Raw genomic sequence first — 61288 nt, 5'->3', positions numbered from 1 at the left:
TTTTCATACATTTACTTTTTGGCCGGGTACAATAGATCATACAAAATAATGTCTTAGAACCGTTCTTCTACTAAGCGATATATAAAATTTAAAAATGGGTCAAAGCGTTTTGTAAGCAAAAGAAGGAAGTGGTTATGTGAGACCACCGTTCTTTTGTCCGTATGTAGTATTTTAGATGCATTGTAGTGTTCATGAAGCACCATGCTAATTCTATAGCTAGGGTGTATTCTATTCACCTGATTTTCACTGATCTAAATTTATCTTAATTTATTTGAACTTATCTGAATTTACCTGAACTTATCTAAACTTATTAGACCTTATTAAACCTTATTTGAGTTATAATTTGTACTTGAGTAACCCTTATCAGAACTTATCAAACTTGAACTGAACTAAACTTATCTGAACTTAACTGAACTTATTACACTTAAAATAAGTGAAAATAGGTGTACAGAATATACCCCTAATAAATTATAAGTATGTATATTAACATTCCCTATTTCTATTATTTTAAAAAATAAAATAAACAAAAAATGCCTAATAAATCTTAAGTAACTTCAACACTACCTTAAAATCTCAAACTTATCATTTTGTTACAATTTAAAGTATGCTATGATTACTTAAAGCATTGAAGTAGAATAGTGTTCAAGTGTGAAACTAAGCATGTGACATTTTTGTTTGTCTATAGTTGGGGGCCCTTGGGGACCTTAATATTTTGTGGTAGATACATACACTTGCGCAAAGACAAAAGTTGAAATGTTTTTCAGTTTCAAAGTTGGTTAGGATTAAGTTATATTAGGACAAAAAAAATTAAAAAAGTGTTATGGAATTTTTCTTAGATTCTTACTCCGTGAATTGGTTTATCATTTTTCTTCAATAAAATTTGAGATACAGATTATAATGCAGAGAAAAAGACTTTGTCACGAGCACAATAAGTCAATTACCTAATTCTAAGCCCTTCATATTTTGGCCACTTGCTTACGTCGAAGGTTGTTTTATCTACTTGGGTGCATGGTGCTTCCAAGGTATTTTTTGCTTATTTTGATGATTAAATGAGATCGATTGTTGATTTAATCATCAAATGAGCAAAAAATAACTTTGATGCATCTTGCTCCCGAGTGTGTATAAAAACTTACATGCTTATGTAGGCGAAATGTATTTGATCACAAATCTTGAATTTTACTCTCAATTCATTATTGGCTTAACTAATTAACTTATATTTACCTATCACAATTTAATCTCAAACAACCGTTTGTTGTCTAAAATTGTCACTAGTAAGGGCCTGTTCTCATTGACTGAACTCAGCTGAAGTGGACTGAACTTAGCTGAGCTGAATTGAACTGAACTGAAAAGAATATTTTACAAGAGTAGGAAATTAGGAGCTGAACTGAATTTCAACGTAAGAGAACAGGCCCTAAAAGTTATTAATTTCAAAGGCTTCTTCATGAACTAATTAGTAAAAGAAAAGGGTGAAGCAAAACGCAGAGCACTAATAAACAGGAAAATGTGGTTTGGTAAAGTTTCATCTACTTATTTAGTTCAATTGGTAAAGTGTCACTGCTGTAAAATGTAATTTTTATTTTTTTTTATTTTTTTTATTTAAGGGAAGCTGTAAAATGTAATTAGTTGAATTAGTCTTTGATTAAATAATAATGGAGCATTAGTTTGGTGACCATTTACCACCATTAGTTTATTATGGCAAGCCCATAACAACTTTTGTGCTACATTATGTCATGCCATAAATCATGATAGTTTGTCAATGAAATAGTTACTAGTTTCAACTAACTTCGTAAAATTTTTCAAAGGTTAATGGGATTGAAATGTCAACGCATTACTGAATTCAACTAAATTGTATTGCATTTCAATAATTTCATCGATTAATGAATATAATAATTAATATATACAAGCGTTGAAGCATATAACATTAGCAAAGTATTAATTGATGTAAATCTATGCTCTTTTTATCAAAATAGATACTATCTCTATTAATTATATGCAACAAAGGGATATTATTTATTTTTGAAAAAAAAAAATTAACAAAGGTAGTATGACCAAGAAAGGTAAATTTCAAAGTTTGGGCCTACAAGTGAGTATTGCAACTCAGGTTTAGATTTTGGGCTTTAAGTAATTTCTTGGGCTTAAGACAGTATTAGAGAGTTGGATTTTTGAGGCCCAGTTTAATCAACTTTTTTTTTTTTTTTTTTTTTGGAACCAATCAACTTTATTTATTTATTTATTTAATTTAAATACCATAATTTAAGGATTTGTATTTTGGTTAACCTTTTTCAGATTATATACTACATAGTATTTTTTTTGAAGGAACACTTTTAAGGATTACATAGCTGAGCTGAAATTAAATTTGTAAAGTTCAATTCTAAACATCAACTAGCTTTAAAAAAAAAAAAAAAAAAAAAAAGAGTAAAGGGCCTCTAGAACATACTACTACTCTACTAGTAATACTACTAAGTATAAAACATCATTAATGCTGAAATAACAACAAAAGGAAATGGACCTAAACATTTGGGTATCATAAATCAGCCACTTTATCCATTCATTTATTTAATTACAAGATTATGATACATCAATTTATACAGAAAAAATAAAATAATATCTAAAATATAATAGCAGAAAATACAAGAGGTTATTGCACTGCTTTAATTTTATTTTTATTATTAAAGGTAAGGAGATGTAGTTCATTCATTCTGTAGTTGCAGGTAAGGTAGCCTCACTCGATAAAATTCAAACCCTATATATCATGATTTCAGGTAAGAGTATTACCAAGTGAGTCAGTCCTTTGGTACTCGTATTAGATTGCTTCATTGGCAGGAGGTCCTTCAAGACGTAAATAATCATATAATATTCCTTGGAATGGGCTTTGGTTCCTTGGTTGAGTCAAAAACATAATATTATCGCCTTTTACAAGCTTTGAACCCTGTATGTCCACGTTATAAAGCCAATACAAGCCATGACATCCATGTCTTGCAATTGAGTTATCCCTCCCTATAAGTCCTGTTGTAAATATAGGCCGATTTGCATTTCTATCGTTCATCCGTACCTATATAATATTTCCAATCATTATTATTCGCTCAATAAACAATACAGATATCATAACACCTAAATGGCTGCATATAAATTTTGTTCCTTTTTGTTCTTCCTATTTATATTTTTGTAAGAGACAATAGTCCGAGTAGAACGAACAAAAATTGAAAACGGAACATATAGTATATGAAGTAAACATATAAAAGGAGCTTGAAAATGAGACATTACCTGAACTTCAACAAGGGTAGCAGAAGCAATTGCCAGCCTCAATTTGTAGATACCCTTCTGATCTACCTCGTCTAATTTGAATTTGACTTGCCAAGTTGTTCCTACAAACCCGTTTTCTGTTTTCCTGTGTGACAAAATAAGCTAGGCCTTCTTAGTGAATCTTACACTTTGTGACAATGTTGTTACTTGGCAGCGAAAAATGTATTACAAATTTACAACAGACAATTCTTTTCACAGGTTTACGATCATATATGTATCAAGCAAGTGAAAGTGGTACAAGTTCTGTAGGAAAACTGAGACTACGTACCTAGGAACTTGAGCAAAGAACCAATCCTTTCGGTACTGACTTGCACCAATGGTAAAAACTAGATCATCATTTGGGTACAATTCCGTGTATCTCTCCCACAATCCATATTGCCTAAACCTGCCAAAGATTTAATGCAAATAGTTGTCAAATATGAGCAACTACATCAAGTTGACTGTTTTTTCAACAGAATTTGTGTAAGAAAAATTGTTAATAAATTTACTAACCTGTCAGGATGATTAACATAGAGTTGATTGACATAGTTAGGATTAGGATCAGGAGCAAAGAATTCTGCTGCAGTACGATCAGGAAATCCGATTTCCCACAAGGTTGGTCCATCTCGAGGAGGTTCATACACCAAGTCACCCATTTGGGCATCACATCCTGATATCAATTCAATACTCACAAGTAAAAATAATAGTACTGGAAAGTGTTGTTCATAGTTGATATAGCATAAGCAACATTCCTTTCATGATACTATGTAAAGAAAGATTGTTCAAACCTGCAGTTATGGTGATGACAGCATCGCATCTATAGTCTCCAATGACACCAGGAACATAAGAGTAAAGATTATAATCTCCTTCTCTTATGCCCTCAATAGAGAAAGAACCGTTCTCATCTGCTGTTGTCCAGAACTGATAACCCTGAAATATTGAACAAATGGCGGTTTTTAGCACAAATTTGGAGCTGGATATTAAGGTACCAGTGGTAATATGGTGAGACATAAATGGTCAGATCAAAGGGTTTTCAGTTAAATGCATGTAAATGTACTAAAAATTACCTTGATTTCAGTTTGCCACGACCCAGGCGGTCCTGGTGGGGCTAGTCCCACATAAGCTCCACTTGCTGGAATATGATCATCACTAACATACCTAAACAAAATTATGTAAACCATAGAATCATTGTCAATTGAAAAGCACAAGTGTGAAAAATCATAATATAAATGAAATATCAATGTATAAAAGCTTAATGTCTTTATAAACAACCTGTCTCGGACAAATAATCTGCCACTGACTTTACCCCTTTGATTAGGTTTTGGAAAATCTTCTGAAGCCGGAAAACTGTAGGGCCAGTTCTGAGTTTCTACTACCAACTATACATGCATGAAAATGAAACATAAAAATATGGTCAGAAACTTGTTTTCAGTGCTAATCAACGAGGTGTACAAAAAATCATCTAACGAAAGTATAACAACAGTCCAGTAACCTGTTTCTTAGCATCTTCCCAAAGCGAATGAAAATCAACATCCTTTGGACAAGAATTGCAGTAGATGAAAACAGGCCCAAATACCCTTTTCCACGGCTCATTATCATCAAATTTCGGCACCAGAGCATCCCCTGCATAATGACCACTATAAAACACCTGCAATCAACATAGTTTTTCATCAGCTAAGTTCATCCAGAAACAATACCAGAAAGAAAACTCCACACTTATCTTCTAGGTTTTTAAGTCCTTGGTACAACTAGCTGAATGTTCACTTACTGATAAGGATGTAGGCCCCACGTGGGATGTCAGGTTTTGTTTGACGGGCCCACCAGACCGATACTCGTAGCTAGGTGTGATTTGCCAAAACCCTGTAGGCTGGTCAGTGCAAATCCAACCATGGACTAGGATGTCTTTGTTGTCACATGAATACTGGTATTTGTCATCAACCTATATGATATAACAATTCATTTATTCACTAAGCATAATTGAACAAATCTCAAAAAATACTTAAATTAATGCATAATCATCATTTATCTATATGAGATAAGAGGAAATGATACCTCTCCTTTAAGACTTGGTTCTACAGGGTTTGTCAGCAGAACAGCTTCAGGATAGGCAAGCTTTTGGCACCTTCCGGGCATCCTATCATCAGGCAAAGGCATGAACCTTTGCCTGTCATCTGCAATAGCCATGTAGTGAAACCTAATACATAAAATATATCGTGTTTGTTACTTATAATCTCTTCTAAATAGTTGGTTTGCAATGAAACCTGTCAAAAGAAATCAGTTTCCTCATACCACTGTTTATTGAGCTTGAATGTGATCCTAGTTTCACCCATGCTGAAGCCAGGCCAATCATTCATATGCTCATAGATTGCATAGGTATAGAACCCGGATGAGCCACGCAACATTATAAACCTAAAAGTATAATATAATCATCAGTTTTACCATATTACTGTCTCCACCTAGTATTAGTTTTTACATTATCGGTTTAAAGCACATTATTAACATGACAACTAAATCTAGACAAAGAAGTAATTTGAATACTATAGAGAAGATTAAAGCAACTACCTTTTATCGATGTTCAATGGGACTAACTTGCCCTTGAGTGAAGGATCCCACTGTCTACTAAAGGAAACTTCCACCTGATCATCATTTGACATTATCACCTGAAAATTTGTTGCTTTTATCCTGCATATAATTAACAAATAGCCTTAGTCAAATTTGTAAAACAAGCCTAAAATTGACAACAAATTTTATTAATATAATTTTGGCAAACAATGAAAGAAGAAGGCGAAAGGAACAAACGTGTCAAATGTCCCTGGAGTAGTAGCATCATTCCAAACAAGATCCCAATACCTGGATTCATAATACAGTTAAATGTATCATAAAACAAGCGAAAAATAGTGAAAATTTTCACATGCCATGATCAGCTTTTCTTTCATTATTTTGAAAATTTTCTATTTTCTATAAAGAGACTAATTGGAATATTTATTTCAATAAGCAAAATGATTGTACAAAGCTGATTATATGCAATGCTTACCCTCTATTATCCTCAGGATTTCGAGATTCAAGCAAATTGTCAATGCCATTATAAGCTATTCCAGTGACAATTCCTCCTGGTTTCGATATTGTCACTCGAGCTATTCCATTGTCTAATACTACCTGCAAGTACATACTCCAGCTTAAATCCATAGAACTTATATTATCATATTACTAGTTCAATTTATACTATTATCGTGACAAGTAAAACGGAGGGAGTACTTAGGTATGATAATTGAAAGACAATACTATTAAACAGGATATGTTACGGTTGCAATTTGAATGAGAACCATAGGTTGCAATTTGAAAGACAATCTTACTAGTCTTACTACTATCCTAAGTTAACCATCCAAAACTATCAAAAGTAACAACGATAAGGTAAATTATTAGGTGCACTTGAGAGTACGTGCTTTTAAACCCGACAATCCAATAAATGAAAGTACATCATATATATTCCCTAGACTCAAACAAATAACCAAACATAACCAACATAACAAACATTCCAAACCACTTAGTAAAAATAAAAACTTTAGAAATTAAATAAAACACCGACACTTACATAACGATCAAGAATCTGAAGTTGAACAGCTTGATCTGTTGGGGCATCTGGGCCTGGTTCCACACCTCCACCATTGCCACAACACCCACACATCCACGATTTCGCTTTCGACGACGACGACAACGACGACATTCTTCCTCCTCAGATCAACCAATAAAATTTTTATGCTTGATCAAATTTGTACTGTATGAAATATGGTAGATAATTGTAGCCTTTCTTGGTAAATATCGAATATTTTTAGACTTTAGTATAAACTGTATGTGTGTATATGTACAACTATATGTATGGTCTGTCTATAATTAGGCAGCAACTTGCATATAATAAAATTATAATTATGGATTTAAACTAGAATTAAAGCATCAATTTCCTTGAAATTAAAAGGATTAAAGCATAAATAATCTTTATCTTTGGACCTCCTTTTTTTGGGGTTTCCTTTTTCTACTCTTGACTTGGTCGTTACTCGCTTGGTAGATGGATTTTCTTATAAAAGGACGTGCAATCCAAGAATTTGGATAATTTAATTCATTTTGATTTTGATTTAATTGTTTGTAAAAATTTGTGGGTATGTTTGTGGATAATTTGATTTTGTGTTTTTGATTTGGGAGTTGGGGGTTGAGGGTGGGGATCGATTTATGGTTTATTTATGATGTTTGATGTTGATACATAATTTTGGTTTTGACGATATTAACAAAGAGCCTGTTCACATTTACTTAATTTCAGTTCAGTTCAGTTCAGCTCCAATCAGTTCAGTTCAGTTCAGTTCAGTTCAGCTCTTAATTTTCCTCTCTCATAATATATTCATTTCAGCTCAGTTCAGTTCAGTTCAGTTCCAATCAGTTCAGTTCAGCTCAGTTCAGTAAATGTGAACAGGCCCTAAGGACTTGTTCTCTCCACCTGAAATAAGTAAATCTGGTCTGATTTTACTAAGATCTGATTTGAATTTTTCTGATTTGGTTTGATTTAATCTGATTCAATAATTTGACTAAACTTTGCCCGCATCTTAATACTAATCTATAAAGAAAAACATTATCGAAATGAATTTTGTTAGATTCATGAAATCATCTCATTATGAACTTTTTAAATATATAATTTCCATATTTTTTTTAATACGCAATTAACTATATTTAACAATAAGTAAATGTTAATTATAAGTTCTGATCTGATTTGATTGTTTCCTGCCTTATCCGAATTTACTAAGAAATACTACGTAATAAGTATATGAAACATGTTGAAACTAGACCTATTTTTGGAGGTGGTTTGAGGTTTATGGAGAGGAAAATGATTATTTGTTTTAACTATTAGGTATTGTGTAAAGCATGAAATGAACTATTGATTTACTCTTCCTTGTAGTTTGTTATCCGTTGGGTCATTATATTCGTGTATCGAATATGAATACAGTATATAATGATTACATAAAACATGTACTTCGCTTACGTGAAGGGGCATGTAATGTTATGTGAGAATGTGACACATTGTGATTATGTATTAACATTGCAACGACTCGTTAGAGAGCATGAAATAAACTTAACTCACATGGCCTTAATTGAATTGGGAAGTTCTCTTTTTTACTTTCTTACCTTGGCAATGACTTCTTCTTATTCCAAAGAAATTTCTTATAATACAAGAGCCAAGTTTCTATTGTACTTAGTATTAGTCAATTGTTGAGGAGCTTAGTGTCTTTCTAAAATATTGCTTACTTCTCATATGTACTTTTTAAATATAATTGTCGTGATGTTTTGGAGAATTCGGCAATGAGGGGAAAAGATAAGGGAATCCTCAGTCTAAAGAGTACGTCCCTAGAGGGTTAAATCCAATTACCTTTTAAGTCATGATACCAAACTTTTCCGGATTTATCCCCATGCAAGTACCTACTTTATCAAACCACTTGTATTTGGTGTCATTATAAAATTCTGGCTCCAAAATGCTTTGTATGAACTCTAGGTAACATTTAATTAAGAATGCTTCAAAAGAATCAATACACTGAGGAGCTTCCAGCTTCCTTATCATTTTGTCAAACTTTCTACTTATTAAAACAGGATCCTTAAAAATTTTTCAAACATATATTTAAGAATGCTTAAATAAAAAGCATTTTTTTACAGATTTTCCTTGTATTGTTTGAAATTGTTTTATACTTCAGAAAAACTCATACTACATAAGCAATAATTTGCTTCTTATGTATACATCTGACAATCACAACATAATTACATTTCACAATGAAGATTGCTGTGCATTAGCAGCATATACATAATCATCTTCTTTATATACATGGCAATACATCAGAAGGCGGCCCTTCAAGCCGAATGTAGTCATACATGATTCCTACAAAAGGGCTACCACCATTTGCTTGAGTCAAATAGATTATATTGTCACCTTGTACAAGCTTAATTCCTTGTATATCTGCAGTGTAAAGCCTGTAAAGCCCATGAATCCCATGTCTTGCAATCGCGTTTTCTTTCCCTATTAGTCCTGTTGTAAAAACAGGAGGATCTGCTTTTGGATCGTTTACTCGTACCTAAACATGGTTTTCCACATACATATGTACAAAATAAATGTTCTCCAGTTGACAATCATAGTATGTGGTAGATAGAAAAATTAACTTGATACATGTTTCGTGAATAAATTACCTGTAATTCTGCCAAGTTTGCAGTTGCAAGTGCTAATCTTAGTTTATAGACTCCATGTTGATCAACTTCTTCAAGGTTGAACTTGATTTTCCATGTGGTGCCTTGGTATGTATTCCCATTCTTCCTGCAAGATTTTGAAAAACATTTTTTTGCTAGTGATAGGATTATTCATTTGTTGTAAAGCTTTACACGAGCACATATGTTTGGCATATGGCTCAAAAATGATGTAACCTATTGTTTTTCCATTTGACTTGTTGAAATATGAATACTTACATGTTCCATTCACTGATTTTAACTGAACTAAACTAACTATAATTGCCTAAAACTGATCATTTTTGCTGATTGACAGTAGACTAATTTTAATTGATGATTTTCATTTATCAAAGCTAATTTTTTGCTGCTTCTCTAGTGCTTCTGTTTGAGCTGATTTTACTACAGAGTAATTAAGAACAGATTGTGACTGATCGAACGTGTCTACTAATAGAAACTGATTAAAGCTGATTGTTACTGATAGTTATTTCCATTTCAGGCTTTCAGCCATTGTCAAAAATGACAACTGATAAAAGACATTACTCCAGGAAGATGCAAACATACAACATTTTGATCAATGTCTTGATGACTTTCAACCAAAGTATGATGCCTTAGTTACCTGGTAACTTGAGCAAAGAACCAATCCTTTTCGTAATCACTTTCACCAATTGTATAGACTAGATCTTCATTAGGATATAATTCGGTATATCTTTCCCATAAACCATATTGTCTAAATCTGTTTCAAAAGTTGACACCTAAAAAAGTTACTAATTGATGATTAGCCTAGAAAACACTGCTAAACAATATGTAAAAACACGACAGCTCAGAAACTCTGAAAATGAGAGCTAACCTGTCAGGGTGATTGAGAAAGAGCTTGTTGACATACTTAGGGTTGGGGTCAGGTATGTAAAACCCTCTAGCTGTTCGATCAGGAACACCGATTTCCCACAATGTAGGTCCATCGCTTGGAGGTTCATACACAATTTCACCCATATCAATAACACAGCCTGTATAATTTTGCATACTGTAACTTATGAACTTATCCTTTACAGTTTTATTAGTAATGTAAGATGCTTAAGCACCGGAAATTTGGTAAAAAATTTCGTGTAAATAGGAGTAAGTTTGAAGACCTGGAGTAATAGAAACACCATTGTCGCATGCATAGTCTCCTATGAAGCCAGGGACCGAGGCATACAGATTGTAGTCACCAGCTCTTATATTATCTATGAAGAAATAGCCATCCTCATCTGTTTTTGTCCAAAACTGGTAACCCTGTTAATATGCAATTTAATTCATTAAAACCGTATACAAAAAATACTCATTTTGAGCTAATTTTCACTTAGTTATATAGTAGTAAATCAATTACACCTTGCTTTCCAGTTGCCAAGATTTGGTTTCATTAGGAGAAGCTAAACCTATATATGCTCCATTTGCTGGGATATGATCATCATCAAAATACCTAAAGATCCATGTAAATTTGTAAACTATGGTTAGTTAAGTGATACTAATTCATCAGTAGACTGATGGTATAGACAAAAATAGTTGAGTATATCCTAGACTACTTTGAGGACAGAGGTTTTGAGTTCAAATGTCAACATTCTCTATTTTTAGATAGAAGATGAGGTATCTTAATAAAATTTATGACACGACACAAAGTCACATACATATATTATGTAACACCAAATCATTAGCCAAATAGACTAAAATATACAGAGTAAATAAAATAACTAACCTGTCATGGACTAATAATCTACCAGAGAGGCAACCTCTTTGTTCAGATGTTGGATAGTCTTCAGAAGCAGGAAATGTGTACGGCCAACTATCTGCTTCAATCGTCGCCTACGTATTTTTATGTATCAGTACTTTAGGATTGAGATAAATTCATTTTAAAATATACATACACCAAAATTTCATAGGTAAAATGTTAGTTATTAACCTGTTCTTTAGCATCATCCCATAACCAATGCCAATCATCTTCTTTAGGCACACAGTTAACATACGTAAAAACCGGACCAAACACCCTTTTCCATGCCTCACCTTGTGCAAATTTTGCTACCATGTCCTCCCCAGCATAATGTGCACTTATGAACATCTGAATTTCAAAAATTTGTATTCATTACTTCAATGTAGTAACCATATTGGACTAATCGGCGTACCTTCAAATTTTCACATCAATTGCCTAGTTCCGTACAAAAAGTTTATACTTTCACGTGCACCTAATAATTTACTTACTGCAAGGTTGTAAGGGCCAACATGAGAGGCTAGATTTATCTTGAAGGGCCCACCGGTTCTGAACTCGTCACTTGGCGTTATTTGCCAAACTCCGGTAGGGGGATCGGTGCATATCCATCCATGGACTTGGAGATTTCTGTCTTCACATGAATACTGGTATTTGTCATCCACCTAGTACAATATATATGTATATATAGGTAAACATTTTATCATACAATAAAATATTTTGTAAACCTGTATAATAGTGAGTTGGATCAATATATACCTCTCCTTTAAATTCTTCTTCAATTGGGTTTGTAAGAAGCACTGCTTCAGGAGGTTCAAGGATTTGGCACCTTCCTGGTGACCTGTCATCTGGAAGTGGCATTTTTCTTTGTCTGTTGTCTGCTACTGCCATATACTGAAACCTGTTCATCAATTTAACTGTCAAAAACTGCTTGTTTAACTCAGCCTTATAACTTACTCTATCCATCTAGAATTATTTGTCACATTGTACATACCCTATAGGGGGTGTAAGTTCACTGTTCACATAGTGGTATAGATTTGGAATCACGAATAAAAACAAGGTGGCATGGGATGATTAGAACTCGATTCTTAATAATTTATGTTGGTTGTTGTTAAGGAATATATATTTTCTTTTTATTTGATACTTGAGAGGTATGATATGAGTTATACAGACCTCCCCTTTGAGTTTCGAAACCCAATAAGCCAATACTATACGTTATAGGGTTGAGATATGGGTTTGAAATTGAAATTTTATTAATCACGCCATTCTAAACCCATATTGGCCTCATACCTAAAATCTACGAGTCCCCTAAAGGTTAATGATTAAATGTTCATGGTGATTTTACTAAAAAACTTTGTAAGTCTTATAATAGTTGGCTCATTCCTATCAACATGCTATTACAACAACAAGGCCATAGACCCAAAATGATTTGGGGTCGGTTATCAACTCTAGCTCTATGGTTGCAACACTAATTATTATGACTTTATGAGGTATATGTACTACCATCCCCTTCTTTTTGCTATAAATCAATTGACGATTTTTTATGCACATGTCTAGTTAATATACGTGACTATTATTTTTGAATAGAGAGAGTACAAGCTAATTTAAGACATTGCCAATAAGAAAGTAGAAGTAGAAGTCAGGTTTTTACCACTTTTTATTAACCTTGAAAACAATCCTTGTTTGAGGAAGATTGAATCCAGGCCATTCCTTTAATTTCTCATAAATACCATAACAGTAGAACCCTGATGAACCTTGAAGCATTATGACCCTAATAAAAGTTCATAACAATTTTAGCCATAAAATAGAACTCCCTCCGAACCTTAATTAGATGTCTACTTCTCTTTATTATGTGAGTAATAAATACTATAAATAGACATCTAATAAAAAGACGGAGGGAGTAATTAACCTAGTGTAACTACAAAAATCATGTTTTATATTATGAGGAGGAAGCAGTACCTTCTATCAATGTTCAATGGCACAAATTTGGCTTTAGATGAAGGATTCCATGTTCTTGTGAAAGACACTTCCACCATTTCATCCTTCTCTACTACAACTTGAAAATCGGTTCCTTTGATTCTGCACAATTTTACAACAACAACAAAACATTAGTCCCGAAATAATTTGGGGTTAACATGAATATCGTCAATCTACAAAAAGTAATTTACGATTAAATTAAAGAAATTAAACAAAAATATTGAGAAAGTGAAAGTTCAAGAACTTGGCATATACACAGTCTTCAATGTGCAATTGATAATACAGTGGGAAAATCATAAGTAAAAAAATTAAAAAAAAAAAAAACACACACACACAATATTATACATTTATACTACCTCCGTTAAATATTATTTGCAACGATTTGACATGAAGTAAAGAGGGAAAATATCTTATCGTTACAAATAATATGTAATGGAGGTAGTACATACCTTTCCCCGTAGCCTGTTGTGCCTGGAGTTCCAGGATCACTCCAATTAAGGTCCCAATACCTGCGTATAGTATATCCATCATGAATCACGATAATATTTTCTTTCAAAGATCAACTTTGAGCATCAATAATGGGGTTTATTAAGAAGAGAGAAATTCTAAGAACTAGCTCTATGTAAGATTTGGGAATGTCTAATTTAAAGTTTGCAACTGGGGCCAAGTTTAATTGAGTCTGAGGGATGAAGAGATAAATATGATCGAGTCTTAAAGCGTCTTAATATAATATATATCTATACCTATCTATATTTATACTTAGTATTTAAAAAGGCAAAACCAAAAAAAACATGTGTCATCATTCTATTACACTTTCCTATCTTCTCCAACTCAACGTGCCACATGTCGTTTTACATTTTTAACTTTTGATTATACAATTTTTCTTAACTCTTTCATTAAACACTTCATCTTCATCTCCCCTCTTTAATTCAACCTTTTTAATTTCTCTCTTTAATTTTAGTCCCTCCATCTTCTTTCTATTAAGTCTCATTTCAATTAAAGTCCCAAAATTTTTATTTCTTTAATTATGTTTTCATTTACATATTACACTCATAATTATTTATTGGTATTTTCTCACTCATCTTTCAATGCAATTTTCTATGAACAAGTCGTGCATTACACGGGTCTAGAGACTAGTTATAAATTAAAAAAGTAACCTAATAACGGATGTGGCAATGGATTAAAGTCTTAAGACAAGATTGCGCTAATCTTAGCTTGCTCATAAGCTCTAATTCTTAAGACTTGTTATGATATCATCATAAAGGTGTTCCCGCTTGTTTTAAAAAAATCTAACAAATTTTTGTAAAGATGTTGACATGTTGTTTTGTTTGATAAAAGTTTGAATTGGAGTTTTGATTTCTTAAGATCCTCGTTAAGACTTGAATGGGTGAATAGTTGGCTTTGAATTGTTGTATTCTAGTATAGATTTTGAGAGGTCTAATTAAATTAGTTTAGTAAAGTCTTAAAATAAGACAACGCTAAGCTACTCCTGCTCTTACAATATAATTTCTGCGTAGCTAGCATACCCTCTATGTTCTTCTACAACCGTGTCTTCAAGCAAATTCTCTATACCATTGTACTTTATCTTCGTGATGATCCCGTCTGGTTTCGATATTGTGATTTCGAGTATTCCATTATCGATAACAATCTGCAAGTTAAGATCACAATGTAGAATAATTATTTACATTATATCATATAAAATTGCATACAAAATAATACTTCATGGTTAATAAACTTAATATGTTCATTAGTGTTTGTAATGCACACTTACATAATGATCTTGGACAGTAAGTTGGACTGCCTTGAATGACATAGCTGAAATAAATTTTGTACCTTAAAAAAAAAAAGCACAGAATATAGCAATTAAAAGTAAATTAATTACAATATTCAATTTTATTAATCATATATATATATATATATATATATATATATATATATATATATATATATATATATATATATATATATATTGATTGTTGAATATATATAGAATAATGAAGCTCTTTTGTTCACTGTTTACCTTACTTTAGAATCAGTTTTTTTTTTTTTTTTTTTTTTTTTTGATACTTTAGAATTAGTTAGCATAACATAAAAGTAGAGCAAATATTGTCTCAATATATAGTAGTATACTAGTATAACACATGAAATTTTCTTGGAATCAAATAAAAGCAAAAGGGTTTGGAGTTTTAACCTTTTTTGGTTTATCTCTTTACTTAGGTGCAACCATTTCTTTTGGTGATAATGGATAAAATGGAGAGAAGATTGCTATGCTTTGAAGGTAGAGCAACAGTAGGTAGTGATTTATTTACGTATAATTTGCATGTGTGACCACTTTAGGTACTACTTGTATGATAGAAATATATATAATGGAAGTTTAACTATATAATGCTAAGAATATGAATTAAGGTATGAGAAATTTGAGTAATTTATGATCATCTACACAAAAATTTAAGGTGATTGTGTAAATTCACATAAGAAATAACCAAAATCGTGCACCGTTACCATATTGTGTTGAGTATCCCAGCGCCTCATGTATATACCTTTATTCGTCTGTCTACAAAATGGCTGTATATTATCACATAGTCTCATTTCTCATAGTGTCTCATTTTTCTCATAATTAAGAGTATAATTCCTTGAGTAATGAAATTTGTCTAAAATTATGACTAATTAGTGGAAATGATTATAATCTTTCTGAAGTTCTGATCCATCTAGAACAAATTGCTCAACTTAGACGGGCCACTTTACATATTTCTCTAGCATTAGACCAAACTTGGAATTTTAGGGTATATATGACGCCAATGATGGTATCTTAAAATGAAAGAAGGGAGTTTGTACCACTTACAAATTTAAAAGTTTATTTAACTTTAAAATCAAATGGAAACAATAGTACGTATCTATTCAATTAAGCTTATAATAAGATCTTAACAAGCTCAACCTTGATGGTCACTTGGCTTGTACAAGTAACTTCAATTCTTTAAACATGCTCGTAAGTCATAACCAACATCAACTAATTGTTGGCAAAAGAAGAGACGAATTATATATCACTCGACATATCCTAGTTTCTCTACATTTTCATCGCTAATCAAATTTTCAAAATAGTTTGATTCATCTTTATGTTTAATTTGTTAAAAGCTTTAAAAAAATCTCAAATGTTAATAGGTGTGTACAAAATGATTTTCTCCAAACCTGAAAAAACATGCATCATCAAGATTTTGTTAAACCTATATACGAGTAATAGTGAACAAAAGTTATATAAGCTGAACAAAAGATTGAGGGTTTATAGAATTATACCAGTATATAAGTTGAATAAAAGGTACGTATATAAAATTTTATTAAACCTTCATGACTCGGGTTCATGTTTTAATTGGGTCGGGTACTAGTTCAGGTTCGGATTGTTTTCGGGTCGGATTAAATCGATTGACGGTTACTATCAGGTCGGGGCAGGTTCGAGTTCAGGTCATAAAGTATTGGATCAAATGGGTTTTCGGTTAAGTTCAGGTCAGGTGAGGTTCAGGTAGTTTCACCCCATTGTTTGAGTGCAAGTTGGATTCAAATCTTTGTCCGTTAAGGTCAGGTTTTCGGGTCGGGTCAGTTTTTGACAGCTCTAGCTATAATCCACACTTTTTGAGGAAATTTTGAGGTTTCGGGGCCCGTTGGCAAAAAGTGTCGAGACCCTAAAGGATATCTCTCGGGGTCATATAATGCCGTTTGAAACCATACATGATCATTATATGTTGTCATAAACGTATGTGGTAGGCTTGAGTTTACGAAATCAATGCAAGTTGTGAACGGGTAAAATGACCGTTTAAGGGCATATTGGATGGTTCCACCGACCCAATTGGACACCCGGAGGGTATTAGAGACCATGGTAAACATCTCGGCAATTTTTATTTCCGGGCTAAAAAAGGTCAAAAAATTACAAAATTGAAGGCTATAATCCAAGCTTTTTGAAGAAATTTAGAGGTTTTGAGGCCCCGGTAGTGAAAAGCATTGAAACCATAAGAGATACATCTCGGCGTCATATAATGCGTTTGAAACAATATATGTTTATTATATGTTGTCATAAACGTCCGTGGTAGGCTTGAGTTTACAAAATTGGTGCAAGTTGCGAACGGGTAAAATGATCGTTTCAGGACATATTGGATGGTTCCACCGACCCAATTGGAGTCCCGGAGGCTATTAGGGACCATGGTAAACATCTCGGCAATTTTTATTTTCGAGCGAAAAAAGGTCAAAAAATTACAAAATCAAAGGATATAATCCACGCTTTTTGAGGAAATTTTGAGATTTCAGGGCCCGGTGGCGAAAAGTGTTGAGACCCTAGGGGACATATCTCGGTGTCATATAATTAATGCCGTTAGAACCATATATCTGATCATTATATGTTGTCATAAACGTAAGTGGTAGGCTTTAGTTTACGAAATCACTGCAAGTTGCGAACGGGTATAATGACCGTTTAAGGGCATATTGGATGGTTCCACCGACCAAATTTGACTCCCTGAAGATATAAGGGACCATGGTAATTATCTCGGCAATTTTTATTTTCGGGCTAAAAAGGGCCAAAAAATTACAAAATTGAAGGCTATAATTAACTTTTTTTTATGAAATTTCGAGGTCTCGGGGACCAATGGCGAAAAGCCTTGAGACCCTAAGGGATACATCTCGGGGACATGTAATGCCGTTTGAAACCATATATGATCATTATATGTTGTCTTAAACGTACGTGATAGGCTTGAGTTCACAAAATCACTTCAAGTTGTGAACGGGTAAAATGACCGTTTAAGGGCATATTGGACGGTTACACCGACCCAATTTGACTCCCGGAGGATATTAGGGGACATGGTAAACATCTCGGCAATTTTTATTTGCGGGCGAAAAAATTTCAAAAAATTACAAAATTGAAGGCTATCCACGCTTTATTTGGAAATTTTGAGGTTTTGGGGCCCGGTAGCGAAAAGCCTTTAGACCCTAAGGGATACATCTCGGTGTCATATAATGTCGTTTGAAACCATATATGATCTTTATATGTTGTCATAAACGTACGTGATAGGCTTGAGTTTACGAAATCATTGCAAGTTGTGAACGAGTAAATTGAGCGTTTAAGGGCATATTGGACAGTTCCACTGATCCAATTTGACTCCCGGAGGATATTAGGTACCATGGTAAACATCTCGGCAATTTTTATTTTCAGGCGAAAAAAGGTCAAAAAAATTACAAATTGAAGGCTCGGTGCAGTAGCGAGATCGAAGCCTTGAAACCCAAAGGGACACATCTCTGGGTCATATAACTCCGTTTGAAACCACATATTATCATTATATGTTGTCATAAACGTCCGTGGTAGGCTTGAGTTTACGAAATCACTTTAAGTTGTGAACACGTAAAATGACCGTTTAAGGGCATATTGGATGGTTCCACCGACCCAATTGGACTCTTGGGGGGTACTAGGGACCATGGTAAACATTTTGGCAATTTTTATTCCAGGCAAAAAAAGGTCAAAAAATTACAAAACTGAATGCCATAATCCATGCTTTTGAAGGAAATTTTGAGGCTCAGGCGAAAAAAGGTCAAAAAATTACAAAATTAAATGCCATAATCCATGCTTTTGAAGGAAATTTTGAGGTTTTACAAATTTCCTAAAATAATGACTAATTTGTGCAAGATAGTCACAAGTAGTTCCTTCAATTCTAATCCATGTAGAACCAATCTCTTAGCTCATATGGATGACATTTAACTCTAATTATACCAAACTTTTATATTATAGAATATATGTGACGCCGTGACAGTACCTTAGAATGAGGAAGAGAGTTTGGACCACTCACAAAGTCACAAGTTCAAAAGTTTTTAAACTTTAAAATCAAACAAAAAATATTAACAAACTCGACCTTGATCTTATGTAGTTATGTTTATTTCCGATCCTTGATCAAATCACTTAGCTTGTACAAGTAACTTGCATTGTTTAAACATCCTCATAACCAACATCAATAATTATCACTCCACATATCCCAGCTTAGCTTCTTTACATTTTCACCGGTAATCAATTTTCAAAATAGTTTAATTTATCTCTCATGTTTTTTAAAAGCTTTATATAAATCTCAAATATAAATAGGTGTGTAATACAAATTAAGTTTCTCCAAACATGAAAAAACATGCAATTTTCCATGATGTGACCCTATAAATCACATAATTTGTTTGAATAGTTTTATCAAAAAATTCAGCAAGGTATCTTTTATTGGTCCTAAATGATATAATGAATTTAACAAATAAGTGGTGTCTTACTTTCTTGTAGTCCCCTATTGGCCCTATATCATGATTCATGAAGTTACTTCAACGTAAGATTTTCATAGTACCTTCTCATGACCTAACCTAATGGTCATTTGTTCTAATAAGTCATACTACCAATAATCACAAGTCACCTATGCTCTAATCAAATTCATAACCCAAATTTGTTGGGTTTGTTTAAAGAAATATAGTAGGGAGATTAGTTAGGGAGTGAATGTGTGACTAATTCTTTTGCATCCAAATTTGTAAAAGTAACATTTAATCAAGCGTATTCCTAAAATATGGGTACTGACAGTGATGCACGGGTACGGCACTTTTCCACCGTCTCCCGAACCGGGGACGTTTCCGGGACGGGTACGCGACGGGTACGGCCCAAAAACGTCCCCGAGCCGTACCATCAGAAAGTGGTACGCCAGTCGAATTTGGGGACGGCTGAGAGGTGGTGAGGAAACGTTTCGGGGACGGCTCGACCCATCTTCTACCGTCCCCATACAAACCCAACCCATTTTTTTTTTACAATAAACCCCAAATTACATTACCTGAGTTCGATTAGGGATGAACCCTAGAAATTGAAAAGGCTAGATTCTTTGTGGAGGAGGAGGCGACCTAGGCTGCAACCCTAAAATCGAAGGCGGCAACCACCTACGATCCATCTGTCACCGGCGACCGGTGAACACGCGTCACTAACAAGTGTTCTACTTGTACCTTATTTTCTCTTTCTTCGACATAGCTGGGTTGTTGAATACTTCAATTAAATCAGTTTTTTTATTTCCCCTTTTGATGGATGTGAATCTTGTGCTTATTATTTTACTTATTTATTTACTTTCTTTTTTGAGAAAATTATTTGTTTAAGATGATAGGGTGATGCGAGTTCGTGATGTGATTATCTTTTTTTTCCCCTGTTTTCATTCCACTAACTGACTATGTAGCAGCAGTAGTGGTTTGGCGTGAACTTTGTGATTTTTTTTTCTCTCTTCATTTCTCATTTTAAATGATTTGATAATCCATTTCTTTTATTTGTGTTGTTTAAGACAATATTAATTTTAAACAAGTTTTTCACTTTTTCTTTTAATTTGCGTTATATATATTTATATTTTGCCGTACCCATGCCGTACCCGTTTTTTGAAATTTTGATTTTGCCGTTTCCTGTCCCCGTACCCGTACCCGTTTTTGTCCCCGTATCCGTTTCCGTGCAACCTAGGGTACTGATGATCATAAAATCTTAGGGGTACCTAGTGAAAAATCCGTTATATATTGCTCTGCAATAGTTTGTCATCAGGAGCAATTACTATCCAAACCGATTGTTTTTAATGATCAAATCTGATTTATACAAAAATGTTGACTATTTCATTATCACACCTTTTTTTTTTTTGGAACTTTATCAAAATTGAGTTATACTCCCTGCGTCTCATAATACATGAGACGTTGGACTTTTTTCACTATTCATGCATTAAATTTGACCATAATTTTTTGCTAACGTAATAAAAATATATTTTATCATAAAATATGTTGTTAGATAATTTATAAAGTTTAAATATTCGTTATAATTTAATAATATTATTAAAATAACTAGTGCATAAGCATGTGTGCAATATTTGACTGTGTCATGTGTTATGTGACAGATGAAATATTAGTTGAAGTGCATAAAAAAAGACCCTAATCCTCTTTTAGAAAATTGTTTGTTATAGATTTTCCTTGTATTATTGTTTGAAATTGTTAACAAAATATACATATTCATCTTGTTTATGTAATCAAAGAAAGTAACCCTTGGAGCTTTAACTTTGATCAGAATCAGGAGGCCCTTCGAGGCGAATATAGTCATACATGATTCCTACAAAAGGGCTACCACCCTTTGCCTGAGTCAAATAGATTGTATTATCACCTTGTACAAGCTTAATTCCTTGTATATCTGCAGTGTAAAGCCTGTATAGCCCATGAATCCCATGTCTTGCAATCGCGTTATCTTTCCCTATTAGTCCTGTTGTAAATATCGGAGGATCTGCTTTTGGATCATTTACTCGAACCTAAACATTGTTTTCCAAATACATGTTGAGAATTGTTGTATGTGGTAGATAGAACAACAAAATTGTATCGATTTCTGTGACTAAAATTACCTGTAATTCTGCCATGTTCGCAGTAGCAAGTGCCAATCTTAGTTTATAGACTCCATGTTGATCAACTTCTTCAAGGCTGAACTTGATTTTCCATGTAGTTCCTTGGTATGTATTCCCATTCTTCCTGCAAGATTATGTTTAACAGTTAGTCATTTATTGTACTTCATTACTGCTTTAAACGAGTACATACGTTTTGCATCACAGCTTAATTTGATGTAACCTATCATCTTTTCATTTGGCTTGTTGAATTGTGAAACTTAGCTTACATGTTCTGTTCAGCTGATTTTCACTAACCCGAACTGATTATTATTGATTTAAAATGATTTTTTGCTGACAGTAGTAGTATTTTATCTGTCAAACTGATTTTTTGCTAACTATCTAGTGCTTATTTGAATGGTATCTACTACAGAGTAATTAAGAACAGATCGCGACTGATCATATTAAAAGTGTCTACTGATAGAAACTGCTTAAGTTGATTGTTACTGATTGAAATTGTCCACTGACAGAAACTAATTTCTATTAATCAAAGTTTTATTATTTATTTGACTTGTATCGCTTTCAGCCATTGTCAAAAATGACCACTGACAAAAGACATTACTTAAGGAAGATATAAACAATCAACACTTTGATCAATATTTAAGGAATGACTTTAAACCAAAGTCTGATGCCTTAGTTACTTTACCTGGTAACTTGAGCAAAGAACCAATCCTTTTCATAATCACTTTCACCAATTGTGTAGACCAGATCTTCATTAGGATATAATTCAGCATATCTTTCCCATAAACCATACTGCCTAAATCTGTTTCAGAAAATGACCCGAAAAATTAAAATAATGTTACTAAACATACTATACTGCTATACATTATGCTAAAACTTGACAGTTCAGAAACTCTGATAGTGAGAGCTAACCTGTCAGGGTGATTGACAAAGAGTTTGTTTACATACTTAGGGTTGGGATCAGGTATGTAAAACTCTCTAGCTGTTCGATCAGGAACACCGATTTCCCACAATGTAGGTCCATCGCTTGGAGGTTCATACACAAGCTCCCCCATATCAATAACACAACCTGTATAATTTTGCCTTATGTTAATTATCCTTTCATGTTTTATGTACTAAGGTAAGATGCTTAAGCACCTTTTGTATTTAATTATTGTAAACGGAAGTAAGTTTGAATACCTGGAGCTACGGAAACATTGTTGTCACATACATAGTCTCCTATGAAACCAGGGACCGAAGCATACAGATTATAGTCACCAGCTCTTATATCATCTATGTAGAAATAACCATCCTCATCTGTTGTTGTCCAAAATTGGTAACCCTGTTAACATGCAATTTACTTCATTAAAGCATTAAGCAAACTATTAGAAGCCTCTTTACTAAGGATACTCAAATATGTTCAGCTAATTTTCGCTAAGTTTTAAGTAGTTGTAAATCAATCACCTTGCCTTCCAGCTGCCAAGATTTTGATTCATTAGGAGATGCTAGACCTATATATGCTCCATTGGCTGGGATATAATCATCATCAAAGTACCTGCAAGTTCATGTAATATTTGGTTAGTTAAAGACACATTAATTAATCTTAGGATTGATGGTATCGATAACAGCAATCTGTATCCTAGAGGACAGAGGTAACGAGTTGATCTGAAATCTTGACATGCTCAAAGACGAGGTATCATAAATTATGTACATGCTCAAAGACGAGGACACAAAGTCGTGTACATAAATTATGTGGCGCCAAATCATTAGCAAAGTAGACTAAATTATACAGAGTAAATAAAAAATAACTAACCTGTCATGGACTAATAATCTACCAGAGAGATTACCCCTTTGGTCAGATGTTGGATAGTCTTCAGAAGCTGGAAATAAGTACGGCCAACTATCTGTTTCGATTGTCGCCTGCATATATACATGTAGCAGTACTATATGATTTAGATACATCTTATATGGAAAATTCATATACCATAAATCAACAGGTATAATGTTAGTTATTAACCTGTTCTTTAGCATCATCCCACAACCAATGCCAGTCATCTTCTTTAGGCACACAGTTAACATACGTAAAAACTGGACCAAACACTCTTTTCCATGCCTCACCTTGTGCAAATTTTGCTACCATGTCCTCCCCAGCATAATGTGCACTCATGAACATCTGAATTTCAAAATTTCATATTTACTGTCTATATTCAAGATGAATTGCAACAAACTTATGTATAGAATGTGAATGCTTTCACGTGCACCTAATAATTTTGTTGGTTCGTAGTTTACTTACAGCAAGGTTTAAAGGGGCAACATGAGAGGTAAGATTTTGCTTGAAAGGCCCACCAGTTCTGAACTCGTCGCTAGGTGTTATTTGCCAGACTCCGGTAGGGGGATCTGTGCATATCCATCCATGAACTTGGAGATCCTTGTCCTCACACGAGTACTGGTATTTATCATCCACCTAGTCCAATATATAGGTAAACATTTGATCATATATCCCCTTCAAAAAATTCTGTAATTATTACAATTATTCCTAACTAGCTAAGATTTAGTCCAAAAATTAGGGGGTTGAAAGATATATACCTCTCCTTTAAATTCTTCTTCGAAAGGATTTGTAAGAAGCACTGCTTCAGGAGGTTCCAGGACTTGGCACCTTCCTGGTAACCTGTCATCTGGAAGTGGCATTTTTCTCTGTCTGTTATCTGCTACAGCCATATACTGAAACCTGTTTACCAACTTAACTGTCAAAAACGTCTCGTTTAATTCAGCATTACAACTTTTACTCTATCCATCCAAAATTATTTGTCACATTGTATACGTGACTATTATTTTGTAACGAAGAGAGTACAAGCTAAGTCATTGCTGAGAAAGAAGTAGAAAACATTATTCATACCACTTTTTGTTAAGCTTGAAAACAATCCTTGTTTGAGGAAGATTGAATCCAGGCCATTCCTTTAATTTCTCATAAATACCATAACAGTAGAACCCTGATGAACCCTGAAGCATTATGACCCTAAAAGTTTACAAAAACATTAGACATAATATTATGAACTACTTAATGTAGTACAATAAAATAACATGTCTTGTATATATTACGAGGAGGAAGGAGTACCTTCTATCAATGTTCAATGGCACGAGTTTGCCTTTAGATGAGGAGTTCCATGTTCTTGTGAAAGATACTTCCACCATTTCCTCGTCCTCTACTACAACTTGAAAATCGGTTCCCTTGATTCTGCACAATCATATTGCAACAACAACGAAGCCTAGCTTAGTCTGACATGAATCATCATACGGAACCGTCTGTGAAAAGTGAAACACAAAGAGTAAAAAGTGTAATACAAGTATCACCTATCATAGTAGCCTGTTGTGCCTGAAGTTCCAGTCTCACTCCAATTAAGGTCCCAATATCTGCATACAGTATTTCCGTCTCAACAATTACAATTTCTTTTCAAGATCAAATTTAATCTGAGTTTGACCATAATTTACAAGGAAAAAAAAAAAAAAAAAAAAAAAAAAAAAAAAAAAAAAAAAAAAAAAACATTGTCATGTGAGATCTTTTTGAGTATAAACTTTTGATAACGTTAATTAATTTGATAATAAAAAGATTTTAGTGTCACTGTGTCAATGTTATGTTTTAGAGACTAAATTTTTTTAAAAAAAATGTTAAAACATTATTATTTCTATGGCATACCCTCTATTATCTTCTTCATTTGTTTCTTCAAGCAAATTCTCTATACCATTGTACTTTATCTTTGTGATGATCCCATCTGGTTTCGATATCGTGATTTCAAGTATCCCATTACCAATAATAACCTGCAAGTTAAGATCACAATGTAGGATTATTATGTTACAGAACATTTCTGTAATATAATATCAATGCGAGTAAGAAAAAAAAAAAAAAAAAATACTCCGTAGTTAATAAACTAAATATGCTCATAATTTGTAAAGCATACTTACATAATGATCTTGGACAGTAAGTTGGACTGCCTGGAATGACATAGCTGATTAAATTTTGTATCTATAGCAAAAATTAAATTATCACAAAAGAAACCAAAATAAATGAAATTAGTTACTTAAAACTAATCACATTGATTGATGATAATATGAAGCTTTTTTGTTCACTGTTTACCTTACTTTAAATTAGTTAACATGGCATAAAAAGTAGAGCAAATATTCTCTATATATACTATATAAGACATGAAATTTTCTTGGAATCAAATTAAAGCAAAAGGGTTTGGATTTTTAACCTTTTTTTGGTTTATCTCTTGACTTAGGCGCAACCATATATTTTGGTGTTAATGGATAATACGAAGAGAGAGAAGATTGCCATGTTTTAAAGGTAGAGCAACAGTGGTTAGTGAATAGTGATGCATTTACGTATAATTTGTGTGACCTCTTTATATACTATATATGATACTAATGTATATAATGAAAGTTTAATGTTTATGTATATAAATTAAGGTATTTGAAATTTGTGTGATTTTAGATCATCTAAACAAAAATTTTAGTGTGTGATTGTGTATTTGACAAACTAAATGTATACTGTATAGCTCTCTAGCATTAGACGAACTATTAGATTAATTAGAAATTACGTAAATGGTACCCTAGAATGAGAAAGAGAGTTTATTTGGATCACTTAAAAGTTCAAAAGTGTTTTAATTTCAGGATCAAATGAAAACAATAGTGTCTCCTCAGGCTTATAAGGTGTTAATTTAACAGGTCCGAACTCGATTTCGGTGTAGTCTTTATTTGTCACAACACAACATGTTATCGGATATGGTGTAGCCTTTGCTGGAAGGCTAAGTTTATTTCCCATTCTCGATCACATGTACATAGCTTGTTTAAACATGCTCATAACTAACATCAACTAATTGTTGGCAAAAGAAGAGATGAATTGTCACTCCATTCGAAGTTAGTGTTCTGGACTCATTTCTTTCTCTATATTTTCATCAAAAATCATTTTTTTAAAATAATTTGATTTACTACTTATTAAGCAATAGGTTCGTATTTACGTATTATAAATAAAAAGAACTCTCATATACAAATAAGCAATAGGTACATTTTACGTAATATAAATTTAAGTTTCTCGTTTTCCACATTTACCCTTTTTTTTTTTTTAAGGAAGCTCCAAAGAGCAAATTCCTACATTTTACCTCTTAATAAACAGGACATGAAAAAAACATGCAACTTGCAACTTTTCCATAATGTGACCCTTATAAATCATTTTATTAGTTAGAATAGCATTATCAAAAATAAATCAGCAAGGCATCTTTTATTGGTCGTAAATGATATAATGAAAACAACAAATAAGTGATGTCTTGTAGTCCCTAGATCATGAACTTAGTTCATTATATAAGGCCGCTATGAGTAATTGAGTATACGCAACGTAAGATTTTCACAAGTCATACTGCCATTAAATTGTTACCTCAATGGTCCTTTGTTCTTTTTTATTTTTATTTTTTATTTATTTATTCATTTTTTTATTTATTTTTTTTTTTTTTTTGAAGAAGAAATAAGGTCCTTTGTTCTAATAAGTCATACTACCTATAATTACAAGTCACCTTTGATTCAAATGTGTGATGAATCTCTATCTTTAAAGTAATACTATTAGTTGTCATTATAAATTGTTAAGGACTACGGAATACTAGAGCATCCTTATTGGTTAGGTAGCTCACAATTACTATCCCAATAACGCTTCTTAAATTTTATGTATCCCTCGTCCTCAAGAAAGTTTCATTATCCTTGTACTGTGTGACTGTGTGTTCTACTAGGATTCGAAATCTGAATCGAATATTTTTCGAGTCAATTTCAGATTGGATCGGGTGTGATTTTAACATCTCTTGACTTTTAACAAAACACTTTAAAGATGATAGTCCTAAAAGTAAACAAGTATGAAGACTATAACAAGGAGCATCAGCAATTGACTGAGAGCATCAAAATCACATTTCACATGAGATAAGGTTATTCAAAAGGAATTATATATAACTTCACCAATCACAGCCATGACCTAACTACTTGACCTACTAAAATAGCCTAGGTTGAGTGCAGTGACTAAGAAGAAAACAAGGTGCTCTTTTTTCACATGATAACAAGAACTTCTTTAAAGAAAATAAATAATACGATACTTTTTCGTCCAAATTTAAAATTAGCTATTACTCCCTCAATCTCCTTTTGATTGCGCCATAGGCTCACTTTTTTGTGAGAGCTTTTTGGATCAAATGGTGCAAACAATAAGGGACAAAGAGAGCGTTAATTAGCTATTAGTTGTTAGTGAACTGCCTTGTTTTTAAATAGTTTTGGTAAAATCAAATGTTAGCATATCATTATAATAATATATCAAAGCACACAATTAGCTTTTGTGAGAACGGAAACTTAAGAAGAATCGTGATTTTAATTAACAAAGGATAACCTCAGCATGCATTACATATTATGCACCAAGAATGCATGTGACATAGATGACAAACAATGTAGACGAGATTTTGTCTCTTAAAAAAGTGAAGTTTATCATGTGAACCCGTCCCATATATTTACTGCTACCAACCAATTAAACCTCATTGCTCAACTAGACTCAACGCCTCGAATTTTCAGTAAAAGCTGATCTCAGTTGTTACTTTGGGTTATACACAATACAGAGCCTCAAAATACAGAAAGAGCTACTTGTGTGTGTGTGACCGCCTCTAGTGCCCAGTAGAGCTTTCTGATTTCTTCTGGTAAAAAAAGGATCCTAGAATAAATGCAATTCCTGTGATTGCGATTGTGATTAGGAGATGTCTTTTTGGGAATGCTGGAGCAGGTGTGTCTCTTCTGCGAGGGCGTGGTTCTCTCTCAGCAGCAGGCCTGGAATCCCTGGCAGGTTACAAGATAAAAGACATCAGTAAGACACTAAGAATACGGGTCAAATTTGTACTTCTGAAAAGCGGAAACCTCCAGATGGCTGCTTATAAGAGCTGCACGGTACGAAACATAAAAAGTAGAATGGAATCCTGAAGGAAATTCTATAGTTCTAGGTTTGAATATTCTAAAAGGTAAGAGACACACAGACAAATTCAATTTGGTGGCTCTACTTGGACCCCAAGACTGTAGAAAGAAAAAACTTCTGACTGCAAGCAACTTCCAAGAAATGTCCATCACATCGTTGGGTTTGGAAACATGTTAATAAATTTTAAGCATGGCAATATCAGAAGGTTGGTTATGTTGGGAAATCTCAGAACTACTTCCTTTCTATTCCCTTGTGAAGTTAGCTTGGAATCTAGGATCCTCTGTGTCAAATATGTGGAAGTAAACCTGGCCTGAAACTCTTCCTCAGCTTTCCAATCATTGTGAGTTAGGAGGTAAGCTTGTTTCTGACGAGAGTTTGTAGTTAGAAATTACTTGCAGAAGCACTAGCTAATTTGCAGGTAATTTGGAAATGGATTTCGAGGGGGGAAAAAAACACTACTTTTCAAAAGCAAGTTTGTGTTGAAGGGCTCTCAGCTTGTCTATATGAAGTGTAAAGGTGTTGCAATGAAGCCTACTGAGATCATGCAATTTCCTCACCCCAAGTGATGGTGTGAAGGATGCAAAGAACTCTGAAGACTAGTATCTATGCTATTTTCCTGAGGAAATTTTCTGATGCTAATAAACAATGGCTTGACCCTTTAACCCTATGTTTATGTTGGATTGTTTCTTTGAGTTATAATGCATTTTGTGTATCCAGATCTCTCCTTGTTTGAAGTTATGACTGTTAAGGATATATTTGTTGGGCCGTTTGGAAGGTTTACTTCAAATGTGACAATATTGGGGCCTTTTTGGGATCCCAAATCAAGTGCCTCCTTTGAAAAATAAAGGGGAGTGAGCTCATAGCACACAACCCCCAAATATGGAGATGCAAATCTCATGTATCAAGTACTGTGAATGCATGTTAAAATGGAAGAATGAACCAAACCAGACCAGAACCTAAAAAAAAAAGGTCATTATCCTCAACACACAATGGAGGCACAGACTTCAAAGCCGCTCCATCGAAGGCATAATCAGCATGACAGTATATGTGAGAATTACTGAAAAAGTTTAATTAATGCTCCAAACAGCCTTCAAATTCCTAAAGCTACAATCAAATCCAATATGTACTCCCTTCTTTTCACTCAAAACTTGCATCTATTCACCCGCATATGTTAAAATTAAATTCCAAAACTTACTTCCTCCTTCCTAATTGCTCAACCTCCATCCATTTGAAGTTAGACTATTCAGCTAAAGGCAACAATTACCACAGTGAGAACATGACTCCATATAGATGAGGTATACTTAGGATGTCAAGTATACACAAACTTGTCTCTTTTCTGTATTTATAACATTTTGACATAGTCTGCCACATCCTAACCTATTCAGCACCTACACAACTATGTATGCACTTATACATGTGGACATGCCATACGCAGCAAGTTTAATTATGTCAGTGTAGCCCAAAACCAAATAAACAAACAGAATTTTCCAGATATAATTCTAGCTAAAATTTTATGGGCCTGAGGGTGTGGAATGAAGAGCTGAAATGTACAACTCATAAACAAATTGGTCACATAGTGGGTCCACATAAGATGCTTGCTAAGTGCTGATAAGAAAAGTTAGCTCTTTACCTAGAAGTACCCACAGGAGCTTCAGCAACACCATTGCAAGTTGTTTCATGAACATCTCGATCACGTAATCTGATATACCTGGCACAGCGATAGCAATGTTCTGTCCGATTGCCACATACATCCTGAAAATTGAAAAGCTAACACATAATGTTGTTGCACCAAATGAATTATTTTAATCATAATATTGATTCTAAAAATTAGCATGCCTGATGTTCAGATAGATCAATGGCAGGCAAAGGAAATTCGCAGTATTCACATGTTACTATCCTTTGTGGACAATCTTCACCCTTATGCACATCCAAAATTTCTCGGTCCATTGTTATACTGCATAGTGAACAAGCTACCTGTTCCATGGAAAGTAGTCCACTATAAATGAAAAGTAGACATAATAGATCACACAATGTAAATACCAAAAAAAAAAAATGTAGATAGACAGATAAAACCAACAGAATTCTTAATTCACAAACTCTGTCAGACCTAAAGTCCTAAACACAACATCTTTAAAGTAGGTGGCATTCACAGTCAAAAGAGCAACACCTAGGAAAGAGGGAGGGAATGAAACAGCTATGTACCTGTGTCAGTAAATATTAATAAAAAAAAAAAATAAAAAAAAAAAAAAAAAAAAAAAAAAAATCTGATTCAGAGGTGAGCAAGTTTGAGTTATAAAAATGTTATTTTCTGGGGGGAATTTTCTGGGGGGAAAAAAAAAAAAAAAAAAAAAGGGATCTCTTAACACCCAGATTTCCACATGCTACTGATCACTAGCTTTCACTTATCAACAATAAAATCTAGCCAACTTCCTACAAGCAATCATCATATCTTATACAGTACTTAGTAATAGAATATTGACAAACAGAACAAATCTGATACAAAGGTGAGCAAGAAAAGCCAAAGAAAAGTTTCTGTGAAAAAAAGGGGGCCAATTAACACTCTGATTTCCAAACGTTTCAGATCACTAGCTTTCACTTATTACAAACACAAGTCAAGCCAACCTCCTACAAGCAAACATCATTTCTTATGATAGACTACCAACAAACAACTTCCTGGATGACAGACCAGTACCCGAGAAGAAACAACATTCTCAAATTTTTTACTACTACTCTTAGCTTTTGGGTCTACAATATGCTGAATCATGTTCCCTTCAATGATTTTCAGACTCCACAGCAAGTGTTTCTGGACATTTTCGATCCTACTTGGTTAAATTTCCAAATGCCTACTTCAAGAGAAAGATTAATCATTTCACTTCACCAACCAACCTCTCAACGCCAAAATTTCACTTTGATTATATTCTTTTACGTAATAATGTTTTCATCAAAGAGCCTCAAAAACAATTTATGTTAATCACTTTAGGGCTGAATATTGCGACTGCCCTCTGATTTTAGGTAACATAATTCTTTCTACTTACCAATAGAAAGAACCAATCAATTAATAAAATCTTATTCAATTTCACTACAATAGCAAAGATAATATTGATAAAAATCATAGGGATGATATAAAAGACATGTTGGACTCAACTCCCAATCTGATTACTCTTTTAGAACCTCTTATTAATCAAACACCAGATCTGCACAATAGAGGGCCAAGAAGAAGGGCGAAATAGGTGCCTGAAGAATATACAGCACAAAAGCATAGTAATCAGTTAAAAGATGCACATTCAGAAGCTTGTTGTCAGGTAATTTACACTCTTACTGGTATCACCAAGGTCCATGGGCAAAATAAGGGCAACTTCATCCATAAAAATTGCAATAAGGAATCAAAGATAGAATAGAACACACTAGAAAAGGATAACAACTCTTCAAGGGTAATCTAATAAAAATTTTGTCATGAGATCCTACTTACAGATCACTGCTTACCACTCTACCTGTAAGAGCAGCTGTAAGCAATTAAACCATAAGCTGACAGGGAAAAAGAAAAAGAAAAAGAAAAAAAAAAAAAAAAAAAACCTATCAAGCTGACCAAGGTTAGAGAAGGCATGAGTTAAGTAATACTAATATATTATATACTTCCTCCGTTCTTTCAAAATTGCGAAGTTTTGATTTTATGGAAGTTTATATTTATTGCAAAGTTGACTTATTTACACATGATTCATTTCTCTCTCTCATCATCATCAAAGTTTCCTTAGTTCTCTCCACATGTCCTATTATCACATGGTCTCCTAAAATACTATGCATCCCTTACATGTTGCAATAATAGAAGAACGGAGGAAGTATACTTTCAAGGGTGGGACTTATGAAAATTTGATGGCAGAACGCAGAACCCAACTTTAAACAAATCAAATAATGCTTTATGAGCAAACATTTCAAGGTGGGCCATGAACATGAATGCTTCCAGTCAATAACTTATCACAGCTCTCACTGAATTTCTTATCACCACAATTGATACAACTATACAAGAAAAAGGAAATGTTTTTTACACAGTAATTGGACCTTAAGGCATCAATAGATGGCTAATATTTCGAAATGAGAATGTAAGATGCAAGGATGCACGGGTACGGCAGTCTTTGGCCGTTTCCCGTACCGGGGACGTATCGTGGACGGGTACGGCTCAGATACGTCCCCAAGGTGTCCCCTTAGTTTTGGGAACGGCGTGGCTTTTTGGATAAGGCTGATGGTAGTTTTGGGGACGTTTGGTCAAGATTTTGACGTCCCCAACCCAAATCAAGCCCAGCCCATTAGAAAAAAAAAAAAAAAAAAAAAAAAAAAAACCCTTTAAACTTACCTGATTCACGATTAAACTGTACCCTAAAATTGGAGGAGGGTAGAAGGAAGCAGATTCAGCTGACACCGGTGACTGGAGACCACACTCCGACACCGGAGACCGGCGAAGCTTCCCATTTAGCTGAAAGTTCTACCTACTACTTGTACTTCTACTGTTCATGCACCCAAATTAATTCAACCAAGACATGGAACTCCTCAAGCACCCAAATTAATCCTCCTCTTTATGGCCTCAATTATGATTGACGTGTATATAAGGTTCATAATTAAACCAAGACATGGAACTCCTCAAGCACCCAAAAAGACCCTCCATTGCAGCATAGTAGCGCTCCTACAGCCCCATAATGCAGAATTGACCAGATACAACAAAGAAGATACCAAAAACTGCATATCCACCTTCAAAGACCTAATAGCTTTCACGTTTAATACCTCATCTATGAAAGACCAATAAATTTGTCTATTAGCCATGGTGTAACAGCTTCAATCCACCTATTATTCGGAATCTTGTGACTATTATATAGGCAAAAAAAAATCAAGCTATAATGCTTCACCTTTGAGAGTTACCCATGGACATGAATAGCAAAAAAAAGAAAAAGAAAAAAAAAAAACAAAATGCATTTTTAAAGATAATCACCCTCAAATTTTTCCTTAATTCCCGTAAGAAGTGCTCCATAAACAATTGTTATTAACTCCTAGAGATTACTATAGAAAAATCATAAACCTCCTTCGATCTCAAACAGCATGTATTTGTCTAGAATCCTCTGCTTAAGCCTTACAAGTATACGCACTATAACTCCGATTAGCTAGTAGTTCTATTTGCTAGCATTGTGCTGTCCTAAGACAGATTTGGATATACTCCTCAATCCACACTCAAAGTCTCACACCAAGCAGATTAAAATCACACTACAGACAGAAGCGCTTCCTTCAATTTGATATACTCCAATCTGTAAACATATCAATAAGAGCTATTCCTTTGACTTTTCCATCAGATAGGGTTAAGTAGATAGGGCTACTCAATTTCATGACCTCGAGTGCATAAAATTTTAAACCTAAATGTCTTAAGCAAGTTTCCTATCATTTCAGAAGAGGGACAGTCATGAAAATGATTAACAGGCCCCCTACTGGCACCTTAAAAATTTGAAATGAAACATCACTGAACTGGTTCATCAGGGAGTTCAAATAAGCATCTTATAATGCGGAACACTTATGCATGATTAAGGAAAAGCCAGCGCCCTTGAATAAAGAAGCTTTTCATCCAGCAAAGACGCAAACAACTCAAAACTATGGAACTTATGATGTCCATAGCCATAACCAATACTAAAGTAGAGCATTCAGTAAGTAGACGATCACAACAGAATTAGAAATTTCTAAAAATCACAACTCTTCAACACAAAAACTTTGACAATAAGCCACTTACAGGAGCGTGGGTATTAAAATAATGTTCCTCAGCATGCTTCTTTGGGACCATATCACCACAAACTTTACATTTCTCAAGATTCCGAGCGCAATGAACCGTATGCAAATCGATATTTCCGGAAGGAATAGGTCTATCACTGAAAAAAAGCATAACATCTAATCTCAGACTCAACACCCATCTCCGCATTACAAAGCATAATTCAAAAATCAATCCATACATACAAGAAAATTTTCTTCGACAACATGCTTTAACTCAAAAACAACTAACATATTACATATCATCAATTTAACACAAGATCATACCTTTCCCACTAGAAATCATGCATCACAACAAAATTTAAAAATTTCCCAACTTTCAAAACGCAATTATCTAATAATCCAGCTAACATGAAACAATATAACACCCAAAAAAATTAAAAAAAAAAGTTTAAAAGTTCCAAAAATAACAAGTAATTTTTTTCCCAAGTGATCAAATTCACTCAAGATTACCCTAAAACCATCTAATAGAAAAAAGAAATAGAAAATTACCAGTGGGTACAAATGGTAGTAATTTCTTCAGAAACCGCAGCCATAATTTCTCAATCAAAGATAAAAAAAAAGTGAAATCAAAATCCCTTGATCAATGCAATTGTATACCTGCCGACAGAAAAAATCAAAGGGAATGAAGAAAGATGAAAATCAAGAACATATAATCAAAACCCAGAAATAAAATTGATCGAATGTTAATATTTAGGCATGATAATGGACAATCTAATTAGGTTTGTTGATCAAACATACCTGCGAATGAAGTGAAAAGTTAAGGAGAGAGAGAGATGTATTGAGTTGTTGTAAAGGGCGAGTCCACCTTAAATTTCCGCCTAACCTTGGTTGTTGTTGCAAATATTTCCTACTTCTTTCCTTCGTTTTGTTACTATTAGTTCACGCGCCTAGTGCAATTGTGAGATTCTCACTCTCTCTTGTTATAGTTTTGGGCTAAGTTAAGCCATTAGTCCATTACCATAAGGATGTAAGTAGAGGTATCAAAAGTACACCCGACCCGATCCGAAAATATCCGATTTAGATTTGGACTCGCGTGGACATAACAATTTAGTATGACTCAACTTTAAAATTTTACCCGACCCGACCAAATCAGACCCGATCCGATCGTCCGAATTGACACCCCTAGATGTAAGCTCATATCTTAAAGTTAGGGTCATAGGCAGATAGGCTCATATCCTATCTAGAAAGGGTCATAATATATCTAGAGGTGCTAATTCGGATGTGCAGATCAGGTTTGGTGAGGTTGAATCAGTTCTGACATTAAGTTTGAGTCATGTTAAACTATTATGTCAAAATCTGAATCGGATATTTTTCAAGTCGAGTCAGATTTTGACAGAATCACACCTCTAGCCTATCTTGATAAATCATGCTATTGCAAATCTTTAAGTGTCTTATATCAAAGACTACTTTATTTAAATAATTCAATTAGACAATTATATATTGTGGAAATATCGTGTACCTTATATGTTTGGATGTAAAATGAACGACGTACGAGCATGGCCAAGTTGCCTTAAATCTTCCTTGATGTTATTCCTCTTGGCTTGAAATATTAATCATTTGCCTCTACGGATATTTTTACATGTCAACCTTTAGGTTAATTTACGTCAAGGTTTTTTTTTTTTTTTTTTTCTATTGGTGTATGTACATTCAATTCATTCACCCCTACATAACTCAACATTATGTTAAATTCAATTGTTATACTTTCATTAATGAGGAAATGAGGATTACAACCCTCGACATTATTAAATTACACTACAAAAATGAAAAGGGTGTAGTGAGAGTTAACTATAAACTAATTGATCTAATTACAATTTTTGCATCTCCTCTTATATGATTTATCATTCTTGGGTTACAATTATTGCATAGGTTCAAATCACACGTATTAAACTAACGTTCGTACTCGAACCTCTCTACTACTTAGCTATCTCATCGTTGCTTCTTTAGTCATCAACATAACAAGTGGATTCCAAAGTTTGGTTTGAGGTGGAAATCAAGCTCTTTTGTGATAAGAGTTGGAGACTTTTTGTAAATGTTAAGATTCAATAATATTATAAAGGGAAGTGTGAACTTAATTACAAGCTATGTCATAACAAATGTAAGAAAAATTATAGAAACTAACAAACAAAAATGAAGGAATTGTGTCTTCGATAAGTGCAACTACTAGATATATCAAGGATCACTATTATGGAGATAATAAGTTCATTCTATTGGGGCGTCATCCTCTGTTGCTAGACTATGAGAGATGATCTTTGGGCTAGTTAAATGGTCCAAAGCCCTTTAGAATGGATCCTATATTGGTCACACACAAGGGTATTGGGTTAAGCAAGTAAGAGGCCCATTAATGGGCCTCATGAGCAATTAACTAATCATGAATTGGATTGGGCTAGCATAGTTAGATTGGAATTAGGTTTTGGGCTTTTGACATGGGCTCTTATTTAGAGATGAGATCTATAAATAAGAACCATGCCTAGGGTTTGCTGCAAGTAGTCATAATTCACACACTGTGAATTTTGACATCAAGGCAACCAATCCCAAAACCCTAATCCTCTCTCTAACTCACGGCTATCTCTCTCCCCCCCTCACGTTTGTACGGCCGCCCCTTAGGTGGTGGTTCGTGGTGGTTATCGTGGTGGTTCTTGGTTAGCATGTCGCTCTTCTCCATAGAAGGTCAATTGAAGGTTTCAATTGCGACTAACTAGCATTAGTGGAGGTCTTAATCTGTGCCCGTGGACCAAGTAGAGGAATCGCATTTGAGGTTCTTTATCTCCCTTTGTTCTTGCTCGATCGCACGTGGAATCACGCTTCAAAGGTACGATTATTTGTGCTTTATGTGTTATGCATTAGATCCTTGGATTAGGTACTGTATGAATATGATTCATGTTTATTTCCGCTGCGTAGTACCTATAAAACCCTACAGTGGTATCAGTTAGCCTATTGCATTTACGCATATTGCCAATAATTCTTTGATAATCCACAATTTTAATTCAATTAGGAGGGAGAATAATTAATTATGGGTCAATTATTATATTAAATGTGATTTAACTCTTGGAATTGATTAAATGTGATTTAATAATGCTCAAAATAGCCATGAAGAGATCCGATTTTTGCCCTAGTTTATTCGAATTTATTCGAAAACCCTAACCCTAGATTCAAAAATTTCGAAACCCTAAACCCTAAAATTTTGATTTTGTGTTTTGGTTTTGAATAATTTTGATAGTCTCATGCTTCATGATTTTAATCTATTTGATTTCATGATAAATTATGAATTTTTCATGATCAAATTATTTAATTTAAGAGTTAAATTGAATTGGGGATTAAAATTCATGAAGAACCCTAGTTTTAAAATTAGATTGTGAATTTAATTTTAATTGGATGAATTATCATAAAAGTTATGTTTTAATTTATCATGGACCACATGAATTTTATTTAACAAAAGTTGTTGATTAAAATTGAAATCAATAAAAAAATAAAAAAAATAAAAGGGTTTTAGCAGCGGCAACCGCGGCTGGGTGGCGCAGCCACGGCGGCTGCCGCTGCAGGTGGTCCGGAGGGAGGGGTGGGATGGGGCAGCAGGTCGGGTCAGCGAAGTGCAGCAACAACAGCACCGTGCAGCAGTTGCGCGGCGCTGCTGCTACTGCTGTGTGCCGCTGGCAGCAGCGTACACCTTGCGGTGTACGGCCACCGTGGCTGGCTTCGGCTGGCCACACCACGGTGGCTGGCGCACGTTTTTCAAAAAAAAAAAAAAAAAAAAAACAGTTTTTTTGAAAATTTATTTCAAGATAATTATGAATTATTTTGGGATAAAATCAGTTTTATTTTGGATAAGTTAAAATATTTTGAAAATATGATCTTTTATTTTAAAAGATAAAATTGGTTTTATTTGGATAAAATCTTTTATTTTAGGATAAAATCAAATATTCAAAAGTTGTTATATTTGATATTATCCATATTTAAGTTGTTAAATTAGTAATTATCCATAATTAAAGTGGTTAATTTTGGATAAGATTTGTTAGGATATTCTGAGCATATTCCAAAAGGATAATAATTGATTTAAATAATGTGATTATCCCATAATTATTTTGGATATAATTGATTTAAAATATTGTGATTGGCTAGTAATTAGGATAGAATTTCCTAACTTTGTTAGGATAATCTTTGAGGATAAATATGATTTATCTTTTAAGATTAAAATAAGATTTGATTCTATCTCATGACTAATTTAGAATATATGATATTTTATTGATGATCATGAATAATATATGATATTATCTAATTACATTAATTAAAATATGAGATATTTAGATGTCATGTTTCCTTAATTGTGAACATTCGATGTTGTAGTTTAGGAAAGCATGATGAGTGATTTATTATGTGGCAATTTTATAATATATGATGTTGTTTTATTGCTATATAATGACTAGTATGGCCCAGTAGATTGCTAAATACGATCTGCGCATCGTGATGTATTTTTGTAATCTTAGTACGGTCTACGTACCGATAAAGTATTTTGTAATTTTATTTCATTTTATTTAAGTAGTAGATAGAATAGAGTAGAATTACAGGTTGCAGTTAATCCAAGAAGCTCATGAAGTGAAGGCCCAAAGGAGCAAGGTGGATGCGATCCATGATGATTCAAGTGGGAGCATTTACTTTATTAGTTTTCTTAGGATTAGGGGTCATGCTATGTCTTATTTATGCATTCAGTATTTTATGCATGTTAGGTTTATTTATGTTGCTTGATGATGCGCTAGAGCTCACTATACAATCACAACATAATAAATCTAGATCCCAGAAATATTGATGCAGATTTTCCAATTAGAAACCCGATGAAAACCTTGATCGTTTGTGATGGGTCAGCACTCAGCAGAGCATCATAATATATCTTGGGGAAGTGGGGGTAGAACCGCATATCTACACTTTTAATTGGTTATATTCAACAAGGTTACCTAAATCGTTTAGAACCTTGAAGCTAAGAGTAATAATTAAACATGCGATGGTTAATTATTCAACCAAGAATTACAAGAGTTGTAATCAGTAAAGAGTTTACTCACCTTGAAAATGTAATGGTTGATGCGGAGCTTCACTTTGGTTAATTATTGCACAAATAAAGGATCTTGGAATCATTTTATTCAATAGGGGTCAATTTAAAATTGAATAAAATGCTTTAAAGTCACCAATAAATTCTAAAATTACTTATGGTACTTTAAATTTAATAAACATAATTGAATTTTGCGTTTACTTATTAGTAACATGTCGTTCTAATTTTATTATTATATATAATCTCCTCGATTGAAAATAAAGTTGAGAATCGTTCTCAAAAGTTTAAAAGATAATCCATAAACCTATATTCCAATTTTGCTAAGATTGTTCTAAAAGGCAAGTTTTAGAAATTCGTATCACATGTCTAAGGATGGTTTTATTCAAAATGTTTGATTAAAATACCAACACATCTTCATTTTGAAAAATGTTTCAAGGGATATAATGAGATGGGAGGTACAAATCCTCCAAAAGACAAGTATAGAAATCCAATAAAATCTCTTATCTTCAATATGATTGAATATGAGAAAATGATTGGAAATCTCTATGATCAAAAGTTGATCAAATGACAGTATTCTTCATCTACTTTATATAGAGTTTAATACTTGATTAAACTCAAATATAAATAATGATAGAATAGACTTAGCAAAATCATGAAAAATGCTTAAAGTAGTTGAGCAAGGTATCATTTTGAACCTAAGAAAAATGTTCTAAGTGGCTCAAACGGGAAAGGTTTAGGAATATATGAGGATTGCATTAAGAAGTTATAGGCCAAGAAATGCAAACAAGTTGCTACTTCTCAAACCTAGAACTACTTACATGCTAAAAGTTGTCATGAACAACAAATGTTTCAAATTAAATGGACCAATTCCAATTGATTAGAAACTACCTCATATAATTGGAAGGTAAAAGAATGGAAATGTTCCAATTTAAGAATTATATTATAGAAATTGATTTGGCATATTGCTACTTCTTGGACATATGATGTCTTGTTTAGATCATTCATTGCACAATGTGATTGAACTAAAGGAAGAAGTTATTGCTAAAGGAGGAATAAATCTACAAGTTTAGAAGCAAATTTTGCTACTTCACAAGTAGAATTTACAAGTTTGGAAGCAAAAGTTGCAACTTTACAAGTAGAACCTATATTTCACCTTGCCTTGGTATTGACTAGAATTAAATAAATGTTATTCATTCTTGCCATTATCAAAACACCATTCAATGTTAGTAATGACTAAGCATCGAAGATTCAAAACGTGGAATAAATGTTATTCTATGCTTCTTTGAGTCATAATGTGTTTTGAATTGCTAAATAGGTTTAAAGTTCTATATGATAGAAATATTTAAACCATTTCTATGTAAGTTGTCTCTAAAAATGTCAATTAATTCGAATGAAAATGAAAATTGCATGCGAAAGATCCAAAGGGATGGACTTTCAATATCATTAGATTATGAATCTATTGATATATGTAATTATCATTCTAATTTGAAATTATGACTAAGTCACTATTTAGAGAAATGATGATGTGAACTCGAGGTCGAATACATATCGATGTAAGAAAACCAAAGGTTCAAAGGTTAGAGACGACAATGAAACTTCATTTGTGATATGATCACTACTTGTGCTTAGTTGAAACATAAGGGTGAAAATTTTGAAATGTTCAAAATGTTCAGTATGAAGTTCAGTATCAACTTGACAAGATAATGATTACACTACAATATGATTGTAATTGTGGAAATTTTAAGTCGAGACATGATTGGCAACACATTCAAAGTATTGCGATATGATCGTAATAATGAGAATTTAAGCCAACACATTGATAAACATCCAAGAGTTGTGAAATCGTTTTACAACAAAATCTGAAAGAAAACCTTGTGAAGTGTTTATGAAGGGAGCTATAAACCTATATGAGATATATTTTGATAATGGATGTAAATTACCTATCTTCCAACCATTGTTCAAGGGATATACTTTTAAGATAAGCTCAAAACTAAACAAAAAAAAAAAAAAAACTACATACGTCAAATCAAAAGTAGCAAAGACTTCATATGTGATATGGATGAGAAAAGTTCTTATAAAGTCTTTCTACAAAATAAGGAATAAAAGTTGTATTAAAACGTTTAATGCACGTTCTATTCCTATATAGAGCATGGGGTACTACTACACAACCATACTTAGCACAAAATGTTTGTTGCTCAAGTAGGTGCCCTTATGGAAATTGTTCCAAAAGGTCAAGTGGGAGTAGTGTAAATCTCAAAAGAGTTCGAGAAAAGCAACAAACAAACATGGTTCAAAACCTTGGTTGGTTCACCCTATGCTAAATATGCCTCCTCAAAAGGCAAGTGGGAGTATAAGAATCTCGAAAAGTTCGAGAGCCTTGAAAGAGTTCAAGAAAAGTGATTTCGAAATTCTTAAAGAAATTCGAGAAGCAATCGAATAACAGCAACAATATGAGCATGATTCACCTCATGATACAAATGACAACGCGTGGTCTCATTAAGTATAATGGGATTAATAACCATGTGTCGAAGGTAGTACATTCCAAGTGCACATCCTCTATTGTCGTTTCTCATTGAAAACTAAACAAAGTTGTTGTATGAGTTTCAATTGTTGCATAAAAACCCACAATGATGACTAGCATATGTAAAACTTAGCCAAAGAAATATGATTTCATATTGACTAAGAGTTCTAAAATATTTATTTTGGAACATTATGATTATGCAAGTAATAAAGATGATTTGACAAGTTATAACTCCAAGTGTTTTAAAACCATGAAATCTGAAATAGATTCTAAGTCTGTAAGCAAGCGTATGACACTTGAATAATTTGCCTAAGTTGGGTGAAACCCATATAAGCAGAGCAGACAAGAAAGAAAAACGTTTTCTAACTAAAGCAAAGACTTGTTATAGGATTCAACTAAATCATAGTATGACTATGATTACGATGAAACCTTTACATGTTGCAAAGATCTATTAAAGATACTTTAGTGATTTCTACCTTATGAGATTTGGTAGATGGATTTCAAAACACTTTCTTGAAATTGTTCATGAAATAAGATTTGTATATGATACAATCAAATGTTTGGAGATCCAATAATCCTAGGGATGCATATAATATCAATAATGGATTGAAGTTAGCATCAGGGAGTTAATGTTCTTAATTTTGTGAGTTAATCAAATCGTTTGATGTTCTCGTAAAATGAAGGAAAAGGTCTTGAGTGTACAAGACGTTTAGTGGGAGCTATGAAGTCTTCTTGGTCTAGTACAAAGAGCGATTATTTGTTGCTTGAATAGTCAAGTAATGGTTAATGCATTTTGTATGAAAACCTTGGAGAAGAAGATGAGTACATTTGGGATTCAAGATCTATATAGATAGGTCTCGAAGGATGTTTGAATTTTGATTAAGAAACTTATATTGATAAGATTCTTATAAAGTTCAACATTATATTGAAAGGAGTTTCAATCCCATATGACATGGCACGTTGCTTAATGATTCAATACCTTGAGAAAGGATTGATGAAATTAAGACTTTGAGTGATGATGCTTATGCAATTCGCAAAGGATGCATCATGCATGCCATGGACCATACTCGTCTATTTGATTCACGTGTTTTTAACAAGTGATGATAGATTTCAATCGAAATCCAATGTAACGTTGGAATACAAATTAGAAATTCCTAAGTTCATTCCTTGCAAAAGGGCGAAGGAAAATTATTAGTGTATGGAGATGAAAATGATTATAAGATTTAGAAATTGCAAAATTCATATTTATGAGAATGTCTCATGAACTCTACCTACTAAACCCCTTCCATGACCAAGGTATGAGAGTCATACTAAGGTTTTTGGATTGAAGCAAGTTATGTAATTTTAGTTGTGTATGTTTTGAGAAAGCATATTACAAAAGTAAATACATTAGCTTGCAGAATTATGTTTATCAATTGAAACAAAGTTTCAATCTTATTTAATCGTGGTTTCAATATTAAATAAAATGTTCAAAAATAATTATGGATTGATGGGCTCATCAGGTTATCTATCAGATAGAGACCTGGTGTATGAAACCCCACAGGTGAACAAAATCCACATATTATTTAAGTTCCTAGTTCGAAATCATTAAAGTGGACATAAATGATTTCAATGAATGGACTAGCATGTAAGATTGATTGGATGGCTCGGTTTCATGGGCTATGGGAGCATAGTGATAAGGCTCGGTCAATCACATGGATATGCATGAATGATGCAGGATCGAACTATAAACCTACTTTGAAGTTCAAATATAGAACTTCCGGATATATTAGTGGATTCCTTTGACATGAGTGGAACATTGGTTTCATTCAATGGATGAAATAACCGTGGTACATTCAAACGTCTTCCCGTAACTGGAGATTATAAAGGGTGTTTCCTGGTTGTTTCAGAAGTTGAGTGGGAGCTTTGGTTGCCACAAGATTGGATAGAGTCTTCCTATTAAATTAGGAATGTGTCATGTTTTGGCCTCTTGAAGAGGGAGAATTCAGAAAATGCATGGCCGTGCTCAAATGAGTTACATAGTAACCATTTGTTTTGTAATTCTAACTCAGATTTCAAGAAACGATTTGTAGATTAATATAGATCGCATAAGATGCAATCATATTATCAAATCGACACAAAATGACTTAAGGAATTTGAATATTGCGCACTTGTCTCAGACAAGTGGGAGATTGAAGGAATTGTGTCTTCGATAAGTGCAACTACTAGATATATCAAGGATCACTATTATGGAGATAATAAGTTCATTCTATTGGGGCGTCATCCTCTGTTGCTAGACTATGAGAGATGATCTTTGGGCTAGTTAAATGGTCCAAAGCCCTTTAGAATGGATCCTATATTGGTCACACACAAGGGTATTGGGTTAAGCAAGTAAGAGGCCCATTAATGGGCCTCATGAGCAATTAACTAATCATGAATTGGATTGGGCTAGCATAGTTAGATTGGAATTAGGTTTTGGGCTTTTGACATGGGCTCTTATTTAGAGATGAGATCTATAAATAAGAACCATGCCTAGGGTTTGCTGCAAGTAGTCATAATTCACACACTGTGAATTTTGACATCAAGGCAACCAATCCCAAAACCCTAATCCTCTCTCTAACTCACGGCTATCTCTCTCCCCCCCTCACGTTTGTACGGCCGCCCCTTAGGTGGTGGTTCGTGGTGGTTATCGTGGTGGTTCTTGGTTAGCATGTCGCTCTTCTCCATAGAAGGTCAATTGAAGGTTTCAATTGCGACTAACTAGCATTAGTGGAGGTCTTAATCTGTGCCCGTGGACCAAGTAGAGGAATCGCATTTGAGGTTCTTTATCTCCCTTTGTTCTTGCTCGATCGCACGTGGAATCACGCTTCAAAGGTACGATTATTTGTGCTTTATGTGTTATGCATTAGATCCTTGGATTAGGTACTGTATGAATATGATTCATGTTTATTTCCGCTGCGTAGTACCTATAAAACCCTACAAAAAATACATACAATAAGTGATTCACTAACGATTAATTAGTAATTTTCATGGAATGGCAAAAGGGACTATTTTATTGATCTTGATGAAAGTACAAATTACATAATATCGGCTAGGTTGTACATATTATAGGATAGCAGTTAGATTAAACCCTAAAGGAGTTTATATATTACTTCAAAACATAAAACAATATAGACACAAAAATAAAAAGTTGTAGTCCACATAACATATACAATCTATAATAGATGTTCAAAGGGGATAACTGATTCAAGACATATCCTAACAAGTTACTTCAAATGTGTTAAAGGAAGGCAAATGATGGATAATTTGGGTTATTAAGGGAGACAATGGGAAAGGACAAAGGAAGGAGATAGAGGAAGAGAGGAAGAGAGGTAAATTCTGTACTCAAATTGACAAAATGTTATCTTTAAGTGCACCAAAACTAAATTGAACATGTATATTCAAGGATATTTTAAATGCTTTTATGGATAAAGAGCGCCACATAAATCTGCTATATTTTGAACATATAATTTTAAATTAAATATGCATAGACTTTAGATAAATTAGGAATTAGGATAGATATTTATCAATTAGGATAAAAAAACATAGCTTTTGATACACAAAGTGAAATTCATTAAATCCTTATACATATTATGAATACAAGATAAATATGAGTTACATAACAAATACGATTTACCACAAAATTACAATTTACAAGATTTCCCCTACTATATCAACTACCATATACGAAGTCTAAAACACATCTTCGTATTACTCATTCAATATCTATATTTTTTCCCCTAAACTCACACCTGAAAGTTGGAGAACTAGCTAACCGCTCTAGCCTCATTGCGAACTACAAATTCCCACTCTGTTTTCCTGAACTCACATTTAGAAGTTGGAGAATAAGCTAACTGGTCTAACCTTATTGCGAACTACAAATTCCCACTCTATTTCCCCGAACTCACGCCTGAAAGTTGAAGAAATAGCTAACTGCTCTAGCCTCATTACGAACTACAAATTCCCACTTTGTTTAAACATTATTCTATCCGACGCACGAGCTTAACAACCGGTAACCAAAAGAAAGTGACACTTTCACCCCCCATGTCCTCCCTCAGCCTCACCCCCAAACCCCTCAAAAAAAACCTAAGCCTCTAAACTCTCCCTTCTCACGCAAACACATCAACATTGGCTCCTCAATTTTTCCAGCCTTCTTCAACCTTTACACTTCGATCTTTCACCTCTTTCTCTCACTCTCTCTCCTCCCCACTTTCTCTCTCCTACCTCCGCCGCCGCAGTCGAACTGTGGCTGAGCCGTCGCAAATACTGGAACTTTGGTAAGCTTTACCCTCCTTCACTAAACAATACCCTTGAATTTGTGTTCTAAAGTTTGCATTTTTTTTCTGGGTTTTGTTCGAAATTTCTGATTTATTGATTTTACCCATTAAAATTTATTTGCAGTCGATGATCAACGTATACTTTTTGGAAGATCAGTTGAATCAGAGTTGCCAATTTCTGCCATTAAAAGCCCTTTTCTTTTCTCTCTCTTAAATTCCCTGCTTTTTTTCATGTCTTCTTTTATAACCCTTTATTATAGTATTCTAATTACCCATTCTCATACTCATAGTACATTCAGTCCAGTTTTCTCTGTGCATCATGAACAATTCTGAGGTACTTCTATTTTTATGCCTTTTTTTATTGTCTCTTTTGATTATAATTTTATTGTTTGTTCAATTGTTGCATATTTGATTTAGTATTGGTGGAGTTCATCCCTCATTATTTAATTAACTCAATTGAAGTTGGCGGGTATTTATTTTTTTGACTTGTGAATCGAAATCGGGTGAAAATTGTGATATTCTAGTGGGATTGTAAATGAATATGCTAGGGTTTTGTTGGTGTAGTATTGTATATGACTTAAAATGGTGGTCGAGCGCGTGTGATCAATAGTTTTGAGTCTTAATCCTTTTTCTGTTGGGGGTTCTCTTTGCCTCTTTGGCACTTATGGTTAGGTGTGTTTAGGATGAGGTGAGTTTAGCATTGAATAGTGGAAGTGTAAAAGGTGTTCTTCAAGCTTTGAAAAGAATAATGTAGAAAGGTTGGGTTGCTAAAGTGTGGAATATGGTTTTGTAGGTGAATGTGGTGGTGACTTTTCATGTTAAACTTTAAAAACTAAAATTCTCATTAATATACACTACGTATAAAAGATTAAAAAAAAAAACTCATGTGAGATATTGTTAGATTCGACTGAATGTGTAGTTTTATGATACCAAGCTTAAATGATTTTTTTTTTTTTTTAACACAATTAAAGATATCAATGTCAAAGGCACATCTTGAAATCGTACTAAATAAAAAATGAGAACATCATATTGGGATGGAAGGAGTATTCCTTTATTACTTTCTCTCTTAAATTGTGGGGGCAATGGTGTATAGTTTTTCGGTATCTTAAGTAAAACTAATTTATGCATATTTGAATACAAATGTTGCCTTGCTGTCTTGTTGTGTTAATAATTTTATAAGAATAGTGGTGTTCCCTTTTGAGTACAAATTTAGCACCGGCCGAGCAGAGTTTGGTTATATTTTTAATCAATTTGCTTATATGGTTATTGCTTGCTCTGCAGATGATATTGTTTGGATCTTTTACTGAAGAAGAGTTAAGGTCGATAAGCAATAAACCATCTGAGAATTCTAAAATACCTCAGCGCAAAGAAGAACTCCAGTTTGGTTCATTGTCTTTGGTGTCAGGAGCATTCTTGAGCAGTGAAAATGGAGAAACTGGAACTAAGCTACCTTCTTCTGTGAAATCATCTGATTCTGTCAAGAAAGTTGATGGTCCCGTGCATTTAAATGACGTTGTTCCAGTATCTAGAGCTGTCTTAAAAGAAAATGGAAGCATCCATTGTTCTGAACATTCTCACCCACTAGCTAATGGCATAAAACAAATCAAAGGTGGAAGTCATGATCTAGCTGCTGCATGCCTCACAAAGAATGATGCAACTGTTTCTTCACAACAATTCCTAAGTTCATCTCAAGGTTGTCAGGATACTAGGTTGAAGGAGAGATATTCTAATGGTGTTCATGATGCATCACAAAAGTATGTCCCTTTGAAAGATGATCTGAAAAAAGCTGCTAATGGTAGCACTGCTACCACTTGTGACTTGCTTCCCAGAGGCTTGATCAATGCTGGAAATTTATGTTTCCTTAATGCGACTTTGCAAGCACTTTTGTCCTGCTCCCCTTTTCTGAAGCTCTTGCAGGAACTTCGAACTCGTGATATCCCAAAGGTATTATTTTAACTGCTTGTATGTAAAGTTAGATATTATGGCTTGAAAATTTTACATTTTTTGTGTTATATTAGGTTGATTATCCAACATTGATTGCATTCGTGGATTTTGTATCGGAGTTTGACATACCTCATGGCTCAAGTTCAAAAACAAGAGATCCAAATATTGTTGATACTGGCAGGCCATTTAGCCCTGCGATGTTTGAAGGTGTGGTAAAAAATTTTACTCCAGACGTGCCAAGTGGTTTCTCTGGCAGGACAAGGTGTGTTTTCTTCTTTTTCAACCTCTCTTGAATACTTTATGTCTTGCTTCAAATTTGATGACTCACAGTTATGGCTGTCCAGATTATGATATGGATGTAGTATACTTTCCCGTTTCTCCTGTGTTACTTTGCAATCAATCAATCAATCAAAAGCCTTAATCCCATAAGTGGGGTCGGCTACATGAACCAAAAGTGATTATTTTGCAATATTGTTAATTTATCTTTTATATAGCTATGATATGATTAGTAAACATGGCCGCAACCCTTGCATCTGAAGTGTATCTAACTTTCTGTCACTACCTTTTTTCAATCCATCTCATTAATCGTTTTTGTCTCAAAATTCCCAAACTGAATATAATTACCCTTTCTCTCTTTGCTTTCAATTTGTTTACTCATATTTAACCACCTTTTGGCCCACCCTCTACTAGCTTTCTTTATATGCATGAGTGTGGCTCAAAACTAGTTCTTCTCTTGCTTATTCCTCTAGAAAGTTTAAATTCGTTCTTTCCTTAATTTTTTTATTGCTAATTGCCATAGTTGCATGTTGCTTTCCTTGAGCCTAGAAGGCAACTTCTGTGTTGGATAAAGAGATACAACAGAATGAAGTTTTATCTCTTTGGTTTTCCTGTTATCTTGTTGATTAGATTCAAGGATTGTAGGCTCTGATAGTGAAGCTATCAGAGATCATTTTTCCTCTTTTTGGGCTTGGCAATGAGTCTTTGTTTACCTTTTGTTTCCTGTTGAGAATAGTTTGTAGTCATGATTGCGATTTCAATTAGTTGGAAGCACCGTATTTATGACCTCTTTTCATACAGGCAAGAAGATGCTCAAGAGTTTTTGAGCTTTGTCATGGACCAAATGCATGATGAACTACTTAAGCTAGGTGGGCAAAATTCTGGCATGGCTGCACGGAAGTCTTCGCTGGTATCATCATCAGAAGATGATGAATGGGAAACTGTTGGTCCTAAAAATAAGTCTGCAGTAACAAGAACTCAAAGCTTTGTTCCGTCAGAACTAAGTGCAATTTTTGGTGGACAATTGAAGAGTGTTGTGAAGGCAAAGGGTATGATATGACTTGGGTCACATTAATGCATTAAATTCTTAGCTTTTGTACTTTAGTGTTTTGTACGGGCGTTGGCGTATATATTTAGTTATCTTTTGTTGCTCCCCCCTATTTATTTAATTTGTTTTCCTTTTTATTTATTTTTTATACATGAATTGATTTCCTCCCTGCAAAGAGCATGGATAGACATAGATGTCTTTACTTATAAATCATTCAAGGAGAGGGTAGCTGCCAATATAGGCTCCTATTTATATGTTCAATTGAGAGCAAGTTTAAGAATAAGATGTTGGAGTGTAAAAGAAGGTAATGCCAATGTTTTCATTGTAGTAGCATATTAGGTTTCAGCCTTTCAGGATAGTCAATTGGGAAACCGCTAGCAGAATGAGGATCTAATTTTAGTAATTAAGAAGAATTTGAAATCCTATATGGTGTTAGGATATTGTAGAAATGATGAGAACCTTGTCAAATATAAAGAAACTAATGTTAAGGCAAAGTAAGTTTGAGAGACAAAGACAAGGGTCTATATCTAGAGGTTTATAATTAAATGGGCTAAAGGGAAGGAGAAGGCATACCTATATCTTTGAACTGACAAATGTTTAATGAAGGATCTTCATATGGTGAAGCTTATGATGGATATAAATCTTAGGATTCTAATCCAAAGGAGATTAATTATAAATGACATTTTGTTTAAAGGAAGTGAAGTAGGTGTTAAACATCTTTGTTGTGGATCACAAAGTTAGTTGATTGGGTTGATGTGCGGAGAATTCAGAATTTGAGGTAGAAAAGGCTTTGAATAGAATGAATTTACAGAAAGCATGTGGCCAAATGTTCAGAAAGACTGAAAGAGCACTTTGATCCCAATTTACTAGAAGAACAAAGATGTGTTTCTCAGTTAATGATGGAATATTATAGGTCAGGGAGTCAAAGATAAAAGATTTGAACACGATTTTCATTGATCTAGAGAACACTTATGACTAGGTGGATGAGGTGCTGTGCATGATTTTATATCTTGCTTGTGATCACATTGTGGCATCACTTTTGTGGGAAATACGGATTGTTTTTATGTTATTCTTAAAATAACAGTTGTGATATTACAATGCGATCGCGATGCGTAGTTGAGATTTCATACCATTGTGACAAGAGATGTGCTTTGATGGCAATGACAAAAATAAGATCTATGTAATATTGGCTTAGTTGAGTATATTTATGAAGATATGGGGACAAATGTGAGTACTTGTGGAAGAGTAACAAATGATTTTCCTATCATGATTGGACTACATCACTTTGACCTTTTATGTTCACAATCAGTGTATAAAAAGGTTTGCCTAGGCGCTAGCAATTAGGTTCTTGTTCTGTATAGACTATGATAATTCATCGAGCATTCAAAGAGGTGACCCTAAGGTACTTGAGGCACACCCAAGGCGCATTTGAGATGCATGTAAGCAAATTTCTCCAGCTGTCTTATACTGTGTGTCTTACTGTCTTATGTGTGTGCCTGCTCCTTGAGCTTTTTTTTATACATTGTTCACATTAATGTTAGATGAATTAACATAGGCTATAAAGGACAAGACACCATGCTGTATGTTTATTTGCAATGATATTGGAGTGGTGTACAGGACTTGAGTTGAGGTTATGCTAGATTAGTGAGATGGAGATAGAAGCTAATATCTCGAGGGTTTAGACTAGGTAGGAGCCAAAGCTATTACCTGAAGTGTTGATTGTAGTACTGAAAGGGAGTCCAATGAGGATGTAATAACATTAGATGGCAATGATTTGCCAAGAGTAAAAGTATCTTGGGTCAATCAATCTTTAAAAGGAGTGGAGATATTGAAGATGTGGGTAATGAAATTAAGTCCAAGTGGCTTAATTGGAGAGCTTGTGTACTGTGTAAAGTTAAAAGGGCGAATTCCACAAGACAAATTTAGCACTGATTTATAGGTCAAATTGCTGGGCATTTAGGAAGAATTATGTTTTGAAGAAGTGTGTACAGAGATGTGTTTGTTGGGACACCTTAAAGAATAGAAAATTAGTGATGAATATATATGAATAAATTTGGATTTGCAGATATTAGTTGGAACTTGGAAATAAAAAGAAAAAAGGAAGTCACTCAGACATGCGAACAATGTGAAAGTCAATATGGAACGTTAGAAAAACACAGCAAGTATTTTTTAATTAGAACTTACGGATTGGAAATTTGGAATTTAATGTCTGATACCTAATTCTTGGAAAGTCAAAGTGGTCTTCTACTTGAAGAATTTATTTTTCATGATGCTGGGGTTGGACAATTGTGGAGTTTTTTCCTCTGTGCTGATTGCTTAAATGAGTAAAAGGTTGAGTTTTAATGGAAGGGCTATTTTGGTTAAGTAGTTACTTCAAAGATTGTTTAAGATGAATTTTAGTAGCCGTCTTTTTTTTTTACTCCGTAATTTTTTTAATACTTTTGGTCCTTCAGTAGTTCCTTGTGTTTGGGATCTGCTGTATTCATCTGAAATTAGGTCATTGGAGAAGTAAAATGAACAAAGACTAGATTACCATTGATCATCATTCTGTAGTTGCTGGATCCCTTTGCAATTTTTTAGTGCGTGGGAATTTCCTCACTTTGACACTGATTTGATTTTACCTTGTCCATACAAATTTGGCCACCAGTGACTTTTGATGGAATAGTATTCTTTTAATTTTTATTATTTTTAACAGTTTTTGTATAGCTGTAGCCAATTGATTCTGAGTGTGCTGCAATTGCTGCTGTAGCTGTAGCTGTATAATATCTGTAGACTCTACATCTGCTAAAAGGTTTCATTTGCAATGTTTATCTTAAGGTTCTGAACATTGTATCTTGTCTTTGGATTGATGGATCAACTCTGAGATGCACGGAAGCGTTTAGCAGCTTCAGTCGTGGGCCCTTTTATTTATTTATTTATTTATTTTTCTATAATTGATTATGTATTTCTATGTTTCTGCTAAGCAGGAAACAAAGCCTCTGCTACAGTTCAGCCATATCTCTTGCTTCATCTTGATATTTTTCCTGATGCTGTCCACACGATTGAGGATGCACTTCGCCAGTTTTGTGCACAAGAAGCACTCGAAGGTTACCGAGCTTCAAACACTGGGAAGGTACATAAACTGTCTTCTTATACCAAGTTAATGATCTTAATTCCTTACCTCAAAAAAAAAAAAAAAATTAATGGTCTTAATTTAGGTTGTCCAGATGATGTTTTCGATGCTCATTCTGTTCCGTTAATTTTTGTATGGATCTTCATCCCTGGTGTTTCCGTTTCACTGAAATGTGGTATTCTGTTTCTCTCTTATATCCTAACATATACGAAGGCCATTGATGCAATACCACTCTAATCAAACATCTTGACAATTTGTGCGATTCACAAGCTATAGCCTATAAGCCACCCTCCAGTTTATTTATTAATGATGTCTGATTGTCTGTATCTTTAGCAAGTCTCGCATAAAGAAGTATAAAGTGCGATCGACTATATTGTAGGAACTTTTTTACTTAGCTCCCTTTTATTATAATTATGGATTATAGTTCATACTATATGCCAAATCCAATTTCATGTCTGCAGAAAATTGTTATTATTGCTAGTCAATGGGAGATTTGGGCAAATTTTGCAATTTAATATTGGAGTTCTTATGCCCTCGAATTGTTTGTAGATGTATGATTACCATCGTAATTCTGTAGGGACCTATGAGACTCTTGGAGATCAAAGATTTTGTTTTGTTGTAAAATTGGAAATGATCATATCTTTTCCCTTACGGCCTTACATCTTCACCTTGCCTTTCCAATCAACTTTTTGCTCTGTTATTCCTCTATAATATATTGAGCCCTCTCTGATAAATTTTCCTGTGCCATCAAATGTGTCTGGATGAGGTTTGAGTAACAATAGTGTATGGGCGTGATAGTTATATCCTTCTGATGCTCTGTATTGACACAACCTATTGGACCTGGCAATATGACATGAGAGTTTCTGGCAAGTGTAGCATGAACCTTAGATCTAAGGTTCATGGCATACACCTTAGATTTGAAATTCGAACCGAATTTAGATCTAAATTTTTGGGGCTTTCATTATTCATGCCAGGATGAAGCAGCAGGTGCTTTATTTTGAGCATTAGTAGCTCCAGTGAACTTTTCTACTGATTGCTCTGGATGTTTTTGGCTGGCTGCCCCATTTCTTTTCTCTCGTACATTTTTATGGGCTCAGGAATCCCCCCCCCCCCCCCTCCCCCCCTTTTTTTTTCCCTCCTTTCGTTCTGATTGTCTCTCGCCACCAAATGAACTTTGAGTACTTGTGACTTTTGTAAGATTATATGGCTCCTTTTTGGATTTCTCTGTGCAGCCATTTTATTTTATTTATGATGAGTTACTGATTCTAAATCCCTGATTATACTGAGCTTGAGCATGCTGTTTTCAAAGATTTGGCTTGTTGAGGAACTTGACTTGGTAAAAATATGATTGCATGTTTAAGATTGTTTTTGTAATTTCATCTATATTGCAAAATACTGGTTAAATGCTTACTTGTACAATGTATTGTTTAGGCTGGATTGGTGACAGCTAGCAAATCTGTCAAAATACAAACCCTGTCTAAGATTATGATATTGCACCTGATGCGCTTCAGCTATGGGAGTCAAGGGAGTACAAAATTGCACAAGCCCGTTCATTTCCCCCTAGAGTTGGTGTTAAGCTCACAACTCCTTGTGTCACCTACAACTGAGGTAAGCTCAATTTATCCTTCAATTTGAATTCCCTAATCACTCACCTATTTAGCCTATGTGATCCCCTCCCCTATTTACTCTCCTAAAGTGGCTGCCTTTGGTGAGATCTACCATTGTGAACACTAAATACACTTAATTTTAGAATTTTCAATGGTTAACCGTTAACAGTCTAAACATTTAATTAAGTGTAACAATGTTATCAGTACTCAGACTTAATTACCACTTTATTGTTGCCAGTATTTCTTAATGAAGGTCTGTAGCTCCCTTGACTAAACTGACATTAGACGGATTCATAAATGTTGACTCTATATACAAGGGTTGCCGCCACAGCTGTGTGAGAAACTCTTTGCTTTAGGATTCATATTTAACCTACAATTTAAGTTCTAATAACTAGATTTACTGAGAGATTTTCATTGTTAAACATCAATTTTTAATAATAAGTACTGGATGAAAGCATACATATATTGTTAAATGACTACAACTACAAGTATATCTACATCATATACTTTTAGATATCCAACAATATATGTATCCCTATAAGTCGATAGAATTATAGAAATGCTAAGATTTCCTATTGTAATCTTGTCTTAAATTAATGCTATTCGTGGAAATCAAATTCTTCTTGTGTATCTTTTCCCTCAAGATTCTAGCACATGCAGAAAAATAATCCGCGTTCTTTCTTTTTTTATTACACTTTTAAATTTCATCTCTTCAATGGAGTTTGTGAATAGTTATGGTGATTATGAATTATCATTATTGGAGTAAGCCAGCTTGAATCTGAACTTATTTTTGTGGCATTTTATTGTACAGGGTAGGAAATATAAACTTGTGGCTACAATTACTCACCATGGGAGAGACCCTTCGAAAGGGCATTATACAGCTGATGCTTGTTACCCTGATGGGCAATGGATACGGTTTGACGATGCATCTGTGACTCCAGTACCAACTAGCAAGGTTTTACATGACCAGGCCTATGTGCTTTTCTACAAGCAAGTATAGATCACAAGTTCATAGAAATTCACCCTTGGTGAGGTCTGAGATTACTTGATCTCGACTTGGACCATCTGGTGTGAATTGTGAAGCTGTTTTGCCTACGCTGTTGAGGTTAGATTAGTAACTTTCTTCCATGCATCTGTTTTGTCCTCACCTCCATGCAACACAGAGGGGGTACTAATTTACATGAAATAATTTTTTTATCTCAATATCGATAGTGATGACTTTGTCGGAAAAGTGGGTTATGATGATATTAAGAGAGAGAGAGAGAGCGAGAGAGTGAAAAGGGAGGGGAGCGGGGAAGGGGAAGGGGATGGTTGGTTTGCAACAATTGATCTAGCATGCTAATAGAGTAATAGGGTTTCGTATTCTTGTATCTTGTGAAGAATGTTACTTGTAATTCTCTGGCAATTTATGATGAGAAGTTCTGAAAGGCTAAAATATTGTTTATACAGTACATGTCTCTTTATGCAGTCCATGAAAGTTCTGGAAAGAAAAGCTTAAAATAGGTTTGCTTCTTTTTTTAATTTTTATTTTTTTTTTATTTTTTTATTTAGAGTGTTTATTTTTAGCAAGGATAAGTCAGCTTTAGGCCTAAATACTGTTCAATAAAAATAGTTTTTGTTAGCCAAAAATCTAGTAGTCTGTGAAAATCGGTAATTTGCCTGTGAGAATAGCAGTATAACACTAGTATTAACAAAATTCAATTTCAATTAGTAAAAAAATTAAGTACTTAGTATAAATCGGGTGAAGAAAACATGGTTGTATGTATGTGATACGCCGAGTTAGTAAAATACATACGCCGAGTTAGTATAATACGAGTACATACTGGACAAATTACTGTTGGCCGATTACTTTGAGCTATTATTTTTTTGGTTCGAATAAGCCACAAGAGCATCTCTCTATAATGGCCAGGGGACGTACGTAGTCACTCGGTGATGGCAATTAGGCTAATACCTCATCGTTACAATATTATTTTGAACTGTTATTGCTGTAATCCCTAACAACAGTAAAATCTCGTATGAGAAATTTGTTTTCTTATTTCATTGCTACTTGATACCTACTACTGTTTACACATAAGCGAGTACAAATAACAGAGAAAGCATTGAACATCAGTGCAAACCTCCATCTTATCCGTATTAGTATCTCAATCCACAAACATGATCTGTTACTAGAAAAAAAAACCCCCTTTGCCGAAAGCTCGCTTAGCCAATTTTCACGTGTCATCTCTTACACCAACCATGGGCGTTGGGTCACTAGACAGCAAGGCATACTCGTGGCTACAAGGTTTGTCCTTGGTGCCCAGCAACTCACTTTTTCCTATAGAGCTTTATTTTGTATATGTCTTAAAATACTAATGAACACCCACTTGATAGTAACACAATTATGGGCCATTTGGGACTTAAATAAAGTCTAAATGGGCCTAAATTTGGGGTTACACCGTATTTTGGGCTAAGGAAGACTATGGTGGTGTTAATTTTCCAATTTGAGGTCCCAAAGTACAAGTTTTGGAACAGGTAGTTCGAAAAATGCAGAAAACTTATAAAAGGTTCTGGCTATTATAAGAGGTTCTTTTGAAGACTATTCTAGAGGGGGTGTATCTAGAATATTCAAGGATGATCTTGTACATAGTAGAAGTCTTTTAGGTTCTACTATGTATGTACATAAGTATGTAATGTTCTAGAATGTTTTAGGGTTCTCATTTGCATTTTCGGCAATGTATGTAAAAACCTCCATGTATCTAGGTTTCTTTGGAGGTGAGTACTATCTAGAACTCTAGAAGGATATAGTCTAGAACCCTAAATCTATTTGACATGAGGTTATAAAGTTTCTATAAAAGATTTTGTAATAAGTAGGATGGAGCATTATAAATAGGCTTCAATGCTTATTTGTACAAACTTAGTTGAGATTTTAATTCAAGAAGCTGGCATTCTTAAGCACTTGTGTTATGTTACAAGTCAATATCTTTCTTTAAACACTTAAGTGTGTGAGGAAAACTAAGACACGAGGGTGTTAAGTGAGTGTTGGGCATACTAGCAAGGGGTGATAGCTTATGTGCTCGGGAGTGTTTAGTTCAACCTAGAGGCTTTGCTTAGCACTTAGGGCACGTGCTACTTGTGCAACACAAAGGGTTATGCTACGTTGGGCAAAAGGAGTAGTGTCAACTAGAGAAAGTCTGACTTGTCTTATGAGGTATTATAAGCGGATGACACGATGTTGTCAAAGAAGTGAACAAGAAGGAATGAGCAATACCATCATTTGTAACATTAAATTCTCACAATCACGACTATAATTTGGCAACATTAACTTGACTTAAACTATATCATGCTTCTTGTTGTACGAACTTTGTCTATCCCTATCTTATTGGGCTATGCTATACTAACGTTTCTTAGAGATTATAGTGTATTCATTGGTTATCTCTTAATAAGATTGTACAAAGACTTTGTGGGGGACAGGTCAAAATTTCATTGAATATTTCATATTATATACTTATATATGTATAACTTTCAAGTGTCATGCCACCTTGAACGTATTTTTTTTTTTTTTTTGATCATGTAACTTAGGTTGGAGGATAGAAAAATCTTTTGGAGTATTACATTTTTGTGATATCACGCTTAAATATTTATGAAGGTCTAATTTCATGTATACCAATTAAGAGATTTTGAGTTAAATTTTTAATATCAATGGCTTACGGAAAAAAAATTGTCTCAACATTAGTTACACATTAGGTTGGATAAACATAAGCAAGAGACATGTTATAAAATCTAAAACAATAAAAATAGATTTTCAATCCTCAATTTACATTTTTATTTTACATATTTATGTAATTGTGTATATAAAATCATAAATCGTAGTGGTGTAGACGAAATTTGACTCTATTTTTCATCTATAATTATATTAATTGTCTCCTACCTAACAAAAGTTCAATTTAAAAAAATTGTTTCCTATATGCTCCATATTCCCAAAAAGGATAAAGTTGATTTGCTAATCCTCATCCAAACATTATAATGTCATATACCACAAAACCAAATACCTCCAAACAAGAAACCTTTTTCAAAAAGATTATATAGTACTAGTAACCTAGTAAACAAAATACTATCCCATCAGAAAATAATTAAAGAATTGCTAATTCCATATTGTTAAGATAATTAAATAGTGCAATTTTTCTTGGGAAACGACTCTTTATATCATTAGCTTGATCATTGACACTTGTCCTTGCTTTTTCATACAAAGTACATATTTTACCCAAATTATTAGGACTAATCTGACCTTAATTAATTAATTAATTTATTCCCCTTAAGCTACGGTCATGTTTGTCTAACAAGTAAACCTACCAAAAATAATACTTTAAAATAAACATTATTCGTACAATTTTAAATGGAATCTATTGGTTAATGAAAAAAGCTCACATGGCCTTAACCAATAGGGAACTTCCTTGCCAAACAGCTCCTAAACACTAAAAATTGTGTTAATATTTTAATTTTAGATTAGTAAGTGCTTTTTTGGGTTTTGTGCTTTGATCCATCTTTTATGTATGAACTAAACTTTGGAATTAGGAATCTCGGACTATTTGATAGGAGTATATTTGCAAATGGAGTACTAAAGTTAGTTTATTGTAGATGATTAATAAACTAATAGATTCATTCATTGTATAGAAGGTTCTTAGATACATTCTAAGTTATCAAGAGTTCTTGGAAGTCATATTGTTAACAAAGAAGCATGGTATGTTCATGGTATGATATTGACATATTGTTATGCATATACCTATTAATTAATTCATGATCAAATTATCAATAGTGAGCTCGATCGATAGAGAAGTAGTGAAGCACATGTGTTAGGGGTGAATGGATTTGGATGCAAAACTTTCGAACTATTTTTTTTTTAAATTAATTAAGATAGAGCGTCCAGCTACTCTGTACCTCAAATTTAGGTGAAAATCATCATGTATATAATTATTGATATGATGACCAAATTAGCGGCTAATATTATCTAGTATTATAATATTTGTTGATTGGGAATTACATGATAGTTAATTGATTGGGAACAACATTTTAGTGATTTGTTTACTTTTGTATATAGGTAAGATCACAACTAAATTATATATGTATATAGGCATCTGAGTCTTCGATGAGTTTTAAGATTTCAAATGTGTATTCAGATTCAGACACTTGTAATGTATTTAAAAGTATTCGCCTGTCAATATGATTGGTTACACATTATAATAGTCAGAATGCCATCTGTCGGTAACTTAAAAAGATTTAAAAGTTGTTTAATTATCCTTCAGTTGTTGTATATTCCTTATTAAATATGCCAATAATCGTGCACAATATTTTCTAGGAAAATCAAGCAAGAACCTAGTCAAATAGGATTGAAAGAGAAAGCATCTTGTCTCCATTTATTTGATACCAAAGCAACTTGCTTACATAAAACAATTAATTAACCTTATCATGGAGTATTATAATAGATTTACTTACTTTATCAATGATCTTGCTTTAGCATTCGCAATTATCGTAAATGTTATCACAATAAGCAAATATATAATTCATTATTTGTTCCTAACAATGCATTAACCTCGCACGAATTAGTATTAAGTAATATGGAGTAGGGTACTAATATTATTGGACATTGAAAGATTTACTAAAATTTGGAAGGTAATACAAGTAAATTTATGTAATAAAAATGGAACAATGGAAGTTAGGCCGCAATTAGAACAAATGAGCCAATCAGCCAAATCGAAAGATATTAAGGGATGGGTTGGCAATTGTACTGACTGCTGAACACATATTTGCATTGTCTCCCGCACGTGAATGACCATCTATAAGATGAAGAGTCGTTTTTTTCCCTTATAGGTACAAAGAAAATGTCACATTGTTTATCGGCTTGAAAATACACATTTTAAATTCAAAGAGGTCTCGTGTGATGGGGCGTGATAGAATATAAAATATATTCATGGACCAATTTAACCAAATTAACCATCAGCCTAGGGTTTTGATTGAAAGAATCCTTTAATCATGATATCAGAGCCCAAGTTGGGTTTAGTTGTGATTTGGAAAATTTTATGGGCAATTCACATATGAGGAGAGTGATGATTCTATATATGAAAAACTCACATATTAGTAAAAGTGCTATCCCACATTAAAAGAGTATACAAATGTTGAGAAGTGTATCCCATATTGAAGAAACAAGAAGGTTTGTCGACTTTATAAGGCTAAGGGGCATTCCTCACATTGTCATATGGTTTTGAGATGGAATTGAACATCCTTGGTCGTATAAATTGGACACTCGTGGTGGGTGTGACTCATTCTTGTTTGTCAAAACCATTAGGCAAATTGCTATTTGGTGATCATTAGATAAAAAAGGATTGCCATTTTTACAATCCTCATATGTAATTGCGTCTAAGTTATGAGAGTTCGTTCTCAACCACATGAATATCTCAATGTGCCCTCTAAAGATAACCTTGAGATCGTGGTTCATCCAAGTCGGCATGACATACTCCTAATGGTATACAACATTACATCAGATTCTTGGAATTTTAATTTGAACTTGAAGGCAAATCACTTTGAGTCATATATAGTATTCTAGTCATAACTTCTTTCAAATCATTGTGGATAAAGATAACACTAACTTTTCACTAGCTTAGTTTAGTTGTTGTAACAACTTGTATGTAATCATACCATCTTTTTGCTTATTAGACTGTTCTATTATTATATGTAGTAACAATCAATTGAGACATAGAAAGTAATTAGTATCAAATCTATTTCAAAATTTACTTGTAGCAATTGCTAGTTCAGCACAAAAATGTGTTGATAACCCTAATTAGTGATGGGAGACAAACTAAGTGAAGCATACATAGAATTTTATCTATGATTGTAGACTAAACTTAAGAACAATACATAATATTGGTGTCCCAAAGATAGTAAACAAAATTATTAAGAGCAAATTAAATGTAGGACCTTGATTAGCTGATACAAAATGCATAACTGTTAGCCTAAACGACCCAAGTAAACTGGCCTGATAGAAGAGAGAAAGGTGATTTATACTTTTAAGAATTCGAGTAGC

General features: G+C 33.8%; 5 protein-coding genes across 6 annotated transcripts; 1 reads left to right on the top strand and 4 right to left on the bottom strand.

The window, feature by feature from the left end:
- Nucleotides 1-2510: 2510 nt before the first annotated feature.
- Nucleotides 2511-7500, bottom strand: LOC145615482 (uncharacterized). The gene is made up of 15 exons (XM_081670557.1): nucleotides 6875-7500; nucleotides 6317-6438; nucleotides 6082-6132; nucleotides 5845-5964; nucleotides 5572-5691; nucleotides 5335-5476; nucleotides 5051-5221; nucleotides 4775-4930; nucleotides 4555-4661; nucleotides 4350-4440; nucleotides 4071-4212; nucleotides 3796-3952; nucleotides 3572-3688; nucleotides 3265-3388; nucleotides 2511-3052 (listed from the first exon to the last, which is right to left on the bottom strand). The coding sequence occupies exons 1-15, from the start codon at nucleotides 7004-7006 to the stop codon at nucleotides 2804-2806; spliced, it is 2001 nt and encodes a 666-aa protein (XP_081526683.1). The 5' UTR covers nucleotides 7007-7500; the 3' UTR covers nucleotides 2511-2803.
- Nucleotides 7501-8893: 1393 nt separating this feature from the next.
- LOC145615411 (uncharacterized) lies at nucleotides 8894-15074 on the bottom strand. Its single transcript, XM_081670485.1, has 15 exons — nucleotides 15015-15074; nucleotides 14770-14891; nucleotides 13693-13752; nucleotides 13226-13345; nucleotides 12918-13037; nucleotides 12026-12167; nucleotides 11761-11931; nucleotides 11465-11620; nucleotides 11261-11367; nucleotides 10897-10987; nucleotides 10659-10800; nucleotides 10379-10535; nucleotides 10148-10264; nucleotides 9499-9622; nucleotides 8894-9386 (listed from the first exon to the last, which is right to left on the bottom strand). Exons 1-15 carry the CDS (start codon nucleotides 15054-15056, stop codon nucleotides 9132-9134), a joined length of 1926 nt encoding a protein of 641 aa, XP_081526611.1. The 5' UTR covers nucleotides 15057-15074; the 3' UTR covers nucleotides 8894-9131.
- A 6148-nt stretch (nucleotides 15075-21222) lies between these two features.
- Nucleotides 21223-25749, bottom strand: LOC145615457 (uncharacterized). The gene is made up of 15 exons (XM_081670528.1): nucleotides 25573-25749; nucleotides 25307-25428; nucleotides 24964-25023; nucleotides 24728-24847; nucleotides 24509-24628; nucleotides 24199-24340; nucleotides 23906-24076; nucleotides 23630-23785; nucleotides 23426-23532; nucleotides 23077-23167; nucleotides 22813-22954; nucleotides 22546-22702; nucleotides 22319-22435; nucleotides 21637-21760; nucleotides 21223-21546 (listed from the first exon to the last, which is right to left on the bottom strand). The coding sequence occupies exons 1-15, from the start codon at nucleotides 25612-25614 to the stop codon at nucleotides 21298-21300; spliced, it is 1920 nt and encodes a 639-aa protein (XP_081526654.1). The 5' UTR covers nucleotides 25615-25749; the 3' UTR covers nucleotides 21223-21297.
- Nucleotides 25750-27987: 2238 nt separating this feature from the next.
- On the bottom strand, nucleotides 27988-35235 carry LOC145615282 (uncharacterized). Of its 2 annotated transcripts, none has more exons than XM_081670345.1 (6): nucleotides 35132-35235; nucleotides 34883-34990; nucleotides 34356-34491; nucleotides 30431-30568; nucleotides 30225-30346; nucleotides 27988-28461 (listed from the first exon to the last, which is right to left on the bottom strand). In XM_081670345.1, exons 2-6 carry the CDS (start codon nucleotides 34924-34926, stop codon nucleotides 28293-28295), a joined length of 609 nt encoding a protein of 202 aa, XP_081526471.1. In that variant the 5' UTR covers nucleotides 34927-34990; nucleotides 35132-35235; the 3' UTR covers nucleotides 27988-28292. The 2 variants fall into 2 exon arrangements, with proteins under 2 accessions (XP_081526471.1, XP_081526472.1); XM_081670346.1 differs by having other exon boundaries at nucleotides 27988-28452.
- A 10801-nt stretch (nucleotides 35236-46036) lies between these two features.
- LOC145614311 (ubiquitin carboxyl-terminal hydrolase 24-like) lies at nucleotides 46037-55437 on the top strand. The gene is made up of 8 exons (XM_081669350.1): nucleotides 46037-46247; nucleotides 46372-46581; nucleotides 47529-48191; nucleotides 48266-48453; nucleotides 49269-49516; nucleotides 52482-52627; nucleotides 54059-54235; nucleotides 55046-55437. Exons 2-8 carry the CDS (start codon nucleotides 46567-46569, stop codon nucleotides 55232-55234), a joined length of 1626 nt encoding a protein of 541 aa, XP_081525476.1. The 5' UTR covers nucleotides 46037-46247; nucleotides 46372-46566; the 3' UTR covers nucleotides 55235-55437.
- Nucleotides 55438-61288: the final 5851 nt, after the last annotated feature.

This window comes from Chenopodium album, chromosome 25 (assembly GCF_948465745.1).
Source record: "Chenopodium album chromosome 25, dcCheAlbu1.1, whole genome shotgun sequence".
Taxonomy (NCBI): Eukaryota; Viridiplantae; Streptophyta; class Magnoliopsida; order Caryophyllales; family Amaranthaceae; genus Chenopodium; species Chenopodium album.
The sequence above is the reverse complement of the archived record's forward strand: the minus strand, read 5'-3'. Positions and strand labels throughout refer to the sequence as shown.

Coding starts and splice junctions, on each gene's coding strand:
- LOC145615482 (XM_081670557.1), bottom strand. CDS start 7,006: ATGTCGTCGTTGTCGTCGTCGTCGAAAGCGAAATCGTGGATGTGTGGG. Junction 4,441..4,554: donor AGATTATTTGTCCGAGACAG/GTTGTTTATAAA, acceptor AATTTTGTTTAG/GTATGTTAGTGATGATCATA. Junction 4,213..4,349: donor CGTGGCAAACTGAAATCAAG/GTAATTTTTAGT, acceptor TCAATATTTCAG/GGTTATCAGTTCTGGACAAC.
- LOC145615411 (XM_081670485.1), bottom strand. CDS start 15,056: ATGTCATTCAAGGCAGTCCAACTTACTGTCCAAGATCATTAT. Junction 14,892..15,014: donor TTACTGTCCAAGATCATTAT/GTAAGTGTGCAT, acceptor CTTAACTTGCAG/ATTGTTATCGATAATGGAAT. Junction 13,346..13,692: donor ACAACAGGCTACGGGGAAAG/GTATGTACTACC, acceptor AAAATTGTGCAG/AATCAAAGGAACCGATTTTC.
- LOC145615457 (XM_081670528.1), bottom strand. CDS start 25,614: ATGTCATTCCAGGCAGTCCAACTTACTGTCCAAGATCATTAT. Junction 25,429..25,572: donor TTACTGTCCAAGATCATTAT/GTAAGTATGCTT, acceptor CTTAACTTGCAG/GTTATTATTGGTAATGGGAT. Junction 23,168..23,425: donor AGATTATTAGTCCATGACAG/GTTAGTTATTTT, acceptor ATGAACTTGCAG/GTACTTTGATGATGATTATA.
- LOC145615282 (XM_081670345.1), bottom strand. CDS start 34,926: ATGGCTGCGGTTTCTGAAGAAATTACTACCATTTGTACCCACTG. Junction 34,492..34,882: donor ACTACCATTTGTACCCACTG/GTAATTTTCTAT, acceptor GCTTTTTTTCAG/TGATAGACCTATTCCTTCCG. Junction 30,569..34,355: donor ATTTTAATACCCACGCTCCT/GTAAGTGGCTTA, acceptor TCCATGGAACAG/GTAGCTTGTTCACTATGCAG.
- LOC145614311 (XM_081669350.1), top strand. Junction 48,454..49,268: donor GGTTTCTCTGGCAGGACAAG/GTGTGTTTTCTT, acceptor CTTTTCATACAG/GCAAGAAGATGCTCAAGAGT. Junction 49,517..52,481: donor GAGTGTTGTGAAGGCAAAGG/GTATGATATGAC, acceptor TCTGCTAAGCAG/GAAACAAAGCCTCTGCTACA.